At 39.0% G+C, this 72089-nt stretch overlaps 1 protein-coding gene across 3 annotated transcripts; it reads right to left on the reverse strand.

Moving 5' to 3' along the window:
* Window positions 1–15216: 15216 nt before the first annotated feature.
* Window positions 15217–57336, reverse strand: SS18 (SS18 subunit of BAF chromatin remodeling complex). Of its 3 annotated transcripts, XM_042869504.1 has the most exons (11): window positions 57244–57336; window positions 54000–54076; window positions 52739–52823; window positions 39283–39436; window positions 35143–35364; window positions 25737–25904; window positions 24882–24986; window positions 22653–22745; window positions 21811–21933; window positions 19036–19169; window positions 15217–16937 (listed from the first exon to the last, which is right to left on the reverse strand). In XM_042869504.1, the coding sequence occupies exons 1-11, from the start codon at window positions 57310–57312 to the stop codon at window positions 16911–16913; spliced, it is 1257 nt and encodes a 418-aa protein (XP_042725438.1). In that variant the 5' UTR covers window positions 57313–57336; the 3' UTR covers window positions 15217–16910. The 3 variants fall into 3 exon arrangements, with proteins under 3 accessions (XP_042725438.1, XP_042725439.1, XP_042725440.1); XM_042869505.1 differs by lacking the exon at window positions 22653–22745; XM_042869506.1 differs by lacking the exons at window positions 22653–22745; window positions 24882–24986.
* Between the last annotated feature and the right edge of the window lie 14753 nt (window positions 57337–72089).

Genomic DNA, 72089 nt, shown 5'->3' on the forward strand with positions numbered 1-72089 from the left:
AAAAGGTGACACACAAATAGCGCAAAGGAAGCAGAGAAGTGCTTGAAAAAAACAATTTTATTATTACATTTTTACATAATATAATGAGTAGGTAAATAACATTTTTTTAACTTTGGTTCTCTTGAGAAAATCTTACTCAGAATTTTTGATCATTCACAGTTTACAGCCCTAGAGGAAGGGAAGCATCCTATAGCAAGAGGATGTCCAGTTTAGGTCCAAGCAAAATGGACCAGACATCTTCCTGATGGAGGTCAAGAAGTGACTTCTGTTTGGTTCCATATATATCCATTATCAGCCAGCTTAAGAAATATTTGGTTTTTAGACCCTTTGTGAAGTTCACCACTGTGTTCTCTCCTTTTCCAGTGCACCTGAAGATGAATAAGGACAGGGAGACTGCTGTGCTCTGGGAGGGCAAAGTCAGTCTGGGCTGCATGATGGACTGCATAAGAGCACTGTGCTATCCAGGTTCCAGGCATCGTGGACCTTCTGGAAGGCTGTGAAGCTCAGCTGAAGGTCTATTATGATTTTAAAGTGTTTACACTGGACTTTTAAACCACCTGCTGGCAAAACCAATATTTACTTGATAAACCATCTGAAAAAATGCCCAAAGAATTGCGAAGATGAGAATTGTATGGAAAGCTCAAACTTCTCCATCCAGCACTGATTTCCAGCGGGTTATAGGTACCTCAATGTTTGTGCCACCTTTTAAACTGGCATTTAACATATAAAATTATCAAAATGTGAAGTTTCTCATCAGGTACAGTGAGATATAGTACTTCACCCATCAGAAGGAGTAGGTTTACCAAATTTCCCCAGCACTATGCTATCTGGTCTTTGTTCAAATAGGATGCTCATCAGTTCTCTGGAAGAGTAAATTCAGATTGCACAGAATGCAGATGGCACGCTCAAGTCTACAGCAGGAAATTCACTCTCCTCTAAAGGGAAAATGCCAATATTGTAAATAAAGTTTCTGTTTATCATGTCAGGTAGGTAAAAAAAGAAAATAGAACTTATTTCTGGGTGGGTGGATCAGAACTGTGTTTCCTTGGTTTTTGTTTGCATGTTTTTCAGGATCCTAACTGGGCCTTTGCTGTTGCCTGGCTGACTGCTGCACCTGGAGAGATTCCCCCACATTTATGGTAACCACTTGGCTTCCTGGAGAACAAGAACAATCAGGGTGAGACTTGTGCAACCCTAACAAACTGAAATCAATCTCTCCAGTTGTGGCTTTCCCAATTGTTTGTTTTCCTTATTCTCCAAGGCAAGGAACATGTCTGAAATCACAGAAAGTGGATTTGATCCACAACTTCGCTCCACAGGCATTTCACTACTATATTTTGGCGGTGGTTGAGGGAACACAAGAGCTCAGAAGAGCGCCCAGCAGCACAGCCTAGGCCCTTTGTCACATGCAGGTGGTGAGATTCCAAAGAGTCACAAAAGATGTTCAGTTCAGAAAGGATTTTGTTCCCATCTGTATTGGCTGTACTTCCCTTCTGTTATCCCTATCCTGCTTACAATGATACTGATATAGAAACCAATGTTTGTTTGGTGAAGTTCTTACTTCTTACCTATTTCCCCTCTGAAATCATGAGCTGTACTATTTGTAGAAACAATATATTTGATGAATATACTCCTTTTCCTTTTTCACAAATTAAGTAGGAACAGACATCAACTTTTTATTACTTTGTTCGTTATCTAAAGTATTTGTCAAATTGTTTACAATAATATCGCATGCACTGTTACCAAGCAGCCTGTCACAGCCATCATTAACAATTTTGACTTGGTGATTTACCTTCTGGAACTGAATCTTGAATAATTCTTCATGTCACTTCCAAATCCCTAAGACACTGTTAATTTGCTTTGTGGAAGAATCTTCTGCTCCCTGCCATGCATAAGGATGTCACTGTGCTAGGTGCTGCATAAACACAGCTCAGAAAAATCTTAGCTCAACGCAGAGTACAAGTTTGGGAACAGAGGGGTATCACCAGAAAGCCTCGGCACAGAAAGAGGCCTTACGGGTGAGTATGATGGACACTGGTTGAGCGGCCAAAGCGCTGTCAAACATTTTGTAGGCATCACAGCAAAGAAGAGTTCTAAGGAGAGACTAGAAAAACAATGAGGTATTTTATGTAGGTACCTAAATCATTTTGTTTTATCCATTTATCTGATCATATTAAAAAAAAAAAAAGTCCCTTTTATTATTTAGCATTGCTTGAGTTCTTCCCAGACCTTTCAGGCTACCCGCATGAACAACTCTGGTATCAAAAGATCCAGAAAAACAGATGGTACAGATGTTTATGATCTCCACTACCACTTCTTCTAATTACATTTTCAGAGAGTAAAAGAAATCACAAGCACAATCAGAGCGAATATGAGAAAACGTATTTTCTCAACCTTTACTTCAAAAGTCAATTTTGTAATTGCAGACAGAAAACATTCACAGCTGTAATACCAATGCACTTACTGTCCAAAAAGGAAAGAGTCTGCATAAAGTGACAGGGAAAGGATCTACAAATGAAGAATCTTCCCCATAGTTTTCCACAAGGAGCTCATGGCTCTTTAAAATCAATAATCACTATTTCAATATATAAAATAGAGCTTCATCAGAATCAGGCCCGAGCCCACCGTATGTATGACTGCTAGGATTATATAATGGGAACGTTCTTATAGATTTTTGTAAAGCATCCCAGAGATTTTTAAAATTAGGCACTGAGGTTGACCCAGTTTGGTGGAAAATGCTCGCCAGATCCCAGGGAAGAGCACTGCCCAGGGAGAAGCCTCAGGAGGTACAGTTATTTTTAGCCTTCTGGATCTACACAACAAAGAGGAAATTCTGGAAACCCCAGGTAGAAAAGAGGTATTCAGCCTCAAGCTTTTACAAGTTTCTCCTCCACCAGATCTTGACCCCAGCAGAAAACCTGTCAGAAAACTTTTTTTTTTTGGATTAAGAACAACTTTTGGTGTAGATCAAAGCTGCCATCTCACTCTTCCCTCCGCAAGCATTCAAGACAAAAGGAAAACAACATTTCAGGACATAATTCAACCAAAAATTAGAATATTGACTGCCAGTATAACAAGACAGAAAAGGCCTTTCATTTTAGCTAGAATTAAGAAAGTTAAACTCGTAACCAACCTCGAATCACAGAGTGGCTTGAGTTGGAAGGAACATAAACAGCAGCATACCCACGCTGTTTAAACAAAAAGATTCATTATGCTCAGAGTTGGCTTTTGGAAACTGTTCTAAAAAATGCAGTTTTCTAGCGATTAAGTATGCATTGTCAGATGATTCAAACAAAATTTGATCTGGGCAAGTATTCTGTTGAAATTGTAATTCAATTTTCTTTTAATCTCATGCAGGTTTCAGCCCTTCTTATAAATGTGACAGGACCATTAGCTGAATAGGTTTTATTGTACATGCTGGACAGCATTTCAGATACAAATTTAATATTACTCCCTTGCAAGTAAACAAACAGGCATTTGTGTTTCAAATCAGGTGGGGATGAGATGCTTATGTTGGTGTCTGATCTTATCATATGAGTGTGTATATTTTTAGCTGCTCTGAAATAGAAAGAGGGCTGAGTACACATTATATAGACAATCTAGTTATATTGTACTTGCCATTTATGGATTACAATCCTCACTACTGCTCCAGCATCATCACACCATACCAAAAAAAAGGCTAGACTAAGGCTTCAGCAGTCATCCTTTCACTGACTCCTAAGGATGGAAAAGCCAGGAAGTGCAAAGAACAGGAGAGGTGGAACACAGATGTGTATCTTGGGGCTCATTTCTGAAGACATCTCTAAAACCGCAGGGACACACAGGATGGGAGCACCCAGTAAGTCCAAGCTGGCTTACAGCCCCGTGGTCTGGCATCTCATGCAGTCATTTTAAGGCCACCCAGTACTAGTCAGTGCAGAAATTTTACAGCATGAGACTTTGGAACTCACAAATCCAGTGGTGCAGCACAGGAGAGAACATCTGGAAACTGATTTCTCCCCTCCTCAATGCTCTCCTGTCCAGCACTGCCCCAGCTGTTTGCTCCTGACACTTAGGGTGCAGCAACCCAACAATGAGCAGCTCAGCGCAATTGCACCCAAGGGAGTTCTTCCCACTGCCATCTCCTGTTATTGCTGCTCATCAGGACTGTCAGATATCCCAGGACACTACATGGGACTGCTTTGTGAATGGGTGTGGACATTTGCTGTTCCACAACAAACAACAGATAAGCAACACAAGTTTTTTCTATTTTCTGCTAGAGAGAGATTAATTTCCTGGTTGTGTTCAAGCCTTGGCGCAAACAAGAAGGCGGCAATGCACTGGGATACTGGCAGTAAGCAGTAATGCCTTCAGCTGGTATTGCCAATGAGGACACGGACAATTTCTCAGATGGAAATCATTGGCCTCACAGCCATGTTTTGTTAACAGAGCCGAACATTTCTCATTCATTGCTAACTGGCTTTGTTTGAGTTCTTATTTTCACTGGAAGAAAAATTATTCTACAGTCAGTGCCTCAGACATTAAGGTTTGTTGTCTTTTTTTTTTTTTACGTAATAACCTTTCCTCTTACAAACTTTGTACCTACAAATTTTAGTGTTGCCATCTTTGCCTACAAGCATGAGGTACAATCCTGTCCTGTTGATCCTCTGTTGTTTGCCTTTGGAAAGGAGAAAAAATGTACATGACAGCAGAGAGGATCTTGGGCAAACTTCATTCTAAGTCAAGAAAGAGTTAGGTTTCATCGATCCACATCTTGGCATTCAGTTCCTGCATCTGAATAGAAAAAAGGCATTTATAACCTATTAAAAACCCAAGGAAGATTTTAGCCTTTTTTTTTTTAAACCATGTTGGAGAAATCAGTCTTTCAGAATAGCCTGGGAGTTGTGAATAAAGAAGAACTTTGCTATGTTTATTTAGAGAACCTAACCCCTTGGAGCCAGCATTTTCACTAATGCATTTTACATTAGCAGGCTGCATCAGGAAATCCTGACTTTTGGTGCCAGGGGGGTAATTAATATCAGATCATGTTTGCAAAATGGTTGTGTTTATGTGGGAATGAGGACTGAGCTCTAACTGTCAGGATTTGAAGTACTCAACTTTGCTATGGAACTTCTAATATTTGCTAGAGAGAGAAATGCTGAAATTGAAGTATGAGGTCTTGGCAGCTCAGCTGCTGAAGGCAGTGCAATCTTTTGATTTATGAAGAGAATTCTACAATGAGTGTCTGAAGTGGTTTTCTTAGAAATGCTACGGAGTTGGAGGTAACGTGGAAATGGCTGTTTTGATCCTGGTCTTGGATGTTTCAAGGAGTTCCAAGCTATACATAACGTGGTTGTGCCACACATGTTGTCCCACACCATTTCCAAGTTCCTGTGTTTACTAGCTAGGCAATATTCACCTATGATCAAAAAAAATTTTCTAGGTATTCTTGAGAAGATGTGCTTGCTTTGGCGCTTGCGCTAGTTAGCATGGTCAAGGCAGTAGGTGCAGCAATTAAGTAACTAGCCTAAATGCCTCCTGTTCAGCTGAAAATGGAGAAAGGGTATCCAGTGACCATCCATTAGGCTCTCAGTAACAAGAAGAGAAAAAAAAACGTAGAAGATAGTGGTGCTTAAGAACACTCTGTTAAGTAGAGAACTTGGATTCTCACATTCTCTGAGGGCCTGTTTCTCAACAACAACTGGGAAATGTGCACTGATGCTCAGAAAATCATTCAAGAGTATAGGCCCCGCTGAATCATAATGACCTCAAAGAATATTTTGAGATTAAGAACCATATAATAGTCCATCTGATTATAATATAATTCACTTACTGGTTTCCAGGCTCTAAAACATCCATTTCACTGGGATGTGGAGCTGGCAGCTCCTCTGCAAGAACATGTGTTTACTCCCTTCCCATCAGATCCTCTGCTGGAAATTCATGGTTCCCTCAGTGGCAGTGGGGATTAAAAGTAAAGATGTAATCTACGTTAGAGCTAATATATGTTTGGTACAATAATGAGCCAATATACTATTATGGATCTTGTGGTCAGCTCACTGTGTTTCATAAATACAATCAATACATGTTACTCCCCTCTGACATTCACCCACCGTCATTTCTCCATGCTCACCTCTTGCCAGTAGTCATCTGGGGATAATCATCCCCACTAACAACCTACTGCTAACGTGCCCACTGTCTTTCCTCCCGCCCTGAATTGATCCAGTATAGGCACTAAAATAACAAATCTGGACTGTATCATTATTGTATTACCAGCTCCTTGATCCTAAAACAGGAATGACAATCTAATCACGCTCTGCAAGTATAGCAAATGTGTATGTATCTAATAAATTGTTCCTCATCAGGTATTTGTGCAACTGATTTTACTGAACTCTGGGATTTATGCCCTAAATTTGAATACTCTGCAGCAACATTGCCTACAGCTTTTATTTTCTGTGTAGTAATGGATCATCCCTTCTTTATCTACCAATCTCTCTGGGTACCTACATTTCATTGTGCTCTACTATCTTTTTAAATTTCATCCTTATCCTTTTGGTGCACTTCCTTTTTTGTTAGAAGATGCTGATAAGCACTTCATCCTCCACATTGGGTAATTTGCACTCCTACCTGTAGTATAATTTCTTTAAGGACTTGCCAGCTCTCCTGAACTCCTTTTTCTTCAGACTTTTTTCTCTGTGTCGTGTTTCCTTTTCATCACCTGAGATTACAGAGGTCTTCTTTGAGGAAGTTTGCTATTTCTTAGTCTTATTAAGGAAAACTGAACTCCATGATAAATTTTGACCAAATTTGACAAAATTCTTCAAATGCTGACAGAGTTGTTTCAAGTCACTACATTCCTGTAAGGGTCACAAACCTACCTACCTAGGAGAAAGAAAGTTTTGATAAATATTTCAATTCAGCAAAGCCTGTTGTTATTGGTCAGTAGGTATCAGAGAACTCAACCATAAACTTAATTCCTCACACTACTATGTAAAAATAAGCAACATTCTCTCTCTTCAAAAATTATTTGCTTCTCTCTCCCCTTCAGTTTCTAAGAGTGAACTCATATCACCTCATGATTTCTTACTCAGGCCACACACTGAGAGATGATTACTATTCACTAGTGAGAATGAACACAGACCTTTTCCATTTGGCTGCTTTCTCCAAACCTTCCTTATCAATGCTCTGCTAAGAACCTGCCTGTATTTTGCTGAATTCACTTCCTAGGAGTTGCTTGCATAGCAACAATTCTCCATTACAATCAACACAGATGATTCAGCATGGTTAGTCACAAAATAACCTCGTGCACCTCAAGCAGGTTTAATTTGAAGTCTATAGCAAACTCTCACCACAATGACAGCATTTGCTCTCTTCCCATTTATTACTGGCACAAATTCACAACTGATCTATTGTCTACATACCTCAGAGAAGATATACTGCCTTAAAAATTAAAAACTGGCAAAAAAATGTCTTCTTATTACTTTCTTGTCTTTCCTGGAGAAAAGTTCTCTATATTAATATTCAAGCCTTATAAATAAATGAGAATCATAGAATGGCTTGGGCTGGAAGGGACTTCAAAGCCCACCCAGTCCCACCCCATGCCATGGGCAGGGCTGCCACCCAGCAGCTCAGCTGCCCAGGGCCCCATCCAACCTGGCCTTGAGCACCTCCAGAGATGGGGCACCACAGCTTACATGGGCAGCTGTGCCAGCGCCTCAGTGCCCTCTGGATTAATAATTTCCCCCTAAAATCTAACCTAAATTTCCCCTCTTTTATTCTTCTTTTTACTGCATTTATAGACAAGCATTTCGAATTTTAAGCATATTGATTCACTATCCTCATTCTTCTTCCTCCTCTATCTCCTTTTCAGCATCTTTTATATACATAATCTGAAGTTTCTAATGCTTTCTGTCTCCAGGCACCAACATCTGAGTCAGCAATGTGCTTTGTCACTAGGAAGACTAACAGTATTCTTGGGTACATCAGGCAAAGCACTGCCAGCAGATCAAGGGAGGTGATCCTTGCTCTCTACTCAGCACATCTGGAAAGCTGGGTCCAGTTCTGGGTTTTTCAGTACCAGAGAGACACAGACACATTAGAGAAAGTCATACAAAGGGACACTAAAATAAACAGATGGGACTGGGGCACACCTCTCTTGTGAGAAGAGGCTGAAGAGCTGGGGCTGTTCAGCATGGAGGAAGCTCAGGGGTATCTCACCGATGTCCACAAATACCTGGAGAAAGGGAGCGAAGAGGACAGAGTCAGGCACTTCTCACTGGTGCCCAGTGCCAGGCCCAGAGGCAATGAGGACAACTGGAACACAGAAGATTCCCTCAGAACATCAGGAAGCACTTCTGTGCTGCGTGAGAGACAGAGCATTGACACAGGCTGCCGAGAGACTGTGGAGTATCCTCCTTGGGGACCTTTAGCAGCCACTTGGATATGTGCCTAGGCCCCCTGTTCTGGGTGTCCCTGCTGGAGCAGGGGCTGAACTTAATGGACCCAGAGGGCCCTGCCCACTTCAGTCATTCTTAGATTCTGTGACTTTCAGTAGCCAGGGACTGACTGTGCATTGGGAACTGTGTGGACCTGTAGCCCTGTATCCACTCCTGCTCCTCAATCCCTTTCCTCAAAGGAAATCAATTAAATGGAACACACAATGGAGGGCTACCACGATGGAACACTTGCCCTTTCAGAAGAGGCTGTGAGACCAGGGCTTGTTCAATCCAGTAACAAGGTGGCTTCAGAGCAGTCCTAACAGCAGTCTCTTAGCACCTAAAGGAAGGCCAGCAAGTAGACCACATCAGGTACTTCATAGTACTACATAACAAGAGGATGAGAGACAACAGGCATAAACTGAATCAAAAGTTCAGATTGGATAAAAACAGAAAGTTTTTACTCAGGGGAGTCAGGTAGTGAAATATGTTGCTCATATAGCCTGCCCATAGTCTTCATCCATGTAGGTTTTTCAACACCCAAATTAAGACATAATCAAAAAGATCCAATTTCATAGTCAACCCTGCTTTAAGCAAGAGGTAGACCAGAGATTTCCTTCCAATATGTCTCTTCCAATATGTATTAGTCTATGATCTGACTTTTTCTGAGAATGCCAACAGACACCGAAATCTTGGTAAACCATCAAGTTTTCTCATCTTCTCCCACTGGTGAGCACTGGTTATACAGACCCTCCCTTGTTCTTATAAATCTCCTGAGTTACAGTAAGAAAGCTACTATGATTATGGATGGTTTTAAACGTTGTTATCTCTTCCTCTTCCTTCTCATTTGCTCAACTCTCCCTTTACTCAAACACTGTACACACGTATTTGTTTTTAAAGGCAACATTGCTCTCAGTTGCATCAGTGTACAATGACATGGAAAGGGACTATCAGTTTCCTGCTGTTTAGATGTTGTTAACACCTGCAGAACATGGTGGAGGACATGGTTGTCACAGTCTGAGACAGTGAAGCCAGTCAGTACATGAAAATTCATGAAGTCTCATGAAAATTCATGTAAGAAAAGTAGTAAACTCTTTTGTTGATGTAATCAAAGATGCCTACAGTGACAAAAACTGAGGAATCAATGCTGAGTGAAGTTTCACACGACCTCGTGGATTTTGCCAGAAGGCAGATTTTGATACCCGTTTTCCTTGCAGCAGACCTTCCCATCTCAAAGCCATCATCCACTGAGCAGCAGTAGCAAGCCTTTCCCAAGCAATGGCCCGCGTCTCCCCTAAGCAATGTTCCTCTTTTAGAAGTGGTGGGGAGCAGTTCCCTACAGAGACCTTCATCCAAAAGTCCTGTTTCCAAATGACAAAGAAGACTAATATCTAGTTAATATTCAGTTAATTCTTAGGCTCAGAGGTACCTCATAACAATGGAGAAGCTGGTCTCAAACATGTACCAAAGGAGGAACTATGGACGAGCTTATGAACTTGGGCAGCTCCATAAACAATTTCTGTCATCATAAACATCTTGTACCATCTCCATCAGCAATTGCACCTTTGTGACTATATCAAATTTTGAGGTTATTCTTGTCTGCTGCCCTTCTAGAAGACATGCATGGACAAAAACTGAGCTATCATGGCTTACAAAACATGGGAAAGACGACTGACATGGTCTCATGGTGAGAAACAAAGAAGAGAACTGTTCATTTTTCACCCAAATACACAAATTGTCCGTGAGGCCAATGGCATAACCTGGAGGCAATCTACAAGTTAATAACTTTTTGGACCCATGTGTTGCAGATGCGGGGGCCAGCATGACACCTCACAGCAACAGCTCTTGGTGGAAACAAGCAGCTCAACAACAGGCACCAGCTCACTTCAAAAGCTGCTACAAATCGGTAGTGCAGACATTCTGCCAAGTGTTTGTTCAAATGGTGACCAGCTGTCAGTCAATCTAAATAATGATAATAAGGTAGAATATCAAGAAAACTCAGTTGGCAGGTCACTACTATTGTGGCATGGCCCATGGACCTCAAGTCTGCTATGTTTTTAATCGATGAAGCAGTTGCATTTGTTCATCTCCATGTTCCTCTCTCCTTCCTCAGCCAAGTGCAGCTCATGGAAGACCCTGGTTTTCTGCTCTCCTTGCTTGCTGCCCAGAGCAGGAAAATGCAAACCCATGCAAAAGCAAAGGGCAAGTAATACAGGCAGAACCAAGATTCTGCTGTAATAAAGTATCAGTGCTGCCATTATAGCAACAGTCATAACAAGCACCAGTGAACATCAGGCTCCATTAGGCACGTCAGCCTGCACATTGGGTATTTGCAGTGGTTACAGATTTCCTAGTGCCCACCAGGCATCCATTCATTCACAGTCCTACAAACAACCACTTGCCATCAGCAAAAATTTGGGAGGTACTCACACAGTTGCCTGGCTTTTGCTCCGTTCTTCTCATCTGTGCCTACAGGAATACCAAAGCAGGGGATAAATGTGAAACGAGCATCAAACCAGTAAAAACTTGCTCATATTCAGATGGATACCCTCACTGGGATTAAGAAATTAAACACTTTATTACCTGCAGAACTCTTTTCACCCAACAGTATGATATAAATAAGGTATTTCAATGTGGAAGGCAAACATTTTATCCAGTTGGAAATAGCCTTTGGCGGAAACGTATGGATGGAGTTATGTAGGTGCTAGACCCGTCTGAAACATCATCATTGCAGGGGGGGGGGGAAAGAAAATTAAAAAAAAAGATACACAGATCATTAATCTTTGAGACTGACATCTTTTCAACTTGACAAGAAGCCGTCTTAACAAGTAAAGCCATTAACAAGTATTTAGATAGAAGCTCTGAGAACAGTGGCAGTTGTTTGTATTGTAGCCCCGTGGAAAAGTAGTGGGAAGGCTCCCAGGTGAGAAGCACTATTGCTGGAGAAGCATAAAAAAAAGGCTACTGGACAAAAATTCCTCACCTGACTTTAAGTTCGATGAAAAAGAGTTTGGATATTGAACCGATAGAACTTAATTTCACAAAATCAACACCGTAGCACATGGCGTTTTTCTAAAAGCCTATCTGCAATGGAGATGTGTCAAGGTGCCAGCACACTTCTGGCAAGGCCAACCACAGCAGGTGATTCGAATTTATGCTGTGTAAAATTAACTCCTAGATGAAATGAAAATTACGAACCAAAATGGAAAAGCATTTACATGGCGATCCACCTGTACCATTTGTTTAAAAAGTGTCAAGTCCAGTCCAGTGAATGTAAAGCAATGTTCTGAAGAATTCACAGACATAATGGCTCTGCTGTTCCAGCAGCTGCCTTCTCGTTCTCAGATCTTTCCCACTTGAAACCTAAAGTGTAAAAATTGCAAAGGCACCTACATACTGAACTACCTTTGAAAAAAAATTAAGAATATACAAAACAAGTGATCCACTGAGCAATTTCTCACCAGCAGCTGACTGATGCTCAGTGAGCTCCTGACAAGCAGCGCTCCCTTCCAGCAGCTCTCCCGTCTTATTGCTGATCACAGTGCCACGTGGTATGGCATATCCTTTGCCCAGACTGGGTCAGCTGTCCTGACTGTGTTGTCCCCTCCCAGTACCTCATGCACCCCCAGGTCATCTTCACAGGAAGCACAGCACAAGAAGCTGAAAAGTCCCTTAATGTGAACACTTCTCAGCAACAACTGAAGTATGTTATCAAAGTCATTCTCATCCTAGATCTAAAACAGAGCACCTTCCCAGCTTCTAGGAAGAAAATTAACTTGATATTGGCTGAAACCAGGACACACTGCAATGGGAAAAGTTTTCCAAACAGAACAAGACACTTCCACTTCAAATGCACATTTCACTTTAGTTCTAACTGAACTAGACTGAACAGTCTAACTGAATAGCTAGTGATACCTGCTACCTGGCTTTGCAGAGCAAGGTTCTGAAAATTAAGACAAAAAGGAAACTAAATACATTCCCAACATTTACGGTCCAACAGAAATTTCTTCTGAACTCAACATGGTGCTTCTTGCATAAAGCTATGAAGCACAACATGTTAATATTCTTCCAAAATAAGCCATTTCATTTGATCTAATGCGACTGTGCGTGCTCTAATATATAAATAACTATGCAGTAGTTATTTGTAATCCTACTTAGTTCCTAGCTTCAACACAGTAGACTGAGTCTGCAGTTGTGTACGCACAACTGTGTTCCTCGTTATTGATTTTGAGGCTGTTGCCTTCCATTTTCATTTCTTTGCACCCTTGCAAAAAATCAAGACTGCTTATTACAGCTCTGGTTTTCTGAAATGAAGAGTACCAACACTTGCTGCAGTTTACTGAACTGAGATAAGCTGGTATTACCCACAGAATTTCTCCTGACATGATGAAGACAGCATTATTCCACCCCGAGCCTACTGTGTTGTGTTTATAAACAGACATAAGTTCTGCTACAGCCCATTCCATTTTCTCCAAGTTTTAAGTGCTGAACAATTTACTGTGCTGAACTATTTCCACCTCACTGTGACACCTGAAGATGTATTCTTTTCTCCACTTCATTTGGCATTACTCAGTGGTCCCAACAGAGCTCTGGCATAGTTTGTATCAATATTCACCTTTTTTGATATTTAATACTTATTCCTACTTCCCCTTCCTCCCATCTTATCTGATTTCCAGCACTTCACAGTCCACCTTACTGCACACTTCATGTTTATGGCAGCTTCTCAGAGAACTTCAGGATTTGTGAACATAAAGATCAAGATAATTTCACTTGAATGTGGATCTCCTGAAGTAATTTTAGTAGATTAATAGGTTTACATTTTTTGTCTACATGTGCATTCTTTTGTACTTAATACATTTAGTATACTGTTTTAAAATATAAACACTTATCATCTGGCATAATGTTTTATATAAATATATATTTAATTTACTAATGCGTCCAGTTATCCTTTCATTCTAGAAGGGTTGTTTGAATCTAGAATCATAGAATGGCCTGGGTTGAAAAGGACCACAAAGATCATCCAGTTTCAACCCCCTGCTATGTGCAGGGTCGCCAGCCACCAGACCAGGCTGCCCAGAGCCACATCCAGCCTGGCCTTGAATGCCTCCAGCGATGGGGCATCCACAGCCTCCTTGGGCAACCTGTTCCAGTGCGTCACCACCCTCTGTGTGAAAAACTTCCTCCTAATATCTAACCTAAACCTTCCCTTTCTCAGTTTAAAACCATTCCCCCTTGTCCTATCGCTATCCACCCTTGTGAACAGTCATATCCCCTCCTGTTTATACACTCTCTTCAAATATTGGAAAGCCACAACGAGGTCTCCCCAGAGCTTTCTCTTCTCCAAGGTAAGTTCAGACTCATTGCATAGGATTTCACTTTTATTTTACAGTACAGCAACAGTTGCCTGTGTAGGAACATCAGCCATTCCCTCGAAATTTCTTCAGGGCTCCCAGCTGAATTTCACCTGGACTTGCTGCTATAACAACTTCCCCTCGTTTTATAAATTCAAGCATTGGCTCCTTGTTTGCAATCATTGTTTGACCATTTATTTATTTAACCAAATGAAAGTATGTTTCAGCATCCTCTGTGGTGAGAACTGCAGAAATACGGTACCTTTGCATCAAGTCCCTGCCCTCCTTTATCAGCAATATTTTCTCGAAAATTAATTACTTTAAGTATTTTGAACTAATTTGAGGAAGGCTGAAGTAGGACGGTTTGCAGAGAGAGCATTTGTCCTGCTTCATAAAGGAGCATGTTTGCTTCCTTAGGTTAGAACACTGTGAAGTCAGTTTCATTTTGAACAGCGAGCCAACTTCTCCCTGTTTTGAGTCATTCACACAGCAGAAAGGGAAATACCTGAAAAGAAATATGATGGCAAAAAAAATCACAGCACTACAATAACTACAAATCATTTAATTCATTAAGTGCTCCTCTTTACTCTTCGGACATTTGTACTGTTTCTGCACACAGAAATGCTCTGTCAGTCTCTCACTTGGCTCTTACTTTCCATACTCTATATGCAAAATGCCCAGTGTAAAACCTTTTTTATTAGTTTGCCATTGGTTGGATTTTATTTAGTAAATAATAATTACTAAAACATCTTGCTGTTTTTCGTCACCAGGCTCCTGTTGTGCATTCCTGCTTTTTGTTGTTTAGGGAAAACTGTTTCTTTTTTAATATATAACTTTGGTGGAAACACTCACTTTCGAATGGAGCGACCTCCTCTTGAGTTGTTCTGCTGGCATAATATCAGAGGAATAAGGTAATTTTTGTCACCGCCAATTAAAAAGTTTTACAAAACAGGACTGTTATAAAACAATTAAACCTTGCAAATGCAGTAGTCTCTAGGAGGGAAACCCTGGAGGAAATTCTGCTTATTAAAATTGCAATTTTAGTTTCCATTAAAAAGGAGAATAAGACAACACAAGACGGGCTGGCAAGACAAATTATTTCTTAATGTCAGTTGAGCTTATTTCAAATGAGATAACATATCTACACCAGGTTGGGTTCAACACATTGTTGCCTCCTCAACTCATTTATCTAATTCAGTCATCTTGATTATAGCCTCGTGGACCTACATTTTCAGAGGAAGAATTTCGTAACAAACAACCTACACAACATGCTGATTACTGAACAGTTAATTCTAATTAACTTGGCTATGGCAAGAGAATTTTGATAAAGTCCTAGAATGCAAATACAGCTTGGCTACCCTGGCCGGATTTCTATAAAATAAAAACTCACAGCAGAGTCTCCAGATGAGACATCAGAGTGATAGGGATCTAATTTAAAGAAACAAATGAGAAAATTAAAATCACAAATAATTTATTCTTCTGTTAGAACTGATGGAGTACAGTTTTAAACAGCAACAAAGTACACAGTGGTGGAAAATTGGCACAGAACCTACAAGCATTTCATTCATAATAATGCTCCTCATGCTGTAACTGTTCAAAACTTAATGTGTATTTTTTAACAACCAACTTTAAGAAAATTGTTTTCCCTTAAAAAATGATGAAATAAATGAAAACCTTGTTTTCCGTCTCTATTGTCAGAGATGTCAGGAACATCTTTTCTTTTTTCTTTTTTTTTTTTTTTTTTTCTCTCCTCAACATCATCTCTAAATGAAAAAATAAGGTTTTACTCCTGGGCTAATCTTAAGTTTTCTCATTTCTATAAAAAGTTGCCAGGAATTCTGAAGGCATGTATTCCTGCACAAAACAATATTCATTTATTTATCTGATATACAGTTGCAGGACAGTCCCAAAACCAATTTTTTTGTGTACTATGCTACTGATCAAGGTGCTGCCTCTATCTTGCATGCAACACTATAAGCGTTAATGCAGTTCAAAACAAAATTTGGCATTGACCTCACCAACAGGTTTTTATTTTTTATGTTATAAAACACCCCTTGGTCTCATGTTAACCAATAAGAAAAACGGACACGCACAAAAAATGCCCCCTTTTCTAAAGATATTAACTCCCAGTTAGGAAAGTTTAGATAGGTTTTACAAAGTCTTCTAGGCTAATTTGATACGTACAAATTATAAACTAAAGGTTAAAATACACTTACACAATACAGTCCTGTCCTCCATACTCTTTTTCAAATTCTTTGCATATTTAAGCCAGGTAAAATTAACACTTGTCATTTTCTTTGTTACTGCAATTATTAAGAGGGATTACAGCTTGCTTATGCAAAGCTGTGACTAAACACTTGATAAATACAACCCAAACGTTTATCCTGTTACCCAAAAAATGTTGCAGAAAATTGTCAAACTATGTTAGAAATAGTCTTTACAAAAACGCTTCACTCAGAAAAATTGGAAAGCTTAAAAAATTAATCTTTGCACAAGACTATATTATACTGTCCTCAATTACGCTCCCATTTAGATAACTGGGATTCTCATTTTTTGTACATGAACCTATCAGTGATGTACGATGCTCTTCATCTTTTTTCACTGTTACCTTTATTGTACACCATTTTGAGACTTACAGAATCAAGCACTTATCATGACCCTACCCATTTTTAACAGTAGATTTCTTATCCTGTCCAGCGAGTAGTGTACTGTCTTGCATATTCACCACATGAAAAACATAATATACAAAATATTGCTGCTGTAAAAAGTGTGCATATCCCCTTCCCCCTACAAAAAAAATCTGTGGAAAAAATATTAAATTCCCATAACCTTCATAAACATACAAAGCTGTTCGCACCTTTCAGTCTGTAACAGTCTATTTGATACACAGTTCTCAACTCACTGCAAATTGCTATGTCACGTATTTTCTGTCCAATATTGCCACCTAGAGTAGAGACGTGAAACCAGCTTCTGAGAATCTACAGTCTTTTAACAATTAACCCATGAAGACCGTATACTGTAAAACAGCCACAAGATTTTTTCCAAAAACTAGATGGAATGGGAGGTTCTCATCTCAGGAAGATGTCCACAGTGCTGAGAAGACAATATGGCTGCTAATAGATATTGCCTACCGGAATGTGAATACTTTTCACTGTTGGTAATTTCCATACTGACCCTAAAAAGGAAATTCAAAATACATAATTAGGCCACAAGGTATATTTCCCCGTATTAAAAGCTCAAATCAGAAGATCTTCCAAGCAAACTATGACATTAAAAGCTGAACACAAACGATAAAAATGACAAACCAAGTTGATGAGGACAGAGCTTCATTTCAGTTAAAATCATTTGTGTTTTAAGGCAACGTGGTATCCATCTAAAGCCAGCAATCAAATCTGATCAGAATAGTATGACTTTGAGCTTAATACACTACTGTGAAATTTGCAGAACACTACAAAAAAATGAAAGACAGAAATTGCTGCCCACCTAGACCAAAATTTATTTTAAAAATTTAAGGTCACCTGAATTCAAGTAATTCAAACGGCCTGTTTTTGGTGACACTTAAAAATACTCATCTATCAAAAATCACAGAAAAAGAGTGATACATGTAGCTCAAAAACCAAGGAACAACCCGGTGAACACAACTAGAAAACTTATCTTACAAGAATCAATTATTATGTACATCCAATTGACAAAATTAGCTGATTCTCTCTATTTCTTTTGACAGAACATCACATAATGCAGAGAAGGCAGAAGTGAAAGCTTCACTCCTACAAGCCTAACAGGATCCTTCACCATAGCGTTCAAGGTCTGCAGAAACAAATATTGCACTACTGAAGTGGATGTCCTCCGTAAGCGCAGTCTCAACACTATTTCATGTTAAGTACCATCACAATATGGCAATACTTTCAATTTCATTTTTATGTTGCAATGTCAGTTTTTCCATTGTAATATACCAATCAGTCAGGAAGAAAAATTTCAGAACAGCTGCCAGAGGAGAATTTAAGCAGCAGAATTCCTCTGGGAATGGCTAGCACAGAACTGCAAGGAGGTCTTCTATAATTGAGTTTTCCTGTCAAACTTATACTGCGCATACAGCATACCTACAGAGAGATCTATCTGTTATCTGTTATCTCAGTTTCTAAGAAAGTTGGAGGAAACTCAGCAAACTGAACCTCAGTTCCCTTGACCCTACATGTGCCACAACCAAAGCATATTCATGCAGCTAACACTTTTCGTGAGGGAGTTACTGCTTTAGTGCGTAAGTACTTAGTTTATCTTTTAAATAATTAGGAAAAGTAACTGCATCTCTCAACTACCCCATAGAAAGAGTTTGCCTGTTTCTTCTTCCTTGTCTTTTTCAGTTTCTGTAGGGAGGGAGCCAGCTGTCCTCCACTAGAAATGCAAATATTTGGGGTTTATCTCACTTCCAAAGAAAGTTCTTAAGAATTCGATTCTTATTCTACGGACATATCAGGATTTTTTTAAACACTAAGATTTCAACTGGATCTTAAATATATTTTGCTAGCTCAATTCTATTTATGCCAAGGAAAATAATGCTGTATGTTTCAATGACAATTCTGAGCTTTTTATATTGCAAAACTTTTGTTTTTACAGTTGTGTATGTTCTATAGGAATAAAATCTGTTTCATTCAACAGTAAGACAGCAGTTTTTTTTTACAAGAGTCCTCTAGTACAACTCCAGCCTAGAGTTTTGATGGTGTATTCTTGTTTGTTTTAAACTTATCCTAGCAGAGATGGGAAAGAAGCCAGTAATTTTCACATTACATCTTTCTCATGTATTCCTTTTTACTCTTTAGAGGAAACCTGTGCAAAAATGGTTTCCTACCTCCCCACACAGCTATACAAGTAAGACGGACTTTAGTTGTACACGAGAGGTGCTTCTACAGCCGCGAGGATTACCAGATTTGTATTTGTGGAAAAATCAATTAAACAATTCAGCACGAGATTAAGGAATTTAGAAACCTCAACTTTCAGATTTGTCATTTCATAATCAGCTATGAAACAGATGAACTTAATTTTTTAGGTCTCACTTTGCCAAACTGCCTTAAACTTTGCAAGCTCAAAAAAGAATAACTAAGTACACTTCTAGACAAACGTTTCTGGATAACTCTACAATTAATAAACTCTTGAGAACTGTGCACACATGCCAGAGAGACTACATCCCTAAATTCATCAATTAACATGTCACAAGAAACCAAAAGTATCCAGTGAACGTGTAAGAATCACAACTTTCTGACTGAGTGAAAGAATACCTGGTCATATCCGTAAGGCCTCTGCTGTGGTGGCTGTGGTGGCCCAGGCTGTGTGGGTCTGTATCCCCCATACTGCTGGCCTTGTCCTTGTGGATAATTGGGATACTGAGGTCCAGGGCCACCCTGCGAAGGGCCTGAAGAACATTAAAATGGAAAAAAGAAAAAAAAGGGAAAAAAAAATTAAGACTGCTTAAGGAATCAGGAAGAAAATGGTACAAGTATTGGGTTTCACAACTGAGCAAGGCTAAGAAGTATCTCTACCATGAAATCAGGTCTTCTATCTAAAAGCATTATCAGGGACAATGCTTCTCTAATCCCAGAAAGCACCCTAGCTGACAATGCCTGTTGTGCTCCAACTATAGAAAATTTACAACTTTTTTTTTCTAATTACCAATGGATGCAGTTCCATACATAAGGTCTCAGAACAGAGAAAAAGCAAGATGTGACAAACCATGAACAAGAGCACTTTCCATGATTTACTCACTCTTCTCTTACTGTATGCTACTCCAGTTTGCAACTTCATTATGTGAGGAACAGCCAGATGAACAATTGCATTTAGTGTTTGGACTTTCTGAAGAGACCAGTAACGCTGTACTGCCATAAAGTCAGTTCTCACATCACAGCAGGCAATTATAAATGGGATGTGAAGAAAGCAAGTTACATGCATAAAATGTGTGATGTCACAACCAGTAAATGCTACTGTCGGAAGAAAAAAGGCACTGCCTACATCCCTCTCCTCTCATCACCTTAACTTTACAGGAACAGGATAGAAAAGAACTTCAGCTCCAGCCTCTTTTGGCTGTAAAAGGAAGCAGCTCTTTTGTCAAGACAAACTTTCTGTCACTGTTCACAGGGACTAAGCCAGTCAATCAATGGAAGCTGTATGTTACTACCATCAGGCACTGAAGACATCTTTCAAAGAAAATTAAACTCATCCCCTTCTACCTTGGGAGATGTGATGTCCTGTATATTTCAGAGATACTAGATACTTCAACACCACCTGCTAAAAACTGGCAGGCTCAAGAAGAGCTGTAACTCCAGAGAAGTATTTTAGAAAAAACTGGTGTTCTTTTGTGTTTTTTTTTAATCAGAAAAAACAAGTTCTGTTTTACCAATAAGATGACTCAGCACAAGAGAGAGAGGGCTGTTCAAGCTACAGGGACTGGACGTTAAAACCACATCAGCCTGTAACTCTTTTGGTAATTTCGGATCTACGAGACAATCAGAAAGATGACCTAGCAAAGACAAGTTCCTTAGCACATTACCATTCTCCTCAGGTCTCAAATCTCCTTGAACTATACAGCTTCTGCTTTGCACAGTGGAAGAAAACCTTAAAGATTGATAATAATGACCGAGATCCTGATTTATTTTTGCAAATTAGAAAGCAATTAAATATTAAATCGAGCAAGGGTATTATATCCTAAAAAGTGCTGTGTTCATCTGACAAATGAAGCTTGGCTTTTATTTATTCATGGTAATACTTTATGATTGAATTCTAAATATTCAGTAATAAATTCTACAAAATGAAGTGGAATCTTAATTTGGAGCTTCAGTGTCTATTTTTACTTATTAAAAAAAAAAACTAAAAAAGCATGATTTCTGTGTTTACAAAAAAGTAGCTCCCACAGACTTCTTCATCCTTTTGTTCTAGTATCTCTTCACCTAAATTTTCAGAACATTCGACTTCTTTACTTAATCACAATAGAGAGCTAGATAGACTTTCATTCTAATCTTCATTCTGTTCCTATATTAAGCTTAGCAGAATGTAAGTACACAAACATCATTTTGGAACTATAATTTTTTCCATAACATTCAAAAGGAGGAAATTTTATAAATGTTAGTGGATCTTCCTTAAAATTGTCTCAGTGTAACTGGATTTGGGGCAAACCCGGCATTTATCTACACAGTAGTCACCTATGGACTTCCACACATTCCCACAATGCCGGAAGTCTTTAGCACACAACCTACTAGAAAGTTAAAGTTAAAATATATGTGATTAGATTTCAGAGATCTCTTCCTAGATGTTGCATCTCTTAAGACAAATATGTCCAGCTTTACAATACTCAACAATAAGCAAAAACAAGAGCACTATTTTTAGTACTATCTGCTGTCTTACAGTTATCACAGTGCACAAAAATCGCATACTACTACTTTAAGTTTCCTGTTTGGGTGTTCTCCTTGAATTCAAAGAATTCATCATTTAACTTGTGGCACATTTCTCATTCTTGCCATACATTACATGGTTTGCACTATTAGCACAAGTATTTGCAAGACAAATCCTTAAAAACATTATAGGTAGTGCTACTGCTCTTTTCTTTACTTGTGAGTACAAGAATTCCAATAGAATGATTCATCTATGTTGGATGAAATTTAAAAAGAGGTTTTGCTTGTTTGCTGTTTTTAAAGATTTTGTTGTAAATGCCAAGCCCAGAGATGAAGTGGTGCAAGTGGCTCTTTGCCAACTTTGTGCCCTCTAGACTGTGTTCACCAAGAGGACCGAATAGAGTAGAACTTTTCTAAACTACAGACACTTCTGAAAATAGTATCTAGACATTGCTCAGCTTTCTATGTAACCACTTTGTCCAATCTTGCCAACAGATCTACTTGCAAACAGATGCTGTTCTCTACATTTTCTTCTTTTGCTCCATTGAAATTGAGAGCAAACAGCTTTCTTGCACAAGCCCGGCCTTTCAACGCAGTACAACCAACATGCAATAACATACGAAGACCTCTTAGTGCTATCTCTGATTTCTGCCTGCACCATCAGGTTCTTACCATAACCCTGCTGTTGTCCAGGATAGCCTTGTTGGCCTGGATATTGCTGCTGTTGTGGTGGATAACCCTGTTGTTGGGGTGGCCCTTGATATGCATCTTGCTGCTGACCATACTGTGAGTTTCCTGTAAGATTATTGTGAGAAAGAAGAAACAACTGAAGGTGCTTGCTTTATTAAATATTTTTCCTTTTAAGATGCACAGCCAACAACACAAGAACAAAATGAAAACGCAATATTGATTTCAAAAACTGAACAAAACAAAGAAAACTCAAACCAAACAGAAGGAATTCGGCCAAACAAACTGCAGTTAAAGCCAATTTTGCAAAGTTGAACTGCAGCATTTTCAGCATCTCTGCCAAAGGAGCATTGCATTTACTGGAACATCACAGTCATAAGATCATGACTATACTAAATAAAATAAAAAAGACAAAATTAAGGACAGCTACAAGAGCACAGACTAGCTACACAAGATCAGCAAGCTGTTTCCTAACGGCACTATAATTACAGAAAATATATACACGCACAAAAAGATTTAGAACTGAACCAACAAATTCATGTTTAAATAAAAATTTCCATTGAGATTAAAAAAAAAAAAATCTCTGAAGTGTTTTAGTCATTTTACTGTTGTTAGAAATGGCAAATTATGGTTATATATTTTAGGTGTTTGCAAGAAATTATTCTGAATGCTTCGAGTTCCCTGCAATTCTCAAGACAGCCAGCAACTAGTATTCTACAAGAGCTTTGCATGGGTATAAGTTGTGTTGTGCAAGAATTTTTGTTCCCGTTGCGGGTGGGGGAGGAAAGGGAATGTATGTGCGTATGTGTGTGAAGGTATATAGATACCTCCTTCGTAGTAATGTTGTGAGGAATCCTCATAAGGCCTATCGTAGCCTTGTTCAGGATACGACGGTTGCTGATAACCGTAATCATTATGACCTACATCAATTCGACAAGAGACAGGAAGAAACGTTAATGGCCTCTGAGTGAAAACCCTAAGAATATTTCATTTCTCAGAAAAATGAAAAAAATTTCAACTGGATATACATGAAAAATATTTTTCAATTGTATTAGCTAAAGTTTTATTAAGATGATTTTCTTTCATATTGAATTAACATGTGACAGGAAAAAAAAGCTTAAAGCAGTAGTTTTAGCAACATCACAGCAAAGGATGATCTTAACCTTCTGCTAATTCTTGTTGGGGAAAAAAAAAGTACTTTCACTCAAAAAGGGAAAAAAAAAGCATTTAGGCCTTTCACATGTAAATAACCTGAATTAAATTAGAATGAACAAAGAAAGCAATTATCATACTTTGTCTAACACCTGTTCTGCTGATCTCCAATTCGAAAGCATATGCTAAAAGCAGTGTGAAATAAAACAAATAAAGCTCAATGAAGTTATGAATTACAGTCTATATTAAACTTTGCTTTGAAGTGACAGAAAAATAACATTCTCAAGGTCGACGTTTCCCTACAAACATAATTTCTACAAGCCTTAGTGAACCTTTCCTCTTCCTCCAGTCCTGAGCAGAATCATTACAAATGTACTTTTCAATTCAGAGACAGTAGGTATCTCCAATCGTGAAACCAATACATGCAGTAAGCATCCCACTTGTTTGCTGCTTTAGGAGTAAGTACATCTTACAGATGAAAAAAACATATTGCGTTGCTACTCTGGTCAAGAAATGAAGCTGAAATTTTGTTTAAACTCTGAATAAAATTAGATCAGGTAGCTAGTATAGGAGAAAACAGTATAGTGGTCTTTGTAATTAATTCTGAAAGTGTACAGCACTTCATAGACGTAACCTAATAAAATACACAATCATTAATACAAGTTTTATAGTACAATCTATTTCAATAGAAGTGTGATAAAGAGGTAGCAATAAAGAATGAATCTTTAGAAGGAATAATTCTCAGTGATTTCCTCTGTGCTGCCACAGATCTGTCAGTGGTAATGTCCAATTGCCTTCACTATAGTAAATATACTGTAATCATTTAAAGTTCACGTTTACAACATGCAAGTTCAAAAATGAAAGCTTAATAATTATGAATTATGCACACTGCAAGAAAACTTTACACATATATCTCCAAAAAAACCACATGTAAACTTATACAAGCATGGCTTGTTGTATCTCAAAATTAATTTAACAGAAATGAAAATTCGGATAACTAACTTGTGCCCTTTTATTTGCAATGAGCAATGGCTTTAACAATTACACTGCTTAGCTTTGTGTATGTTTTTTTTTTAAAAGACATTAACATCTACCACATTCCTTGAACTTCTTACAAAAGCATTATGTACCACACACAATTCTCACAGTAGTCATGACTCAACATTTTTGTTCTCCCAGTCTCTGTCAGTCTAAGAACAGGTCAGTTGTAACTTTTCTAACTTATAACACAATACAATAGCCTTCAGCATTCTAAATTCCACGAGGTAGGAGGACAGATTTATGCAATTCAAAGTTTTGGTCTTGCCTTGAAAGCTCTGGGGGGGGGGGGACTTCTAAGGAGGATTCACAATTACAAGATCCTCAGGGCAGGGACCATTCCATTCCTTTGTGAAAATTACACTGAAGGCCCAGACCAATAGAACAAGAACGCAACTGTGACATGAAAACTAAGCACTAAGTTAAAAAATAGAATATTTATAGAAAAAAAAACACATTTCTTAAGCAGCAAGTTCTTCCATTTCAGTAGAATCTTTATTAAAAGGATATCACCCCCTCTTTTATTTGTAATGAAGTTACGTCTTAATTCATCTCAATTATACTAGACATACTAAAGAGCCCTCCTTTTAGATACACCAATTACAGATTTTTTACTTTGAAATACTAAACTGTTGTTATAGTTTCAAATGGGAGTATTACAAATCACATACTCTAAACTTTAAAATTGACTACTCATAGTAACTTAAACTGTATAAACTGTATAATATTCTGAATTTGGAAGCTTTTGTAAATGTGAGGTACGATATTCCACTACTACTTATGCCCCACTCCCTAACTGTGGGCATATCTGCATTAATATTGGGCAGGTATAGAAAATGGGAAAGTCAACATTTATGAGAGATTACCATCAGGGTAATATTGCTGGTTCATGCCTTCTGGAGGACCTTGTCCACCATGACTGTATTGGTCCCCATAATAGTCTTCCTGGCCTGAGTACTGCTGTGGTGGGCCTGAAAAACCACAACCAGTCAATACGTAAATAACTTGTTTTCTCTGTTATAAAGCCTACTATTTTCTGATTTTACTATGAGAAATATTTCTCAAATGTACTCCCCACCCATATCGTTGCATTTCAGACAACATATGTAATCTCTGTGACTTAAAAAAAAAAACAAACAAAAAACCAACACATCTCTATATAATTTTACACACACAAGCATACAGTCGTTTGGCTGCATCAGATTGAGCACACATATATCAAACTTCAGTTCTGAGATCATTTTAGGAACACATGTATAATAGCACCGAGCATTAAAAATAAAGATACTCTTTTTCTAAAAGGACTGGGGAGAAAAAAAAAAGGAAAAAAAGGAAAAAAAGGAAAAAAAGTAGAAAAAGAAAAAAGCAAGGCTGCAGAACACTGTTCCTTTTTTGTAACCAAGCAAATTCAGAAACAGGTAGGGACTTGGCTCTTTTTCTCCTATCATCTTAATATTGAAACAGTATCTGAATCACCATGAGATGCATATGTTTAGATACTTTCTGTCAGAAAGAAAACAAAAGAAACACTTGTATTCAAGTTAAGTTGTGATACCAGTAACCTGTTGCTACAAGAAACAAACGAAAAAAGAGTCTGCAAAGTCTGTAACTGGAACACCCAATGATTTCACTGAGATTTGGTGTAAGCAAGAAAGTGATCTAAAATAATTTCCAAGATGGATATTTAAAATCGATGTAAGAACACTGAAGTGAAGTCCTACCTTGTTGTGGCGGTCTGTATGGAGGAATCTGTCTCTGACCCATCATGTGATTGCCTTGGTTAACTTGGCCCATCATTCCCATAGGTGGTTGCTGTCCCTGGTAATGCTGGCCACCAGCTTGTGGCATATTGTATTGCTGGGAAGGAGGCTGCTGGTGCATCATTGGACCTATAAAAGAAAAGTAACAAGTGTGTCTTCTGTAACTCCACCATAAAAAGCAGATCAGAAGTCTCTATCTTCAGTTCTTTCATGCAGATTGGTTGTTTCTGCACCTATGCAAATGTGCACAATGAATTCAGCAACTAAGTCATGAAAGAGAACTCACACTACGTAGGACTGCTTTCTAGATGTCTTTTTTGAACTACAGACACAGTTTTGCTCATAGACAAATAACTGAAATGTTCTTCGCTTTTCTATGTTTGTTTAAAAAAGAATCTGCAAAGAAAACGTAGATTACCACCTGATGGTGAAACCTCAACAAGTTGTGGAAACATTATTTAACATTATGAACTCCTTGGGGCATAGTTTTAATACACGTTTAGTTGTTGTTATAGCCCATTAACAAATCACCTACCTGTTATCACAAAATAAACAATTTTATTAAGCCTGTAAAGACAAACGACTTGCATGACTAAGTCAGACAATATGCAAAAAGACCCACAGGAACATGTGCTCTGACCACCACACAACAGTCCCACATAGCCTAGTATGAAAATCTTTCAGTACCAAGCTTCTGAAAATTTCTATGAGCCACAGAAAAAGAACAGAGATCAAGTACTGCCTGTGTTTTATCAACCAAGAAAAACTGGTTAAGGCTGAACTTGTAGTCATGTTAATGAGTAATGAAAACAGACAGTTAAAGAGTGACCCACTGACACAATATAGCAATGAAAATGATGACCGAGCCATTTCATATGAATGTAGGTTACACTGATAAAACTTCTAACAAAGAATAGCTTCTTCACTTCCTCAGAAGAGTTATTTCAGTATTAAGATATGAGAAGAGTTGTGACAAGGAGCTAAAAATTTTCAAACAATCTACTTTTATAATACATCAACTGAAAAAAAAGCAAATTGCACAATGTAATTACACACGAAGAAGAGAAAGTAATTAGTCTCACTGAAAAAGAAAAAATAATAATCAAAACAAATCAAAATATCAGACCAGAACAACCACACTTTGTCTCCATCCCAAGAGAAAAAGGCTGCCATCGACTTGTACTGTATGCTAGTTTCTGCCATTGCATTTCTTTTTTATTATTTCTGTTATGAACACAGTGCTAGAGCACTAGTAAGTCCTATGTTAGACCTAAGTGCTACAGAACTAGCTGGGTACAGTCAGTACCAACAATGGGTTTACAGATGGAATGGAATACAAAGTCACTTGCGTCCTCTCCATGTGGGGTTACAAGAGAAAGTTAAGCCAAATTAATGGTATGAATTCAAAGTGTGTTAGTTAAAGCCATTGAACCCCTGTGTGGAATCTCTCAGTGAGAAGTGAAGTGGCCTTAGTTCTGTTAAGCTTAATTTTTCTCTGAAGATAAATACTGGCCACTCTTAAAATGATCTTGTTCTGCTTCTACTCTTCAGGGTGACAGTTTCCATGTTCTGATATTAAAGTTTAAAAAAAAAAAAAGGTTTATATTTGGATACTATAATTATGTTTCACTTAAAAATAAGTTTCATTTTGATTTTCTGAATAAGGAGGTAATTTAGATCATTTCTTTTCACTGCTTTTCCGCTTAGAGATACTGAGAAAGATGAGGCAGCCTTTAAAAAAATAAAAAGTTCTTGCCATAATATTCCTAGATCAAGAAAGCTTGTTAATTAACAATATTAATATTAGTCACAATACAATGTGATAAAATGTGTTGGGTCCCCATGGTGCAATGTAGAGGTTTGCTGTTTGCTTTTTAAATTAGAACTTCATTAACGCTTTGTAGAGCCACAATGAGAATTCACTGCCCTGTATCAGACTGTGTGTTGTGTTAATAACTGAGTGCCTGGCTTCCTTCCAGTTTGGTTCACAACTCCCTCTCACTACGAAGATAGCTAGGAGAACAACCACAGTCTCCATCATCTCACACACCAGAAACATTTTATGTAGAAGTTTTGAGGGACGGGGGGATTTTGAATTTGCTTTTTCTTTCGGAAAGACCGAAAATGAAGCTATATTTATTCATCATACAATGCTTATATGGCACAATTGTAACTAAGAGAACCCCTTCACAAAGCTTAAGTTAAAAGCCTAAGATCATCAGTTCACGATCTAAACATAACTATCATGACTATTAACTTCAGGGAGGCAAAATATCTTATTTGCACAGAGCCCAAAGAGAGTGCAAGAAAATACTGTATAGAGCTTCCACTGTGAATATGCAGGAACTGGGACTGACTATGGACTTTCCAAGAAACTAACTTGGCAGTAAAACCTCAAAAAACTACAATGTTTCTGTATATTAAGGACATCGCCTTCACATGCTAATACACTGGAAACTTTCTTGGGAAAAAAAGCCTGAATAAAAAGATAAAAGGAAATAATAATATTGTAGGGTCTGTGAAGAATGTGGCTAATTTGAAAAACGCCAAATATAGATCTGTATCACGCGTATAGAGTGAGTGAATGTATAAGGGAAGTCAGACAAAAGGTGGAAACCCAACTATTCCCTGTAAAATTTAATTTAAAAATTTAATCAAAAATAGTTTACGTTATCACGCTGGCCTAGTGGTTGGCAAACCTGAAGCAGCAAGGGTGTTGAAACTAGATGATCACTGTGGTCCTTTTCAATTCAGGCCATTCTATGATTCTGCGATTCTAAGATGCTGCTCAGCTCAAATAGCCTTCTGCACCTACCAATAAAAAACCCGTTCCTGTTCCAGGCACTGTTTCGTAAGAAGGACTGATATACAAGAAAGAGAAGGTATGACCATTTAAGTAAAAATACGTTGGTTCCAGATCTTTTTAAAAATCATGCTAATCTTGGGGCAATTTCCTGCCAAGAAACTACCTAAGGAATCCAACAACGTAGCTGTTGGACACACAAAGCAAATAGAGAGAAAAAGCAAAGTGGGCCCTAGATAAACCTAATAAATTTAGGAAATGCACTGAGGATGAATGAGCTGCTCAAAAGTTTAGCAGTTTAAAATGTCTACTTAGCCTTGTCTTCTGCTGAAACACGAACAACTGATGGCAAATGCTACAAGGGAGCAAGAATAACTGCTAGCATACCTGAAACTTCTGGTGGAGAAGCAGAAAAATGAGAATCTACACTCCAATGACTCTGTGTTCCAATTCAACAGCTAAAGGAAAGGCTGGCTATAACAGAAAAGTAAAACAAGCTGTTGTTTCTCTAGTCTTCAAAACTAAACACTTTTTGTTGCTAAAAAGAGTCTCTTCTTATGGCATCAATAAAGCTACTGGATACTCTCATCCAGAGTATTAACAAAAAACACCATGCCAGGAGCGAAATCTCACCTTGGAGTCCACTGTTGGACAAACAAAACATAAACCTAGTAATGCAGCAGCACTCAGCAAAATTTTGTTTGTTGTCACTGTTTTCCTTTAGGATTAAAAAAAAAAAATTACAGCAATTACTTGCTTTAAAACATATATGTTGATAATTCTTGCAAAAGCGAGGTGAGGAAATCTAGCAAAGGGCAAATTTAACTTTAATTTTTCTCAAGATTATTGACAGTCTAGTTCTTCTATGCCATAGGATAGTTTTTGCTACTCCTAATAACAGGCTGCAATTAAAGGCAATGGAAACTTCTCCACACTTGCTTTCTCCACGAATTTTTTCCTAAACTGAACCATTATTTCAGGTGTCATTTAAGGCAAATAAAAAAGACAAAAATGTAAAAAAAAAAAAAATCCACTAGTTACCACTGTTGCCTTTTATTTCTCTTAAGGAACAAACATGATAGAACTGTGACATCTGTTTGTCTTCTTTTATTTTTCATGATAGGAGAACTGCAATGTCATCCACAGCTAGACAAGCTACAAAGCCAGCTATAGCACACCAGCACTTCAGAATTTAGAAGCAATTTTCTTTTTCTTGAATACCTTATATGTCCAAAACTTTATGACTGTCCTGCTTACTTGATGGCACCTGTAAAGCTACTGTAAAGCAGTTCAGGTACTGAAACGAACAGACTTTTGTTCCATGGGAATGAACAGACAGCAAGAAATTCATAAAAGATCCTCAACCTCACAAAAGATTTTATCCTGATCTGTCATACCCTAAATATGTTTCTATTTCAGATAACACTGATGTTCCCATCCTTCTGTTCCTTTCACTCTATGGTCAATGAAAGGAGACGCAGGATTCCACACCAGCCTAGTCAGCTGTCTCTGTGATCCATTCATATTTGCTTGTAATACAAAGAGCCCTGAAACTTCATGGAATTTTCCTAAATTCACATCAGTGAAATTGTCATTAAAAATGTCTCAGCATCAGACTACACAACTGGTCTTCTGCAAGTAACTGAGTCAACACAACATTCTCATGTAGGGTTCAGCTGTTAAAAGGAAACCAGTCTTGCTTCCTCACCCCAAGCAATGTATAATGCTCATTAAATAATACCTGAAGGAGTATGGCACTTGCTTCAAGCTCTTCTTGCATGGGAACAGGATACAGCAAGATGATACAAGAAACAACAATAAGAAACAACAATTCTGAGATTGTCAAACTATTACTTCGTTGGTCCTTATTCTTAAAGCATTTGAGATATAAATCTACGACTGTGAAAGATCTTTTCAATATAAATAGAAGGAATTTCCATATTACAGAATCACATAGAATCACAGAATGGCCAGGGTTGGAATGGACCTCAAGGATCATGAATCTCCAACCCCCCTGCCACATGCAGGGCCACCAACCTCCACCTTTAATACCAGACCAGGCTGCCCAGGGCCCCATCCAATCTGGCCTTGAACATCTCCAGGGACGGGGCATCCACAGCCTTTTTGGGCAGCCTGTTTCAGCACCTTACCACTCTCTCTGTAAAGAATTTCCCCCTGACATCCAACCTAAATCTTCTCTCCCTCAACTTAAAACCATTTCCCCTTGTCCCACAGTTATCAACCCTTTCAAAGAGTTGATTCCCCTCCTGTTTATAAGCTCCCTTTAGGTACTGAAAAGCTGCAATGAGGTCACCCCGCAGCCTTCTCTTCTACAAGCTGAACAAGCCCAGCTCCCTCAGCTTGTCTTTGTAGGGAGGTGCTCCAGTCCCCTGATCATCTTTGCAGTTCTCCTCTGGACCCCTTCCAACAGCTCCCTGTCTTTCTTGTACTGAGGGCTCCACACCTGGACACAGTATTCCAAATGGGGCCTCACAAGAGCGGAGTACAGGGGGACAATCACCTCCCTGTTCCTGCTGGCCACCCCTCTTCCTCCTCCCTTGTGAAAAGTCAAAAATTGACAAGAGTTAAAGAATTGCATTCAATGTAAGTAGCTTCCCATACAGAAGCGAAAATGCATTTACAAAAAAGAAGCTTCCCCCTAGTCAATCAGCTCTTGTTGCTTCTTGTCCTTTCTGAAAGGGTAGCCAATATTTAACGTGGATGTCCCAGGCTGCTACAGCAGCTTTCTGAATAAGTCACCCACAGAATATTCTGTTTCTTAAGTGCAAAATGACTAAAACTCTATTGTAAGTAGACTGACCACATATGTGAAAACTTTTTCTCATTTAACACATTTCTATGGCTAGCACTTTATAAAGCTAGTGAAAATCAATAAAGAGTAGACCAAAAGAAAATCCCACAATGGCTTCTGTACGAAGTATTCAATTTCTTAATTAGCACTTCTTTATGTTTTTTCCTACTAACCGCGTATTTCTCAAAATGTGTACATGCAGTAAGATGTTCTGCTAAAAGCTACACAAAAAACATTATGTTAAGAACACTGAAAAGTTAGATCAAACCTTTTCATGCATTATAGTGTCATCTTCTATTATATGATAGCAGGCTTTTTTTCTACAAGTCCTGTCCTCATTCAGTAACAGATATTATTCACTGAAAAGCTATTCAATATTTTGTTTCCTCCTAATTGCTCAGTGTGAGATGCCATGCCAATTCAAACTCTGAAGACAGAGTTACTAATTTACTCATGGGCTTTCTTATAGTATTAATAACTAAAATGCCTAAATCTTCATAATGAAAATACTTTCACAACACTCCTGTGAAATCAGATGCTATTATAATCTCACCATTCAACTCAGTCCTTAACAGATCAGGAATCCATACAGGGAAAAACTATGGTCAAAAATATCTACTAATTTGTAATAGCCAACTTGACATGCTAAGATTTTATCTTCTGGAATATTTAGCATTATATTGAGTTAGCGTTGTTATTAACTGACAGAACTAGTAGAATGTCTTATTTTCAACAGAAAAGAAGCAAAATGTGATTATGAGTTCACAAATGCTTCTTAGCAGCAATACCGACGTTCAGAAAATTTTGCCTCATTTCTGCTTCTGAATGGCAGCATGCAGTCCTAATGAAGAAATCAGGAAGTCTCAATCCACTTACTAACTTGCAGGGGAACTGTTAGGTTGCAGCTTTAACTGGTGATTGAGCACCCAGGCACAGGGAGCACACTGCTGGCACCTGTGCTCCGCATGTGACCAGAAGGGATGGACCCAGAGTGGAGCCAGGCTGCGCTCATATAAGAGCCAGCCACTGAAGGGAAAGCAGCTCTTGTACCTGGGATACTTCCTAAGAAAGAGTTGTGCACTAGAGAGATCCTTCACTAGTCGCGTGAGTTTAACTCTTCTTTCTGCATACCGACATGCACGTGCTGTAACACACATAAAACAATACATGACTGCTGCCTACCTGCAGATACTGTGCCTGGTATCACCAAGAACCTACCAGAAGCACTTCTGATTCTTTGTGAGCAGAATGTACCTTTTGCTTTAATCGCATCCCAATGCATTTCCTAACTGCTCATTCACTTAAATCAGAAGCCTGCAGTGACTGCATTTAGCTGAGTCCCTGTGCTTAGCGAGACTGGACCTTGGCCACCTATTTTTTTTATTACTATCTCACCACTTATAACAGACTTGCCTGCCATTTTTTTCCTCCTGTCTAGGAGCCATAAGAGAGGGAAAATACAAAAATGCTTCCACTAATTTGCCACAAAATCTCAGAACAAATACAACAATTAAGAGAAGAAGATAGAGAAAAGGGTTAAGTAAACTTGTCTAGGAACATTCCTGTATCAAAAAACTTAACTACCAGTATATTACAAGCATCCACAACTTCAGACAGAAGAGTATTTTCTCGCTGTTATTTGAAAATTGACTAATTTAGAACAGTATTTTCATTGAAACAGCAAAACAAACTTCCTGTTAAATTATCCTCCATTACTAATGAACCAGTTTCAAAGCCTTGCCCCAAAGCAAGGGGGCTGGACAAGCTGATCATTAAAGGTCTCTTCCAACACAAACCATTTCATGGTTTACACAAGAAATGCTCTACCTATTAATGTTTTTGTTTAACATCACTATTTTAAAGCATGCAGTTTTTCTCCCCACTCTCCTAAATGACTCTCCGTTTCTGTTGAGCTTCCACAAAAATTACAGCCTTAACTAAGATGTAAAACCATGAGCCTAAACAAACAGAAGGACCTCTTGTGATGTTACACACAGGCAATAATATCAGCTCATGTTCTAACAAGATGTTTTGCTCTTCTTGAACCTGTAATTTGGTTAGATGCTGCTTTATTCCCAAAAGCCACTTCAGTGTTATTATTCGTTCAGAACAGAAACCTTTTAAGTATTTTTCTGCTTAACTTCTAATGAGCAACTTCCATGTTTGATAGAGTACTGAAAATACAACAGAGGAATATTACAAGGAAGAGTAAAGAGCACAGTTTTGAGAAGGAATAATCACTAGTCCTAAACTGTAAGACAGTCACACAAAGTAAGTTTTTTTTCTGTGGAGCAACTTAGTTGATGGCTCCTTCACAAAAACAGCTGCATATTTATTGCTAACTCTCTGCAACTAAGAAATTTCAACAGAATATGCAGGGCTTTTATAAAGCATTCTACAATGGTTACAAAACGACTCCATTGTGTATTGCATAGAATACACAGGTAACTTGAGAGTTGAGAATAAAAAATATTCACACTCATAATGGTTTCCTCTGCTACGTACCTACCTTTTTTTGGTTTACTGTTAAAATTTAAGAAAAATGCCAGTAAGAATGTGGGCAACAGAAGATTTATCAGACTTCCCACTTTCACTACTGGTAAGTAAGCTGCAGAAATAGCTGGTTTAGCTTGACTCATTTTTGGTTTCATATCATCTTCATCTTTCCTCTGTTTTGAACCTCTCAGTGATGTAATGACCAAACAGATCAGTGCAAATTGCTCTATTTGTACACCTCAGAAAGAAATGGCATCTATGTAACAAAGTGGAGCCTATATCTCCAATAAAACCATATTGTGAGAAGAACCTGTATCACTGGAGTACTTTTTTGTTCCTCCAAATGACTAGAAGGAGAATCCTAAAAACAGGAAAAAATGTTCTACAGCATGAGGAGACAAAAAACCCCAAATCATACACTTCAGCTAATAAGTCTGTGTAAACTCATACTGATTAAAAAGGGAAAACAACACACAAAACCCAAACCCAACTTGCTGTAAGCAGAAGTCTTGTTTCTGTGGGATGTCTTCTATTGGGTTGTATGTCTAGATTCAGTGTAGAAACAAACGAACAGCTAAGCAGAAAATACCTCTTTTTTTGCTGACTTGAAGACATTCATATAAATAAGCAGTATATATACATTTTAATAATTTGGTCTGCTGTGACTCTAATACAATATTTTAATTCTGTGATGTCTTTGCACTTCACCAAGGAGCATACCGTCAACAGTTTCTGCTATGTAAATATCCTAGATACAAAATTAGTTTTGAATTTTACTATATACACAAGGACATCTTCTGAAGACAGAACCAGGAACAATCCTCTACACTCTACTGAATTTTATTTCTTACAACTAACAGATACTCTGAGCTAAAACAGCATGCAGGAAAGAACAAAGATTAATTAGGTACAAAAATGTGAAGACTTGAATTTTTCACTTCACCCAAGAGACTGAAGAGCACAGATATATTTTTATCAACTCAAACAATAATAACAGTAAGAAGTGTAAAGTCTGGGAAAGTTAAGCCGTAGTTCAAATTTACAAGCTGTGAAAACAGATTTAAGCCCATCTCACAAAACACCAGAAAACAGTGTCTGCAAATATAAAAATTCATCGGCACATTGGAGAATAGAAATGTAGAGTCCTAAAAGATGGGACATGCATTTAGGGAAGGAAATCTACAAGAGAAGTTCAGTTAAGAAAAGCCTGAGTGAGAAGCTACTTTTTGGTAGAAGCAAACAAGCACCTCATTTACCTTGGTTTGGTTGCATGTTCATGTTTGGTCTGGGCCCATAGTTGCCCATCGGCTGTCCCTGGCTCATGGTCATCTGATTCTGCACTGGCATACTCTGTGAGGATGGCACTGAGTGATTATAGCCGCCCATCGACCCGTGGCTACTTGAAGGCATGTTCATGGAACTGTTTGTCATATTGAGTTGGTTAGGTCCAGGTCCTTGCATAGGCATATGGTTAGGTCCTTCAAAAAGAAAAGCAGGGGGAGAAAAAGGGTTCTATATTAAGCACTATACAACAGACAAATGCAGTCACACCAAATTATAAAACTAAAACTTAAGAATGTTTATCCTCTTGCACTTTCAAGACACCTTGCTGAAATAAACAAGCAAGCTTATTTTATCAAGGAAAGTGAAAAGAGTAATAAAGGTTTACTGCTCCTGCAAAACAAGATAAGCAGAGATTGCTGAATTGTACAAAGACAGATCCACCACAAACACAGGAAAGTCAGTAAATAGGATGATGACCATGACAAAGAACAACAGTCAGCAATACTGTCCATGAATACTGTCTAACTGTGTTACACAGACAACAGAGAGGGAGGAGATCATCGCTAACCATGTGACCATCACGCTGAAGTAAAGCTAAGGTGGAAAAAAGCTCCAGACTGTGGTAACAAGCAACTATGACAGACTGCAAGAAGACTTCTTCCTCTGTTATAATTTCCCAAGGAAAGGAAGATGCAGGATTAGTGTCAGAAAGTAAGGGCATGGAAGTGGTTTTGTTTTTGTTTTTTAAATTTCTTCTTAAAGGAAGAAATTGTCTACAGCAGATACTAGAGAGCTCACCAAGTACACAGTAGAATATGTTTTTGAAAAACAGTAATACAGGAAGTGGAACAGGGAAGACAGAAAGAGAGAAGTTGTTGAGCACATAAACCAGCCCCTTAGGGAAATTATTTTACACTTAATGTCTAGGGCAGCATCAAAACAGAAAAAAGCACTCAAGAAGCAGTGGGCAGAGGCAATATCAGCATGTGTATTTTCTGGGATCAAAACCAGAATTTTGTTAATGTGGAGCTAGAGGAAAAGGACAGAGGTAAAGCTAAGATAATAGTATGGAAAAAACCTTGCAAATGATAAAGAAGAACATATTTGAGAAATCACTGCCAATACACTTCAGTAGGTTCTCCTGCATATAAGGACACAACAGTTGTTTTTTCTTAATGAAATATGAAGAACATGAAAAGAGGAATATGAATGAATGAGACAAGAAGTGCCTATCTGTCATTAAAGTAACTGCTTTAAATACTTTACTAATTAGATCCCGTGTTAAAACTAAAGTTAGTGGAATAAGTATCTTACCTAAGTGATATTGAAGTTAACTCTCAAATGCTAATAGATAGCATCTTAGTCCTGAGACTAAGCTGTAAGTGCATTTGAGACTACATTTGCAGGAAGCAAAGAAGAATTTGGAAGAACTTGCTGGAGACATACAAGCACGTATTATTCAGGAAAGATACCTACACTGTCAAGGTAAAGGTCACAGAACCTTACAGCTCGTCTTATCTTCCAACTTTTTACTTATCAAACAAACTGAAGAAATCAGGGAGAAAATGTGACATCAGCAGGAACCTTTTTATCACCTCCTTCCAAATCCATGCCCTACCCTTAGTCTGCATCACAGATTCAATGAACAGAATTCTTCATACAAGGTTGTTTTGGTTTTTTTTTTCCAGATAAAACCTATCATCTGTCACAGGTACAGATGCATCGAATTCCACTACAGGCTGAAAAAGGCTTGTCTTGACTGTCTTCACCAGTAAGAGGATACAGACACTTATCTGTCAAGGGAAGCAATTAAGGGTCTCAGCAGTACTTCAGGCTCTTTATTAGCCAGAACACAAATGTAAGAAAAATCACCCTTTGCCCTTCAGGTAATGGGAGAGGTCTGTGGCAGAACTTTTCAGCAGTTCATGCACTGTTACTAGAGAGCTCTTCTAATCATCCCATCAGTCCTTCCATTCATACTTAGTCCTCTGGAAGCACCTACTTGGATGAGGCCTACCAGAAATCCTTAGCTAGCAATTTTAAAAGCCTAAAATTTATTTCTTCCAGGCAACTTGTGATTTTTGACCCTGGATTCTCATGTCTTGCACTGAACTCCTTCAGGACAGATAATCTCTTCAGTTATTTAAAGTTTTGTACCTGACTTCTATCATAAAGCATCTTATGCAATCTTACACTAAGTGCCCTATAAAGAGAAAGCAAATGTATACATCGAATAAATAATTGCAAATATGTGTCTACAAAATACAGGAAGACTCGCAAACAGACAAACTAGTAAACACTAAAGGAAAAACAACATTCAGATATTCACTTAATGAGATGATTCTCCTTCCCCTTCTCCAGAGTGTAACTATGAAGCAATTTTAGCATGCTTTCCCAATATTAGAGATGCCCTCATCCTAAGCTGTTTATCTTCACATCCTCAGAGACAACCTTAAACACAGATGGGAAAGAAAAGACATTCAAAAAAAGGTATATGTTTGGAAGAAAGGCTAAATTAAAGCTTAGTTGGAAACTGTTTTTAAGCATTTGTCTAGGTGAATACCCAAACAAATCTATTTACCTTTCACATATCTTCATAAGCACTCTTTTCTTATTCTATCTAATTACAAAATATGTGTGTTTAAGGAGTGACTTTCCTCCCCTGTGGCTCTGCAGTGAAGTCATTATGCTCACATTGTGACTTAGTAATCCTTCTCCTTGGAAAAGATCATTATAATAACAATAATATGATTACACTAGAGGGTCAAAGAGACTGATTTGTGAGAAGCAATGCTATTCTCCATGGGAGCTGATGGTTCTTAGATGGATAGAAGACTCCTCAACCATAATATCTCTGCCCTATTTAAGGAGCTAGCATATATTGTTCTTTCTACTTCCAAGCACAAACAATGACCAACACGTACAATGCAACTGACTTCTCCTCTAGATCTTCTATTATTCACTTCTTTCACAAGATCTTTTGATGCTATTTAGCTACTCTTTTTACAAAAGCTGCCACTATCAGGATCCATTTTATCAAGATTTGAACATAAATTAGAAACCATAGCTATCTTTATATTTTTAGCTAAAGTTTTGCATAGTTATAAGCTGTGTTGATTGTCATGGACCTTATCCTTGTGACCAGTGAGAGGTGAATATACAAAGATCCTTTGATAGCACTTTCCTTTCCTGGAAGAATCAATACCCTGAAGAGCTTTCGTATGAAAAGTTCCTCTGTACAAAAAAATAAAAGGGGTCCTGAACAAAAGCAATCTGGGGAATGTAATTTTAAGTTGAAAGCCAACTCTCACCGAAGAGGCAGTATGGCTTTATGAGTGGAAATTCTGGAAAACAGCCTCTCTATAAAGAAGCATGCTTTTTCCAGGACTCCTTCCTTTCTGATCTGACTGCTGAAGGGAATAGTTAGCCCAAAGCCAGTACCGGCAGACATAATGTGGAATTTTATCATCTTGTTTCACTGCTTTGTTTTTGACTTCTCAAGCACTTTTTATTACAAAACAGGATGGCATAAAAAAGACTCAAAATTTATACCTAGAACAATAATCTGGAGGCTGTTTCTTTACAAATCCCTTACCGTTCAACATGTCTTCAATAATAAAGAACACAGAGGATTAGTGGCAACTGGTGACTTTCTGTACGAAAGTGAACTAATTATTTTTTTCCCTTGTATTTACGGAGTGAGTTTTGAACGTGGGTAAAACGAATCTATTTTATTATTATCTAATTATTTACTTGTGATGATTTCACATTATCTTTTTATGGAAGGATTTGTATTCACTCAGCCACAGGCCAATACCTTTCCCCGGTAAGCCTTCTAAGCCAGCTGTACTGCATGGTTTCAAACAGACTAAATTTAGCCAGTTCTGTTCATCAGAGGAATGCTGTGTGTCAGCTACATCAAAGCCCAAGGGCAGCCTGATAAACACTGAATACAGGTCACGTAGCTCTGTAGCTAACAAACTCTAAGAGAGCTCGTACTCGGGGGCATTCAAAGCAGTTTTGTCATCAACAATCTAGTATCCCCTGAGCCCCCATGTCGTTCCAGTTGCTAAGCAACGCTGGTGTTAATGTCTTAGAGGAGAAAAACTTACCAGGCATCTGGCCGTTCATCTGGTTCTGCATGTGTGGCGCAGGAGGGCCCCCACCTACCAGTCCATCTGAAGACATGTTGTGCGAGCGCGGGGGTGGAGGGGGGCCGCTCTGACTCATCCCTCCTGGACCCATAGGCATATTCTGTGTGGGTGGCTGGAAGGAGACAGTTTAGTCAAACAAGAGAAGCAGTTAGGCTGACAAATATATTCTATGTACATACGGTACGGTAGTTGCCTATATCGCTAAGCGGCGTATGAAAAAGCACTGAAAAGCGTTCCTTGCTTTTTCCGGTACGTTTAATTCGGTATTAATTTGGGCAAAACCTTTAGCATATCCATCCATTTTACATGAAGTATTGCAAGCGGGCAGCACCACGGTACCTTCGAGCATTGCTTTAAAATAAATAAAAACCAAATCAATGCCTCATTAAAAAATTATATCGGAACAGCCTAAGACTGCTAGAATTAGTCCTTCCCACACAAAGCTTTCCCTCGAAGCAGCGTTTGCTCAACAGAAAAATAATCCTCCCATTACAATTCCCTCCTATCAACAATTTGTTGCTGTTAACAGACCTTGCACCAGGACAAAGCAGGTACAACCAGAGATGAAAGCCTCTGAATGCTCATAGATGAGCAGAAATTTGCACCTGGGTGTGGTAAAATGCTTGAGATCTCTTCTCCTCTCTCCCCTGAAGCACTGAAGGCCTAGTTCATAATTTTGTGCCAAACACCCCCTACAGACTGGAAGCACATTAGTGCTGGCCTCCAAAGGTCCAGAGACAGCTGCCTAGAAAGGATGTTTTTGGCAAATTTCCTAATGAAATTGTGAGGAAAATAACTGAATAACCTTGAGAGTTCAAAGAGGGAGAGCAAGAAAAACAACAAATACAAGGGGGAATTTACTATTAGGTTCTACACTCGGCAGTGTAAGGAGGCACAGAAACTGCCAGTAGACAGTTTCGTTTTCCTATTAAAATCTCCTGTGAGACTGCACTATTCTCCTCATGCACCTTAGCCAAATGCTTCCAGGGGAACAAAAATTATCCGAAAAATGATAACAGTGAAAACACTGGCCCCTGGCTTTTGAGCACCCTGTCTGAAAAGTTTATGCCAAACTCCTTCCTGCAAGACAATGATGGGAGGATTTTTCCCCAATTCACTTCAAAGAAAGAACCAGAGAGAGAAAATAAATCCTTACTTAGTACAGCCCCACTTATCACTAAACCTACTCATAAGGATGTTCATAATGACAAAGCATATTATGTTAAAAAGAGCAACTCTTTACACCTGACTGTAAAGCAGGACCTGTTTTTTTGCCTTGGAAATGGCAAATCTGCAGTAAGAGCACTAAGCAGGAGGATTCAGATCTCTCTGCTGACAGCAAGAGAACTGAGGGAATAGCAAGGAGCTGCATCAGGCAAGGGTCAGGTTGGGGGTTAGGAAAAGGTTCTGCACCTGGAGGATGGTGGGCATGGCCCTAAGCTGCTGGAAGTCAAGGAGCATTTGGACAGCACCTTCAGAAATATGATTTGAATTTTGGGTGGTCCTGTGTGGAGTCAGGGGATGGCTCAATGATCCTTGTAGGTCCCTTCCAACGTGAGATTTTGTATGGCTCTAATACACATGCATTACAGAGACATGTATTCACTTCCTGGAGACAGGAAAGGAGGGAACAGCGCTAATTTATTCCCTCAGCATTTCTTCAAATACCTCAAGCAAGTATTATTTTCCCTGCAATATTTTTAAAAATACCTCAGGAAATCAAAGAAAGGCTTTTCTGAGGAGGAGGAAGGAAGAAGATGAAGAAAAATGTAAATAAGTACATAGGTTGCTCTGAAAGTAATGCCTCCTATTTACTTCCACGGAAACTACAATAACTACAAAGAGCACAATTAACACTCTTGACAGAGCAAATCCTCAGCTACGAAACACTGTTTTTCTACAGTCATCACTAATAGTCCTCCATTTTTGCCAGTGATGAACAGGAGCCCGCATGCCTTGCACGTAAAAATCTACACCAGTGGAGGTGATCCACTGTTTCATAGCTGGTGTTGTTGGTGTATGATGGTGTTGCTGCTAGGAAAACGTTGCCCATAGGCCCTGGTGTTATTGTGTTGCAAGAGAAAGTCTGTCTTCTTCTGTGGCCTGACTCCATAAGTATGAGCCTTCAGCTCAGGTTGGTCAGAGTTGACGGTTTGCTCGGGTTCCAGGAAATATAGAAAGATTGCTCCTTTCCTATCCCAGAAGACAGAGAACATCACTTTACAGACTTATGGCTGCGTCTTCAACATTTTTCTTCAGTGGGGAATTCACATCTCATCACTCCGTGGCCTGCTGTTTGGACTCCAGCTCACAGTAGTGACACCACATCTCATCTCATGGTAATGTGATGTGATCCACAGTGATCTTCAGCCTTGCATTGGCTCAACAGGTTCTCACAAACTTGCATATGGTGTTCTTTCTGTTCCTGTGTGAACATTCTTGGGACCACCTGGCACAAACTTTCTAATATTCCAAGGTTGCCGCTGTTGTTTCCAACAAGCTGAAGTGGATGTTCAGCTCCATGCACAGTTTCCTGGTCATAATTCAACAATTTATGTAGATGAATTGATCAAGGCACCCTTCATTTCATGGTGTCACAGCTCTGCATGGCCATCTGCAATAATGCCTTGTCTTGCTGCATGTGGCTGTCACCACTGCTGAAACACACCACCCACTCCTCACTGTGCTCACATCCACTGTTTGGTCTCCATAAATATTCAGCAAGCATCAACAAATATCAAATATGCCATTTTTTCTGTATGAGGGAACCCAAGGACACACGTTTGTTTCATACATGCTTCAGCGTCAGACACCATTCTGTCAGATCACCCCCCTGCTGCTGTCTGTGACACAGTAACAAAATGTAACAGAATACTGGTGGAAAGGTTCAATCCCTACCAACGAACAATATCACCAATATCTGCCTCTGATGCTACTGGCGAACATATTTAAATAGGAGGAATTAATTTCAGTGCGGCCCTCATAATTTATCTAGAGCAGCATCTGTGTATGCCAACAGCCCAAAGACCTGTGTGAATCCATCTGAGATTCTTGAACATAATGTAAACTATTATCTATATAATAAATAATATTATATAAAAATAATATAAACTATTACTTGAAATAACCAGAAAGTAGTGAACACTATACTCTTGCCATAAAAACTAGTAGGACTGATTCTAGGAGCCACAAATCCCCCAGATTTGTGAACCCTGTTCTCCAAGCTACAAGCATATTGACAAAACCAAACAGAGAATGATAAAATTCCAAGAATGAAAGAGATGAGCCAGTAAACCATCAATACAGGGAAGTTATGTCACTTTACTTCATTCAAATTCTTCAAAAATATAAATAAAAAACCCTTAGTTGTATATGCAACAAAAACTTCTGAATACGAGTTTTTTGACAAAGCCTTTAGGCTAAATATTGTATGTGGATATATGCTGTAATTGATCAGAAACTACCCAATGAGAAGAAAAAAGAAAATACACAAAGGTCAAAGAATAAAGGAACATACAGAGATCTCTTGAAAATATTTAATATTAAGCGCCAACATTTGAAGGTGTTACAATATTAACTGTTCAATATTATGAAAGAAAAAATAAGTAGAACAGTGCTGGGTGAAATTCAAGTGGAAAAAAAGTAAGACGATTACACCGAGTTTAGAACCACTCTTTCTTCTGCAAGAACTAACACTGCAACTGATCTGGGAAAAAAATGACAACTACCTGGAGAGTTTTGTGGGACAAAAGTAGAAAAATTCCATTAAAACCACTCAAAGTACATAGATCTACTTTCTGATCATCTTCAATGCTTGATTTAACAAAAGTCAGGTATAAAACATAAGAAATAAAATGCCGTGGCATTTGTGAAAATAATACATGTTTGGTTCAGGGAAAGCAATCACAAAGAGATACTATAAAAGCAAAATGACTCCAAAGACAGGCAATCAGTGATTAAAGACTTTGAATTTCTTTTACCTGAAACAAATCAAAAATGACAGATTTTTATTTTTACAGAGAAAGGAAACGAACATAAGAGGATATGTCAGAAATACAATTTAATGTATGATCTACAGAAAAAGTAGATCATCCAATTTATGTTTTAACAACAAAGAAAACCCCAGGAGAACAGTCAATAAATTGAGGAATAACATTAAACATATGAGACACCGTATAAATCACAATAACCTGAGGAATTCATCAACACAAGACATCAGAACAAGGTTTAAATAGGATTTGGAGATAATTACACATACATGTATGTGATAGAGACAGTTACATTATATATAATATTTTTAAAGGGTACTGTAAGCTTTCATGTCAGGGTCATAAACCAATCAACTACCTGATAACAATTAAAAAGAAGTGTCTCCAGCAGATATAATTATTCCCCTGTGAAATTCCTCTACAGCATCTTTCTGCTTGCCGCAGACGGAAGAAAAAGAAGAAAAAATTGTTTTAAAATGGCAATTTCCCTCCTTCTATCACAGTTACTCCATGCTTTCAGAGGTAAAACACTTCTTTTAAATCATCTTTAATTAAAAGGAAGTAAATGTGGGTCACTTAGCCTTTTTGTTTTTTCTTTTTTAAATTGACAGTTCCTGGTAATATACAGTAACCATGATAAAGACCTTCTGAAGTACAAAATTACAACATTCAAAAGCTAAATACTTGAATAAAAATGAAAATAAGGAAGAAAAAAACCCCAAAACTGTGAAAGCAAAGTGACTCAACTTGAACCCTGCACATTCAGTCATTCGGATAAGATCACATTCAAACATCGTTAGGTTGAAAGAACCAGAGGAAAGGCTACTTTCTTCATTCTTCTGAATAAGAGACAGAAAAGGATGAATATTAAAATCTCCCCTAATTTTATTCCAATTATGAAGTAGAAAATGTTAAACAAATAAGAAGTAAATTAAAAAATTAGAAGTAAAATAAGCATTAAACGTACCTTTGCTTGCTAAACACTGATTTTTGGATCATGTTCCCAAAAACAGATTGCAATTCAAAGACACCATAAACATTTATAATTTATCAGAGCATGACAGAAAGTTTAAACTATGTTGCCTAATTGTGGAAAGCTAAACTAGAGTAAGACTGAAACTGGCCTACAATTACAAGTTAAAAAAGAAGGCAATAAAAATAAACACTGGATTCCAGCTGACAGTTTTCAGCAAACAAATCTTAGAAGTTATTTGAAAGCAAAAACTCGTAACAACAGTCAAACTGCTTTTTACTGGCAATTTTCTTTTAAGCAATAAAATAAATCAAATGCAAGAAATCAAACAAAAATGTGTCATGGTGGAATTGTACATCTGGAACTTTTATCTATCGTTTCTTTCCTGCCCTGTGCCAAAATACCAGATTGTTCTTACCACCAGCAGTAGGTTGAAAGTTTTGATTACGCATCATAATGATGGAATACTAACTCAGTAGTCAGAAAACTTAAAGCAATAAAAATGTACAAGTCAGGAAATACAGTTCAGCATATGCTGAAGCAAAGTATCGCTAATCAATACACATAGCAATAGATATTTAAAGGACACTACCACAAATTCAATTTTCTTGAAATTCTCTCAGAATAACAATTAGAGGCTACATGCAGTGCCAACATAAAAGTCTTCTAATCTTTCTAACAGGAGCTCTAACTTGGGATTCAATCGATCACCTTTGTTTTCAGCTCTCAAATACCATTTTCTGCAAAGCAAAATATCCTATCCCAGGAGGTACTCTGGGATATCACATTGCTAATAGCACAGCACCTGTCCCAGCCTCAGAGAACAGCACCCTGCTGATAGATGGTGATGACACAGCAGAATACTTAGTGAGGTGTCAGAGTGGGAAATAAGATCATAAAGGAATACATTTCCAAGACTTGAAAACGCTAAGATTCATTTAATTGGGTTATGACTCTTCTACTAGAAGCAGAGTATTCTTGTACTGAGAATATCTTAAATGGAAAAACAACAACAACAAAAAAACCTGCAACCTATATAAACTCTCAGAAAGTTTAATTCCTGGGGATAGAGGAGACTTCCACATGAAAAAACATTTACATCTAAACTAAAAAGTAAATTACAAATGCAACTTATATCATTATTGGAAGTAGTTGTGACACTGGCAAAGGAATTCTAAATGTAGAATGACAACCAGTTCCTAAGTCTGAATTTATACAAATATCTTCAACAATCAGAAATAATCTGACTTAATACGTGAATCAAAAGTTACAAGATTTTGTAATGTAGCAATTATGCATTTTGTTCAAGAGAAAACTGGAATCTTCAGTTGTTTCAAACTGTGTAAATGACAGCCTAAAACTATTTCACTGTACAAATATACCTTAACCCCATTTTAAGTGTGTGTGGGAACTGCTGAATCATGGCCTGAACCTGAGGTGAGCAATGAGTCAGCCATGGGAGCACAGGTGAAGGCAATTCTCCTGTGCTGCTGGAAGGGGTGAGCTTGGCTCCACCTCTCCTAGACCCCATTTAAAAGTTGACTACCAGGAGGGAAGGATCTTTTTCTGGAGATTCCTCCTTTCTGCGTTTTCCAGTGAGCCCAGGACAAGGGTAAGCCCCCTATCTATTCTTTTTTGGTGTAATAATCTGCTTAGCCAAACTCTCTTGTATGTTCCTTAATTATAACACCTGTATATTCATTGATTATCCAAAGGGCCTGAAAATTTAACCTTAAAATACTTTCTCTATACAGTAATAGCTCTTCTGATACTCAAAAAGTAATCACACAGAATTCTTAACTCTTGATGTAACTAGAAATCATTTAAATAGAAAACTAAATAATCCGGTACAAATTCAGACGATTTTGTTGTAAAAGACTAGGAATAAGTTGGGTGTGGGCATTAACTCAGAGAACCTCCAGCTACTGGGACCAGACAAATGAAGAGGTGCTCTGTAGCTGCTCCACAAAATGCTGTTTATATCAGAAGACTTCCATTTCATAACCGTTAATTTCCCGACTCTTTCAAGATGCTTTAAGACCTGGTCCAATATTTACAGGTTTTGCTCATGTTTATTAATGTAAAATGGAAAAACTCCATCTCTACTTCAGCTAGCAGGTGCTAAAAAATACTCAATTAAAGCACAAAGACTACTGCTGAACCTGATGTAAGTTTCATTAAGGAAGCAGCAAAGCTGTACAGTCAAAAGGACTTGCATCTGTACAAATAACACTGATATTACCAGTGTGCTTTGTACTGCTCTCAGCAAACTGTCTTGGGCTGAGACAGAAATGTATTGTTCAAATATTGTACTGAAGGGAGGCAAATCACATCTTCAAACAAAAGAATTACATTTTAGAGCATAACCTTAATCAAATTGGTTATCGTGTTTTAGTGATTTCTACATCAGCCACAGAAGTTGTAATTCTTTGTGCACAGTGCACTAGCTCCCCATGTGGACACACTTGATTAGCAATATATGCAGAGTAGCTTACAGAAGTTACAGCCATCCTCTTATTTCAAGTGCTCTATGAATCCACCCGTAACATGGAAACATCTCAAAACCCCACATTCTAGTAAGAACTTCTGATAAGTGCTGGTGGTGCTCCTTGCAGCTGCTCTCCATTTCCGAATACTACCCTACTGGTGTTGCTGACACAGTCATCTATAAAGTCCCGCAGTTAACCTGATTTAATTCAGAATGAGAATATCCCCCTTTCTCCATAATTATTCCACTGACTTTTCCAGATAGGTTCATCAAACAAAAACAGTAAAACATCATGCAGCAGAACTGTATCTGCAGACAGTGCAGCACTGGTTATATCAGCTTAACCAGGTAAAGAGAATGGGAAACTCATCCAACAGCCAAACTTCTTTCCAACTTTCAAAAGCCTCTCTGCAGTAAAACAAAACACCTGGAAAAGTGGGTAGGATGAGGATCCACAATCTGAGAATTCTTTTAGAAGTGTACTGCATATAATTTTCTTTTGCTTAAGAAGGATGACTCTACTGGCCCCAAAAGATACAGCACAACTTACAGATTTCTTGTTGCAGAAAGTCAACAAACCAACCAGGTGAGGAACAGCTCACCAAACCTATGCTACAGGAAATCTGACTCTTTGGCTCTTAAGTTTTCTAACATGCTGGTAATACTGATAGTTTTACAAGACCTCCTCCTCATAAAGAGAAGGTTCTAGTTGTATTCCCAAATTTTTCATTTAGCAACAAAGACAGCCTTACTACAGACTATGGACATCCTCAAAGGGGTCATACCATTTGTACCTTTGGCTCACAAAACAGAGCAAAGGAACAAAGCCCATTAAGGAGGCTGTAGGAACAAGTTAGCTATTATCAATTCAACATTTCCACTAGCTTGATAACTTCTAGTAACAACACAGAACACAAAGCTTAATTTATCTATGCCAAACAGAGCTGCTCTGGTTGCCTCTCATTCCAAGGGAGTTGGGAAATTGTTTTCCTATTCAAGTTACTCTAATGTGAAACTTCACACCAAGCAGAATCATCTAAATTTTTTCTTTTTAAGAGCACTGACAGTGACAGAAATCCTCCTTGGAGTGTACCTGTGCAGTATAAAGAATATGAATGCCACACCATTCCTCCTTTTTTCAGGGATTTTAGCTTGGTTACTATTACTGTCATCTCCTATCTAGAGTCTTGTCTTTCAAAAATATAGTACTTTTCTAGAATACTTTTTGAAAACTGTTTTTTAAACATTTAATAGGAGTGATTTTTTTTCTCCAAAAATTCATGCTCCGCTCTAACTAATCACTCACTTGCCTCATGACAGTAAACACTGAATCCTTTACACCCTGTTGCCTATTAATTCAATTCACAAATGAACTTGTGTTCTTCATGGACTTATGTTCTGAAAGGCTCATCCAGAACAACACTCCTACTGCTTTCAGTCTCTGTTTTGAAAATAATTTAACCCTCTCATTCAGTGTGTGAAGAATTAAGCCCAAAGTTCAAAGACTGATGGCAGTAGTGACCATGAGGAAAGAAAACACCACTAACAGATCTTCCACTATCATATGGAAGAGACAAGACTGTCTCAAATATTTAGTGTACAACTGGACACAAGCCTCATTAATTCAGTATCCCTTTCACTCTTAGGAACTTCAGTTATACTTGTAAATTTTACTTTAAGTTATTAAAATTGTTATGGATGGTATCTTGCTTTTTGTTTCTAATTAGCATGTATTTAAGGTCAATTTTATGTCCAGAATGAAGGATTCTCTAAAAAAAAAAAAAAGTGCATACTCAGGAACTTGGAAGTGCTAGCATTTCCTAGGTCTCCACATTATTTCTGTAAGCTAATAACATCCCCATATATATTAGATGCATAGATTGAATAGCACCCATTTGAGAAGTACTTAAGTGTAGACTACCATTCAGCCACCTGAACTCTTAACTATTAAAAAAAACCCTCCCCTCACCAAAAATAGCAAAAAACAACTGTCTCCCACTAAGAAAGTTTGGGGTCCCTTCCACTCAAAGACATTTTGCAAATCTGTGAAGCTTAAGGAAGAGTTTAGTCAGGTGCTGGTAGTGTTACTTAATTTTTACCTCTTGATTCTGTTTCCTTGGAAGTAAGCAGCGTTTCAGTTTTTGTTGACAATGTGTGTTTATTTAAAAAAAAACAACACCATTTTATATTAGAACTATTTAGTAAAAATAATAATTTGGACTGTGACAAGATGGAACTACATTGTGAAAAACAGAAGAATCACACAAGTCCTAGAAGCAGCTTTATTTTTGAGAGAAATTTCTCAAGGAAGAAAAAAATCATTGCATTAATTTTATTGATGAACTTCTCAATATTACAATAACAAGAAAAAAATTAATGATATGCATACATTTTCCTGTAACTCAAGCACTGAGCTTTCCTGCAAGTCACTTCATACATGGAATTTGGTTTGCTAGGGGAGTTAACTCACTTTTATAAGAAAGTTAGTGAAAATCATTAGCCTTCCTTTTCATCACAATCCTGAAGTATACACAGAAATCAAGAGCCCTGTGTACTGGCTGAAGGCAAGCTGCACTGCATATGAGAAAGTTCTGTGTTTAAAAAGAAAGTTCCCTACCTAATAATTCCTGTAGACCTCTTTATCTGCGGTTATAAAAACCACTAACATGCACACATGTAGAACAAAACTTTCCCTCTATTTCTTTCAGGAAAGTTATCATCATGAGTTGCTCTCTCATGGATTCCTGGTAAAAAGCAGTAGGACAGGAGACGAAAAAGGCCTGAGCAGGTAAGCCTATTTTCATTCAACAGTTGGCAATAACTTTTAATGCCATTCTCTCAAGAAAACATAAGAACTAAAATAAAGGTTGGAGAAAGCAAGATGTAATTTTAGATATCGTGTAGTTCAGGACACATTATTTCCATGCACACTACTATTTGGGGGTGGGGGTTGTCTTAAAGCCCTAGTAATGACTTTTAATTGCATCTTTGTTCTATGCGTTTTAAGGACACCAATATTTCCCTGTTACTTCCCTTAAACTTAGACCAAAGGAAACCAAATACACGTGTAAAGCAAGGAACACAACACAAGCTCTTTTGGGGAAGCTTACCCAATGATGGTAAACAGATTTTCCACTGCTGTCCAAGGCAAGCACCTGTAAACTTATTAAGAGGCAACAAAAGGTGGTATCAACAGCAGACTTAGCCACCACTCCCATCCTGTTCAGAAGACACTACTCTGAGCAACACTGCTATTGACACTGCTGTTGCTCATCAACTCAAGGAGATTAACCTCACATTTCCTTTGTATTCTGATATGCAAGAAGCTCTCTTGTAACAGGAGTCACACTTTGTAAATGTTTCTGTTGTATAATATTCAACAAGAACTTTATTATGACATCGGAGCTTCAAACTCTTCCCAGCTCTCTTAGCCTGCAATGCTTACTTCATCTGTTACAACTCTTCCTTATGTCCAGGCCCTTCAAAGCATTTATCTTTGCAACATGGTTGGTTCACTATAATTTTGCATAACATTAAGACTTATCTTGTTCCTTGCATGCAATATCAAGCTCAGTTTAGAAAAGATGCACAATCATTCTATTACAATTGTGCATTCTGAAAGACAGTCAAGGAGTAAAGCAGCATTTCATCATTTTTATATAATATCCAATCTGTTCAATACAAAACACAGGAAAAAGGCAGCAGCTACCTTTAACAGTCCAGGCAAAGTGTGAAAAAGAACACAGTGCAAACATTTTTGTCAAGTAATACTGAAATGTGAAATCCACAACTATGAGACGATAAAATGAAGTTATAAGGCAAGCCAACTTGGACCCAGTATTAAGTTTTCATTTAGATCTTTTGCTCATTTTAAAAGTGACAATATTGACACACATTATTTTATAGCAAGTAAATATTAAGGTCTGAAATTTTATGAGAGGTGCATTGATTAAAATGAGAACAAGATAAAATTTAAATAACAAAAGAAATGTAGTTTACATCAGAGAAGATCCTGCAGATAGGAACAGATCAGATATAACCTCACTTCAGAAGTTGCTCAGAGGCTAGTCCTCTTAAATTATAAGAGAAGCAACTGCAATACCATGAAATTTTTATATTCTACTACTTAAAAAAAAAAAAAAAGGTTAACACACATTGTCTTGCTTCAAACTTCATTGGTGTCAGCCACAAAACTTGAATTTTATTAAGACAGTTTAAATGCTGCCACAGAAGTGTGGTGAACTGAAATGTAACACTTCATAAGCTTCTTTAGGTCTTAAGTGAAAAACTAAATGAAGCAAGCTTGAAGAAATTTATCTTATATTAAACAAGCAGTAGCTCACACGTACCCAAATTCTGCTGGCTAAAATTCATTGGAAAGATAGATTGTTTAAAGAATGATTTTTCCAAAAACTGCAACAAAAAGTTGTTCTTATCTGATTAAGTTAACCCATTTCAAGCAAGTCTTCAAAGATTTTACTTGGTAGGTGAAAAGAGTCTACACTTCACTAGACTGAACATCTAAACTTAACTTTGTATTACCTTTGTATTCCCTATCCAGTTATTCAAAGGAGAAGAAACACTGTACTATTTTGTCACTGCTGAAAAATATTCCTTATGCTGAGGAGCAGAAATGCACTTCAGTCCTGGTCTGCAAAAACCTTTCATGGCCCTATCCTCACTTTTTTGTTAAGAGAATGTCACCACACTCAACACAGCTGTGCACCAGGGACTAAAATAAGGTCAAATTCATTTCCAGTTGTCATCAGAACCAGGATATGAATTAAGCCTCCAAGAACATATTAGATGAGTAACATACATAGCCTTCTTAAAGGTTTCCTTCCCTTCCCCCACAGCTACAAGCTTGGATTTATAAAGAGAAGCCTCTACAGGCACAACAGGTTGGACATAATGAAGCACCATTTCTATAGTCCTCTAGGTACCAACTTGAAAAGATGCTTTGCTAGTAGCAATGATTGGAGAACACTTCTCCAGAGACCAAAGAAAAAGTAATTCAATTTCAGTTGGTAAGAACTAGTATCTAGGAATGGCTGTTTTATAGACATTCTTTTTAGCTTCATATTACAGAAATGAATCAAGACTATATTAATTCAAGAAAAGTCTTATGACTAAAAAACAAAAGAACTTCCTTGTGTTACTCGCAGTGAACTCCCAGAGCTTTCCTATTAACACAAAACCACAACCAGATAGCAAGTTGTTTTAATGCTTATTGCATCTTTCCTTGCCACTCTACAAACAACAAAAATAGGGGAAAAACTGGTGGTATCTTATCAAATAAAAAGTTCAGCGATACAGATTCAGAGAAAATACAGATTTTTTAAAAGAAGCAAGCATTATCCAACAAATGCTTCAATTCTAAACCTATGCAGTGTTTCAATATAAGCCCACACAACCTTATTTCTGACAAGTTAGCACGATCAATACGGCATACAGGTTGCTTTGTGACAAAGGCGAGAAGGAAAGAATTTAAGAAACTCACCTAAAGTACCTCAAAGCTGATATTTACCCAACCCCATTCCATGAAGGCTCAAGAATGGATAATATTCCAGCAGAAAACAAGAAGTAAAATAAAACTAAACACCTCAATTTTCTCTGACGTAGAGGGAAAAAAGAGAGTACTGTCATAGGAGCTGATCAAGAGCCACACCAGGAGACTTCTTAGTTGAGAAAAAATAAAGTCACCCATAAGCCAAACCAGACAACCTGCATGCACAGCATGTTTAATCCCAGTCCATAAGCCTTCAGTTAAATAACTCAGATTGTGAGCATAATATAAGCAGTGAGCTAACGAGACTTCAAATATGACACGAAGAGACATTCTATCTTGTATTCGCTGTGTAGTAAATTGCAGACTAACTATTTGGACAGTTTTTCAAACATCTCCCCCTCCCCATGAATCTGAATTACACCTAGTCCCTTGGTTTTATGCTACTTTGTACTTACTGCTGGTAGCAGAGACTGCATGTTCTGGTTGGAGTCAGCTATAGTAGCTAGATAAACCAAGTTTGTGTGTAGCATCTGCTGGTATCTACCAAAACGAACAAAGGAAAAGAGGCCTTAAGTCACAGTGACAATCTTGGAATTCAACTCTGTACATGTCAAGAAACAACTTCCAACAGCTTACGAGAGTACGGTTATTAGGAATCCTACATCCTTTCCTCACATCTCCCTACTGATCAACCTTTCCCAATTTCTCTGCCAAGTCTGGCTTGTCCGCTACAGTTTCTGTACTGCAAATTAAATCTAAAACATGGTGACCTCGACTGTTTCACTTCCTACCCTAAGCAAAGTCACTAGGAGGCATTTGGAGTATGAGTGTGTCTGTTTGATGTTATTTCCAACAGAAACACTAGGGAAAGAGAGCTCTTTCTATTATGTCCCTAGATAGAAGGTATCATATTGTTATGAATCATGACCAAGAACAGCAATAACATTCCATCAGGATCCTGAGATCTGAATGTCCGCTGTTGAATTTTTTTTCTGCTGCAGAACCAGATTCTAGAGTACCAACATCCAGCCCAGAGTCAAATGAACAACCTTGTAAGCAGGAGCAGAGTACAAGTACGTAACTACAGGCTTGCATACAGCTTAATATAGTAACTGTGTGCTACACTTCACTCATATCAGTAGAAGTAATCCCCTGAAACAAAAATACCTACCATTTGTCACCCCAGCTTTCCCCCCAGATTACCAGCCTCTTAGAAATAGCCTCAACAGCCACACTGTGATAACCTATCTGTCATCACATGGAGGAGTATCTGTCCAGGTCCACAGCTGTCTGACCCTCCAGAAACCCCACTAGACAACAGGTTGACATGGTATATTCTGGCAAGCCAAACTTAAGGTGGAGTTTCCTCTTGGGCAAGTGGTAAACAGCATAAATACTGTATCGTTCTGAAAGGTCTGAGAAGAAAGCTACCTCCTTCCCAAACTGTAATTACAACACAGAGGTAGATCTCTCAGTTACACAGTCCCCATTTTTTTTTTTTTTTTGTTATTATGCTATCAACTTGCAGTACTCAAGCTGCAATGTTGCACTGATGGAAATGATAGTTACACAGCAAAGAAAAAAATTAACCACAGTATTTGCAGCAATATTTTTCTAATCTTCTCAGCGTGGTTCTCTTTCAAGGTGAGCTAAATAAATCAACTGATCTAGATGGAAATTCACCCGGTCCACAGTAGATTTGGATTAATGTCTTACTGAGAGCATTCAGATGTCTTTCCTTTGTTTTGGTAGTCCATTATACACTGAATAAGGTGGTTATTTTCATCCAGCATCTGAAACAACAAAGAAGTCTGAGGTAAGCATAACATTCTTTATGGAAAAAAATAACTGAAGACAATTATGAGTCTTAAAGTTTGATTTCTTTTTAAAACTAACAAAATTAATATTCCAGAAAGCCCTACTTCAACCAATTACTTACATTCTTTTCCTCCTTAGTTTTATAGGTTTTAGTACAAGGGTTTTAAGTCACTATTGTAACTACATTTATGATGTTCCCTATTTAAATACCTATATTCCATCTACAAGAAGTTCATGGGAAGTATTCTGAGTTTTCATGTAATCTCAAGTGAAGAACAAACTTGAAAACTTGGGGCATAAATTTTTCTTCTCCCTCCGAAGCCAACAATTCAATAATAAAAGACATTGTAATGGTTAATTGATAGAAACTGAGCTTAACAGGCATGATTGTTTCAAGGAAACACTTTGAAAAGTTAGGCCATATTTACATTATAAATGTTCTGTATAATTACTCTTAAAACACAGTTTAACTGGCACAACAGACAATATTTCAGAAGTGTCTGGGAATATGAACGCATGCTAATTACTTTTCTGGGGAAAATAAAGTTCTAAAACCATGGGAAATTGCAGGTCTCATAGCCTTCTGCAGGAAGTACAGGAAATAAAGATGTTCTATGCCAACAAACAGGAAAAAATATACAGCCTGGTTTCCTAGAGTTGCACATTCTCACGCTTGTGTCTTTGTTTTAATCCCCTTATCTGCTCTCTGATCAGACAGCAATTAAGTAAAACCATGGCAAGTCTTAACTACCAACAAAGTTACCAAGTCTGCTCAGCTAAATGGAAAATATTACATCAATTTCTTGGTTCCTCTCAGTGGAAAACTGGTTTCTATCCTTGCAGCCTACCAAGTGCCACATTCTAAATCTGCAAATCTGGCCACCTCTTTCCTCCCTTTATGTTTTGGACCTGACACTCAGCTACTGAATTTCACAAAGCTAATACAATCTTAATCATCTTCGAGGCTCTTCCCTTCTTCTGTACACCAAATCAAAACATCTCAAGTTTGAACGTGGTTGAGATTAGCCAGGTTTATAATTCTACAAGGGAAGCACAAGCACTGTAATTATATCACTTTCATTTTCCTAGGAATCCAACTTCAGCAAATTCTACAAAAAAAGAAACAAAACAACAACTTTTTTTTATTCCTTTTGACTAATCCACCTCTATTACAAAGAAGATCATAAACCTTACAACCTTAAGCAGTTCACTCAGGATTTACATCCAGATAAGAATAAAGCAAACAGTTCAAACAGTTGAGTCTTCCCAAATTCAAACTAGCAGTTCACCAAAATACAGTAGAACAATCACTGAAAAATTGTTCTTGCCCAAAATTGCTGGACCTGGAAACACCATCCTTAAGTAGGAATCACAGACAAGAACCACAATACCCCAAGCTTCTGAACTCCTGACACTAAGCAGAATTACATTTGCACACACCTAAGAGGATCCTGGACACGCTTGTACACTGGCATACTTCATATGTGCTAACATTAAGTGTTAAGGAAATGCAGTGGCCAAATTGAACAGAAAAAGAGCTGGGGAAAAAGCAATTAGTACAATTTATATAGTATATAGAGTACTTGAAAGGGAAGTCTTGAATGAAGGCTCTTCTCAAAGACTCCAACTGTCTACAGAAAGGCAGCATGTCAGCACCTGGGGTGGTGAGGTGCTGGCACAGCTGCCCATGTAAGCTGTGGTGCTCCATCCCTGGAGGTGCTCAAGGCCAGGTTGGATGGGGCCCTGGGCAGCTGAGCTGCTGGGTTGCAGCCCTGCCCACGGCACAGGGGGGACTGGGAGGGCTTTAAGGCTCCTTCCAATCTGAGCTATTCTACAATACAGGTAGAATTTGGAAGTGCCAGCGAGATGGTTGTTCTCCTCAGTGCTGCCATGCAGGCTGTACATCTTTGGGGAAAATAAATCAATAAAGCTAGGAGAAAATAAAAGGAAAACAAATAAGAATACAACTGTATGCCTGACAGGACTAAAGGCACTGTTTGATACAATCAAGCTGTTGCTGATGGAAAACCAAAAAAGTTCTATGAAGAAGTTACAGATGTCTGCCACCACAAGATAGCCTTGTTTCTAGCTGGATGAAGACACCTCCAAGACTTCTGACAACTTACATGTGCCAGTTACAACAATTCTCCAGCTTCAGCTATAGCAGAGTTGTGCCAGTACACTAACACTGAATTAGTGGCTTGACTACAGCACAAGAAAAACCTAACTGTCTACATTCAACATACAGTCAGTGACCTGCAGCCTGCAGACAGCTTTCTACCTGGTGGATACGCATTTCCCACCCTCACTTCTGAAGCACAGACTTACACAGGTACTGTGTAAGGCTACACCGTAGCCCCAGGTCTTCCATGACACCCTGAGCCCGCTACACCTTGCTGACTCCCACGTTCTTTCCTAAGCCAGAAGCTGATTGTATCTGATGAGCTCTCACACAAGGAGCTTGCCACCGTGAGTGGGAGAGATTTCAGAGCAAGAGTTGCACTGGTGACAGCGAGGGCCTATGGTTAAGTCCCAAAGCACAGCACTGAAGTGAAGCACACTCCCTCACCTCTGCCAACACGGAATACCGAGTTTAGAACACAGAATGGCCAGAGTTGGAAGGAACCTCAAGAATCATGAATCTCCAACACCCCTGCCACATGCAGGGCCACCAACCTCCCTATTTAATACTAGACCATGCTGCTCAGGGCCCCATCCAATCTGGCCTTGAACACCTCCAGGGAAGAGGCATCCACAACCTCTCTGGGCAGCCTGTTCCAGCACCTCACCACTCTCTCTGTAAAGAATTTCCCCCTGACATCCCAACACACCACAGGCACGCTTCCCTCTCGCCGCTCCCTCCCGCAGCAGCCCCGTCACGACCGCCGGCCATAGCGCTTCCCTTTAAGCTTCAGAGGAGGAGCAGAATGGGAGAAGGCCTTATTTCGCGTCGGCCCCAGCACTCGCCCCGCGGAGCCCGCAGTTACGTAGGGCCCGGCTCGTTTTCCCTGACGGCCTCGCACGGCCCCCATCAGTGCGGCCGGGCCCTCAGCCCGCAGCCCTCCACCGCACCGCAACGAGGCCTCAGCCTCGCTCCGCCCGGCCGTCCCCGCGCGGCGCGAAGCCCCGGGCGCTCCCTCACCTTCTGGATGGCGGCCGGCGTGATCTCGCCCTTCCCCCGCTGCCGGGGGGCCGCGAACGCCACCGACATGTCGCGCCGCTGCCGCCAGCAGGGCCCAACCCGCGCCCGCCCGCTCACGCGCACCCCGCGGCGGCGGGAGGCGGCCGCGATCCGGGAACGGAGCTGCGCGGGGGGCGGGGCGGCACAGCCCGCTCCCGCCGGGGAAAAGCTAAGGTGGGCCGGGACTCCTCCCCGCTTTTCGACAGCGAGAAGGGAGCCACGAGGGCCGCTGGGCGCTTCTAGGAGCTTGGCCGAAGCAACGGGACCGAGAGCCGGTCGCGCCGTTCGAACGCCGCCGCCCCGCGCCGCGCCGACCTCGTCGGCCACCCCTCTCTTTGTCGCGGCGTTGGTACGTTCCGACCCCGCTCTGCTCAGCGCCGGACGGGCGGTGAAGTGGTACGGCCGGCAGAGGGGGAGGTGGGAGCAGGCGGCTCTCGCATTGCACGGAGCTGTGCTGCTCCCCGCGTGGCGGCAGTTGGTTGCGCCCGCTCTGCCGGCGGGGCGGGGAGCGGCTCCTCGGAGGGCTGTCTGAACCGACAGGTGGAGAAACGAAGAAATAAGAAGTTGCAGGGGAGCAACTGGTGCTGCGTGCGCGCGGCTCGGCTGCGTAGGGCCTGCTGGCTCCTTTCCCAGCCCCCGTTTGTGCTAACAGGGTTTTTTCCTCTGAGTCCCACACGCTTCACCGTCATCGCGGCTATCGCACTTGTAGCACAGCAAAAGTGAGAAGATTGAAGAAACCTGTTCTGCTCAAGTTGATAGCCATCACAGTGACTCATGGTTACCATTCTGTGGTCTTTGAGTGAACTCAGTTGCAGCTCTGCTTAAACTGATGAGGTTGTTTTAAGTATCACAGTGAGGAATCCCTAGAATGAATCACAGGGTTGGAAGGGACCCTAAAGCCCACCCAGTCCCATCCCATGTTATGGGCAGGGCTGCCACCCAGCAGCTCAGCTGCCCAGGGCCCCATCCAACCTGGCCTTGAGCACTTCTAGGGATAATGGGGCACCACAGCTTCACTGGGCAGCTCTGCCAGCGCCTCACCAACCTCTGAGTGAAAAACTTCTGTCTGGCATCTAACCTAAATCTCCTTTAGTTTAAAGCTGTTTCCCCTTCTCCTGTTGTTATCAGACCACATAAAACATTAGTTTCCCTCCTGCTTTATAAGCTCCTGTCGAGTACTGGAAGGCCACAATGAGGTCTCCCCAAAGCCTTCTCTTCTCCAAGCTAAACAAGCCCAGATCCCTCAACCTGTCTTCATAGGACAGGTCCTCCAGCTCTCTAGAAATGAGGAATGCATGACAGCTGTAGAATGTGCTATCTCTTAGCTAGCTGTAAGTAGAAAAACAAGGACTTCACTCTTTAGCAGTATACTCATGACTCTTTGGAACTGGTGAGGTGTGTGAATGTGTCCTAAGGCAGCAGGCCCCTTCATTAACTGGACAGTAAGTGTTCTCATGAAATACACTAAACACCAAGAACTCAGCAAAGTGTTTTCTCACAAGTATAACTTATCTTTCTCTCATTCTCTGTTTACCCAGCTGCTGTCTGCAGAACATTTTGCATAGGGGTATCTTGGTGATGGCAGTATTGGAGAAAATAATGCTAACGTGTCAGCCATAGAAGTACTGCTTTGAAGATCTAAATGTTGTTCCATATTCTCCCACGTTTTCATCTTGATGATGAGGAAAGGAGAAAAAATAGGCTTATGAGATTCTACAGATGAGAAACTGTGAAATGAATGGAGTAACTGGCCATTGTATTTTGCAAAAATAGTCCAAATTAAATATGAAAAACTTTTGAGTGCTTTCATATTTCCACACAAAATATGGGAGGTTGGTATATAGAATTCAACTGATATGTGCGTAAGATCATTCACTCCTAATAATTAAAACCACATCTTTGTCCTAGTTTTGTCAGGCAGTTAAATTAAATCAATTTATTTACCTTTTCTTTGTGATGATTTTTCCTTCCCATTTTTAAAATGTTGGATTTCTATATTCATAAAAAGCAACAGATCTAAAGAGACATTGGAAAAAGACTCCACAGCTCTACTTTAAAAACAACATTGTAAATAATGGCACAGACACATACAAGTAAGGAAATAGATAGCTACAGTGGAAATGTGCCACATGTCTCAGAACAAATAACCACAACAGGGTGTCTCTTTTATGACTTTCTTAATGCACTGCAATATGCCTAGATATCAAAGGACATATGGTATATTTTCTCTTTAATTGCATATTTATTTGCTCTTGTGAGTTATTCACAACTTTAACATTATTTAATTGCAATTTAGATGCATAAATCCAGATCATCACCAAGAGCTTCAAATACAAATGTATTTCAGTCAGATCTTTCTTCCACTGCTGTTCTAATTTTCATCAATGTATTACCCTTTTTGTTTATGTGCATTTGAGTATTCCTTATTTCCTTTGAGATAGAAAAGCACAGAGAAGGATGGGCCCTTTTCTGAAAGATTCTTTTTCCTCAAGCTTCCAATTCATACTTTTTAATGGTAAGTAGCAGGTTATGATACAGGCCTCAAGTGTGGAGTCTGGAAAGTATTAACATTTTGTTTCTTGAGAAAGAAAGTGAAGGGAATAAAGGTAGAGTGGATTTAGTCTTCTCAGGACTGAGTCAAAATTCCTCATCACGAGGAATCAAATTCCTCATCACAAGAGGAATCATGTTTCAGTTAGTTTCCAAGAAACATGCAATGTTTGCAGCAATCTACTCTTTGAACAATTCTGAGGGTAAAAAAAATTGTAAGCTATCTCCAGTTTCTACCTATGTTTTCTGGCAGTATTGCCTGAATTCCCATGCATTCTCTGGAATACAATGGAAAGGTGAGAGAAGGAATCAGCATACATTCCATTCCATGAGCAGGCCAATAGAAAATGCTAAATCATTATTATTTTTACATTTCAGATTTCATAATTGATGTTTACTGAGATATTCACAAGAGAAAGGACAGCAAAAAATGTTATGATAGCTTTGTCTGCTTAGACTTGCTTGACTAAAGGTGTCAGTTGAGAATGTTTCCTGAGAATAATTCCTGATGTTAATTTTTCTCAAATAAAGCTTTTAACATATTGGTGACAGCACTATGCTTTATGCATTTTGTGCAAAAAAACCACTCTCCTTGCTCTACTACGATAGACCATCTGCTAGTAGGATGATAGGTTGAATTACAGCCTTTTTTTTTAGGGCACATCAGGGTGTTTCTGTGTGTGTTTTGTAACATCAGCAATACAATCAGGTAACAGTTACAGCAAATCCCAAGCAAGCACTTTCTTTTGATAGATGAAGATGGAAAATAGCAGAAGGAAGAATTACTGTTGTTGGTTTAGTGTTTCTTTACCAGCTCAACTTGGTGTCACCTCATGACTTTGGTGGGATTTCCTACATGCCCAGTCTCCATGGGGGTTCATGTTGCTGGAAATAGAGCTAGCGTCTGTCTGTTTAAATGGCTGAGTCTGAAGAACGATTTAGATTCTACTTGATAAGCAGTAATTTGTTATCAAAATACTGCAATATTAATGTCAGGGTAAATTATGGTTTTCTTGGGATTGCACTAATGGTAAATTTGTCTTAAATTAATTCTTTCAGCTTCTTGTTTGGTACTTTAAATTTTGCCATTTGTATTTTGCACTGGCTATTGTATAGAATATTAATAAGAAGTAGCACCTGAAATGCAAGCCTCTACATTTTGATAAAAAGTGGATTACTCAAATAGGATTGCATAGTACATTTATATTGGTGGCTCTACCGTGTTCCAGTGGGGCAATAACAAAAACAGAAAAAAATCAATGTGATGCTAAATTTTTATTCTAGTGTCTGTCATTTTAGTCTGAAAATGTAAATATTTAGAATAAGGGCACTCACATCATGTTCAGTAGTTTGCACTAGTGGAAGTAAGCGCAGCAGCTGAATAGAGAAAATCTTTCTGTGTCCTGATTTTATTCTTCAAAAGGGAATCTCCAGCTAGTAGGAACGTATGCTATAAATAAAGAATAGCAGAACATCTAATCTAAGCCTCTTTGGAGCTGAAAATTCTTCAAGAATTCTTAGATGTTAATATTTTATTTTAGAACATGGAAACAAAGTACCATAGTTCCTGATTTCTTCATTTTTTGAATGTCAGAAGCAAAGCAGAAAGCACACTGTGCAGCTACAGGATAGTACTTCTGCCATGTCATCGGAATTCTATTCAACCACTTGATGAAGGAATACAGAAAGATAATTAAATCACATGTAGTTTTCTTTCTCTGAAGAAAGACTGATCTCATGACCTAATTGAGACCTCTCTCATTCTTCTGTCAGTTTTTCCAGTACTGCCCAGGATACTCTTGTTCTTTGCCAAAAGGGCATACTACTGACTCACACTCACCTTGTCCACCTAGATCCCCACATCCTTTCATGCTGGGCTGCTTTCCAGCCAGTTGGCCCCAGTGTGTACTGATACATGTGGTCATTCTTACTGAGGTGAAATACTTTGCACTTCCCTGTGCTGAATTTAATGAGGTTCATATCTGACCATTTCTTCAACCTGTTGAAGCCCCTCTGAATGGCAGTACTCACTCCTCTCAGTTAAACAGTATTGGTCCTAATACTGACTCCAGAGGTGTATCAGTACTGACTATCCTGCTGGACTCCATACCACTGATAACAACCTTATGAGCATGACAGTTCAGCTCATTTTCAGTAAGACACTCTACTCTTACCTAATCTGTACTTTATCCATTTGTCTATGAGGATGGTATGGGAAATACTGTCTGAAATCTCATAAAGGTTGGGATTACAAAATCCAGTACTCTTCCCTCTTCCACCAAACCTGTTGTCTCTTCACAGAAGGCTATCAAGTGGGTGCAATTTACTCTTCGTAAATCCATGCTGACTAGTCCCCATCACCTTTTTGTCCTTAATATACTTAGAAATGGTTTCCAGGATTTGTTCTATTACCTCCCCAGTGATTGAGGTGAGGCTGAATGGTCCCCTGGATCCTCTTTCTTGCCTTTCTTGATGATGGGTGCCTCCCATCAGGGCCCATGGACCTATGTAAGTTTATTTTGTTTAAATATTCCCTAACCTAATCCTGTTCCACCTTGTTGTCCTTGCTCCAGAATATCCCATGTCTCTAAGCATGGTGGTTTCTGAAAGCTGGTCTTAAAGACTGATGCAGAGAACATAATGAATACTTCAGCTTTTGTGGTACCCACTGACACAAGTCCGCTGCCCCACTCAGCACTGGGCTCACATTTTTCCCAGTCTTCCTTTTGCTGCTGATAAATTCATGAAGTCTTTCTTGTGTTTCACATTCCTCACCAGATTCAACACCAGGTTAGCTTTGGCTTTCCTAACTCATTCCCTGCATACTCAGACAGCATGTATATTCTTCCAGGATTCCACCTCTGTCCTTACATCAACTATTTTTGTATTTGGGTTCTATTAGGAATTCCTTGTTTATCCTTGCTCAGTCTCCAGCTTGTCAAGGTGGACCATTTTTGAGTTTGGAGGAGCTGAATCTTTGAAAATTGGCCATCTCTCATGGATCCCTCCTCTCTCTAGGACCATATCCCAAGGGAGTCTTTCAAGTAGGTCCCTGATCAATCCAGATTCTGCTCTCCTGAAATCTCAGTTGTAATCCTGCTTTTTGCATTGTTCCATCCTTCCGGGATTCCAACATCTCATGGTCAATGCAGCCAAATCTGTCCAGGATCTTCTCATCCCTGACAAATCCTTCCTCATTTGTATGTGTGAGGTTCAGCTAAATTCCTCTCCTTGTTGGCTCTTCGATCATCTTTTTTAGAGATTTGTCATCGATGTGCTCCCCAAGCCTTTTGTGTGGCTTGTGCCTTGCTGTGTTGCAACACCATCAGACAGCAGGAGTGCTAAAGACCTCCGTGACGATCAGAGCAAATGTGAGACTTCTACCAACTGTGTGAAGAAGACCTTCTACATACAATCATAGAAACATAGAACCATAGAATATCCCAAGTTGGATGGGACCGAACTCCCGGCTCCACACAGGACCACCCAAAATTCAAATCATATGTTTGTCCATTGTCCAAACACCCCTTAAGCCCCAGCAGCTTGGGGCTGTGACCACTGCCCTGGGCAGCCTGATCCATGCCTACAGACATCTGGTGAAGAAACTTTTCCTAACCCCCACCCAATGCTCTCCCAATGCAGCTCCATGCCGTTCCCTCATGCCCTGTCACAATCACCAGAGAGCAGAGCTCAGCACTGCCCCTCTGCTCCCCTGGTGAGGAGCTGCAGGCCACAACATAGCCTCCCCTCTGCCTCCTCTGCTTGGGGCCAAACAAACCCATGGACCTCAGCCGTTCCTCACACACCTTGCTCTCTAGATCCTTCATCATCTGTGTAGCCTTCCTTTGGACACTATCTAATAGTTTTATATCTTTCCTATACTGTGATGCCTAAAACTGCACACAGTGCTCAAGGTGAGGCTGCACTGGTGCAGAATAGAGCACTGGTTGTACTTCTTCCCGATTGAATATAGACACCCAGAACAAGTTCACCAGTGCTGTTCTGCACCACTTGTTACTGAGGTGCTGTATGAGAGAAATGGCACCACTGGTTATTAATAGTGACAACACTGTCTCTAATCTAGTTTTGGACAAATATAATTGAGTTGACTCCTTGTCCATCCCAGGGCTGAGCTCCATACTCCATTTCTACTGTGGTCTCACGTAAACAGCATTTGTTTTTGTTCTCTTATCTCTGCTCATTTTTTTATATACTCTATATATTGCTCTTTAAATTATAGAAAAAAAATTGCATTGCCATTTAAAACTGTGTTCTTTAACTTTCTATATGTAAGATTTCTCAAAGTCACCATTTATCTTATCAGAAGCTATTCAAGACTAATCATTTTGGTAAATAAAAAGCAATAAATTATACAACAAAATACAAATCAGGGAATATAGTTTTATTTGTCCAAAAATAGATTACAGAGAAAATCTTGTCACTCTTAATAACCAGCAGTGTAATTTCTGTTATACAGCACCTCAGTGACAACAAAACTCAGCAAAGAAACAATATAGTTAGATTCCTGTAAATAACATCTGTGAGTATTACTGTGCTTGAAACCAATTTGGGAAAATATACGCTAACTGAAATCTTGTTGCATTGAATGTACATTTATCGTTCTCCACTTTTTATGTCTAATATTCTTGCTGCTTGCTTGCTTTTTTTTTCTATGTTCCAAGTATTTTCAAGGGTAAAACCATTATGACTGTTGATCCAGTTGGAAGGTGAGGGTCTTCAACACTTCTTACATACACTGCATATACATTTCACTCTTAGCTTGAAATGAGAGATACAGAATATTCGTATTTTATAATACTCTAGAGGAAACAAAGATATACTTATGTTGAAGACATATATTGTGTCACTGTTTGTACCATGGTATTCGTCCTTCCAGAAGGGGCTCTGTTTCCCTTTGGCTCCATTTCTGTATTTCATATGTGCCTAGTAATTTAGTCACCAGGACTACGTAAGGCACAGGACTCACTGAAGGCTAAATCTTGTTTCCTTTGAAAGCTTGCTCACTTATAGCTTTCTGTCCTGAGTAGTTCCATCATCAGTGGAAACAGAGTAGGTATGTATTGTAAAGAGCCAAAAAAGACTAAGATATTTCAAAATGTTTCCTTTGCCTTGTCCAAATTTCTAACATAGATTGTGCAGGAACAGGGAATGGTTGTTTGAAATAGTAATGTCTCCATTCTGTATTACTATACAGATGCGTATATATAAAATATGTATTGGTTAGGCAAAATATTGCCTAAACACTCCTTCCATGAAGAAATTCTTCCTAATATCTAATCTAAACTTCCCTGGTGCAACTTGAGGCTGTTTCCTCACATCCCAATGAGGAAAAACTGTTTGGGTATTGCCCCAGTGCAAGCTGTCCTGCTGCCTGCCCAGGAGGACCTCCCTGTGTGCTTGCAGGAGCAGGGCCAACAAAAAGTGCTGGGAAGGGTCAGCTCTAGGAAAAGCAGGTAGTGCATACAAATGGATTTTGAGAAAGCAAAGAAAGGGACGCTTATATGCTATTTCAATCATGCTTGAGACTTTCAGCATCCTAACTTAATCACTGATCACTGTCATTCATTTATTTTCTTCAGCCCATTGACAAAGCACTGCTCAAAATTTCCAGAATTTATAGATTTATATCTTCTAAGAAAAAAAGTTTTCTGAGGGGAAATACTAAGGTTCAAATCAACCACTAAAAAAACCTTTATGCTCTTTATCAACTTTATCTTCCTATCAGCTGTTGAGCTGTTGACTCTAGCATCCTCTCCATTAGTCCTTCTTAGAAATTTTCAAAGCTGCAGTCCTCATGTTGTGTTTTTTTCCTACGAACATGAGTGAAAGGAGCTTCTCTCATAACTGTCTGCAGTACATCACTGTCTACATTCAAAACTGTTCCCTGCTGAAACCCCCATGAAACCAGGGACAGCACTTAAGTCGTGATTTGGCATTATTCTATAGCAAAGTAAACCTCACAGCTAGTTATTCTCAAAAGCAATTTTTTTCCTACAGCCACTCTACACTCACTTGTGGCCACATGTTCCCACTTTGTCTACTGTGCCATCACTGTTACTCATCTGATCTTGTAATGAGATGGTTAAAGAAGTTAAAATATTAGAAAAACAATTGCTTTTTTTTATATGAGTAGTTTTATGCCTGTTTTATTTCATGAACTGGGAGTAGATGAGTTTCAGTGTCAAAGTAAGGGAAGACAATTACTGGGGCAGAAGAATTGAGCAGAGTTGCCCTTCTTTGTCAGCAATTAACTTTTAGATCAGCTTAGCCATGATTGCAGCTATAAACACATAGTACACTGAGAATACTGGTTATCACACTGATCCGTGTTGTCTTGCTACCTCCCTGCACCCGTGTGTCTGTAACCACTTCATTTCCTTTATCTTCTACTTTGCTTGTAAGTGTTTTGTTCTGGGGCTGCATCTGTATTGACTTTGTAAACCACAAGTTTTGCAACTTTGCAAGTTTTTGCTGTTATGATTACCACAATGTATCTTTTTTCCTTCCTAACAGAAGCCAGACATTACTATTTATTGCTTGGTGAGGATGACACAGCCCTCACAGAAATGTATGTCTAGATCATTGTAAAAAGGCTTGGTATTATACCTCCTCAAAATACTATAAGTTAATATTGAAAATTAGAACATGACTTTATTCTGATTTAATAGTTTGGAATTTTAGTGCTGGATACAGCTGTGTTGGATGCACACATTATCTGTCAGCATCCTTCAGAAAAAAAAGAATTGTAAGGAAAATGTATACACTTGATGACCATGTCTGTTTGACCTTTGCAGGTATTTTTCCTGGTTTTATTACTCTACAACATGTTCTGTTGCAGGTTTGTGGTATGAAAAACACCTTTAAAGACTGCTCTTGTGAAAAGCATTGTGGAGACAGACACAATGGTTTGGGAGCTTGGTATTAGGAAATCACAGAATCATGTCGGGGATTGAAAAGGACCTGAGTTCCTACATAACTGATCTAAAAGTAGCAGAAGGATTCTTATGAGAACTGTGCAAAATGTCTTGATCTTTCAAAGACAGATCTTGTTGATCCCTTGTTATTTTTTTTATCCATCTTAGACAGGTCTGTTTGCATCTCATCAGCCTGAACAAGTATGATGGAGAATAAAAGCAGCTCTGGACTGGCTGCAACTGCAATAAGCAGACTGACGGGGAGAGCTGGAGAAAGGCAAACCCAGGAAATGAATTCAGCAGAGAAAATTGGGATAACACTGGAAATATCATCCCACTGAGAATTTGAAAATAAGTTTGAGCTTGAGTCTGTGTTGTTGTCCTCCTCTTCTGCCCTAGGAACTACTTCTTGATATTTCCCTCTCATTTATGAAACACCTGCACCATATATGAAGTAATCCCTGTGAATATTTGCCTCCCCAGATGTTATATTTCTTCAGATGAAGATTGAATATAGGGAAGACTGCATGGAAACTCAGCAAACTGATTAGCAAAGCTGCCTGGAGCATGCATCTCATCTCAACATAAAGTTTCATGGGACTTCTAAACTGCCTGGTCGTAGCTAGTTGCCGCTGCAAGACAAAGGCTATGCTCTCCCACTGTCATAATCAAAGTGGCTTTGCTGTCTACTAAGGCATGGTAAGTCAGGCTGGAAGCGAGACCAGCAGTAATCCGAGAAGAAAAGTTTTCCACCAGGGTCTCACCCAGGCTGGGCAAGAGACAGCTCAGACACAGGGAACTCGTATAGCACTGATTTAGGTAAGCCTGCACTCTCACATACCTGGTGTGTTCCTGGGTGCCACTTTTTTCTCCTGTATCAGCTCTAAGCAAGGCACTTACATTTTCTCCCTGGTGCTGCCTCTGGTGCTTCCTTGATTCTTGTGAGTTAACTGAAATCTTCCTAACTCTGTGAGGATAAGTGAGAGTGAGGGAAGAAGTTTGGAACTCTAATTTTCGGTGACTAAACCATTACTGTCATCCACTGAGACTGTATTTTGATGTTAGAGCAAATTTTAATACCATGCATGCAAGCTGCTACTGAAGAAAACTCAATCATACATCAAAATCCACTGATTCATTAAAAAAATAATAATAAAAAAATGCATAATTGCAAATTGCATGGTTGTTAAATCTAGTTCAAGGGAAGCTGTATATATAGACTGTATATGTAGAATTGGTTGGGAAGAATAGAACTGCTGCTTTTTGCTTTTTGGCAATCTCCAGTTAGGTGGTGCTGTCAGGATGTGAAACATTCCTCTTAGCTTGCATTCAAAATGGATGAAAACTAATCTTAGATTGTAAAAAAACAATCAGTTATGAGGTGGGTCAACACCCGGATCTGGCTTAACAGCTGCAGAACAGCTTTTCCTGGCACAGGGGAGAAGAAGGTGCAGTTAGGGACAGGAGTTGGGGGAATTTTTTCTCTTGATAGCGGTGTGGTTTTAGGTTGGCTGATACTGACCAACCTACTCCCCTGGAAGGGTATTCCAAGGGACAGGAGAAATTTTCATCTGTTTATAATAATTGGCTCAGCAAAATGAGTTAACTTTTTTTGAATGTATGTTTTAGTTTTGGAAACCAGGTATTTTCAATGGCCTCACAAGTAGGCAGATTTGCAAAAGAATGGGAGGATGAAGAGCTATGCTAGTGAGTAGATAACTGAATAGGAAATTGGGAAATCATACACCTCTTCAGCTGGTTTTACTTTTAGGCAAATTAAAATATGAAATTCTGCCTTGGATTTTCTACAATAGTTTGTAATGAAGAAGAATAAAGATGTACCTCAGCAACTCTCTCTCTCTCCTGTTACATGCTATAATGGTGCTACTTCAACATCTTTATGTGCTGTTTAACATCTTTATCAATGACGTTGATGGAATTGAGTGCACCCTCAGCAAGTTTGCTGATGATACCAAGCTGAGTGGTGCAGATGATACGGTGAAGGAAGGGATGCCATTGAGAGGGACCTCAGCAGACTTGAAAGGTGGGCCTGGGTAAATCTGATGAGGTTAACACAGCAAAGTGCAAGGGTTTGCACTTGGGCCAGAGGAATCCTGGCATCTATACAAACTGGAAGGAGTGGTCCTTGAGAGCAGGCCTGCAGAGAAGGACCTGGGGGTCTTGATGGATGAAAAGCTTAACATGAGCCAGCAGTGTGCTCTTGTAGCGCAGAAGGCAAATGGTATCCTGGGCTCCATCAAAAGAGGGGTGGCCAGCAGGGACAGGGAGGTGATTGCCCCCTCTACTCTGCTCTTATGAGGCCCCATCTGGAATAGTGTGTCCAGTCTGGAGCCCCCAGTATAAGAAAGACAGAGAGCTGTTGGAGAGGGTCCAGAGGAGAGCCACAAAGATGATCAGGGGGCTGGAGCACCTCCCCTGCGAAGGCAGGCTGAGGGAGCCGGGCTTGTTCAGCCTGGAGAAAAGAAGGCTGTAGGGTGACCTCATTGCAGCTTCCCAGTACCTAAAGGGAGCCTACAAACAGGAGGGGAATCAACTCTTTGAAAGGGTTGATAATTGCAGGACAAGGGGAAATGGTTTTAAGTTGAGGGAGAGAACATTTAGGTTGGATGTCAGGGACACACACACACACACACACACAGAGTGGTGAGGTACTGGAACAGGCTGCCCAGAGAGGTTGTGGATGCCCCGTCCTAGAGGTGTTCAAGGCCAGGTTGGATGGGGCCCTGGGCAGCCTGGTCTAGTATTAAATGGGGAGGTTGGTGGCCCTGCATGTGGCAGGGATGTTGGAGATTCATGATCCTTGAGGTCCCTTCCAACCCTGGCCATTCTGTGATTCTGCCAGCCTGGTTTTGTGGTGCAGTGGGGCGCAAGGAGTGACACAATACAAAAAACATGATGTGTGGTACAGTAGGGAGCCAGACATTTTTAATGTGTTTTTTGAGAGTCTACATCCATATTCATTCTGTAAGTGAACTTTCACTAAACTTAAAAAACAAACAAAAAAACCCTTTTATTTTAAATAAAATTCATAAACATTCCTCAGAATGACGTAGTTACTTCTGCATGCCCTTTTAAATTTGTGTTTCAGTTTTCCCTGTATTGCTTTTTCAGCAGTTTTTGACTTAAAGAAATCATGACAATAATTTGCTTCTTGAATTTTGACTTTTTCTTAACTCATGAAATAACCATCATGATTTCTTAGCATCACGTTTATGTTGTCACCTAGTGCTAGACTGGCGAATTATAACACCATAAACTGTCTCTTCAGGATCCAGAAACAGTTGAATACATCTCATACAACACTGCAACTCTTGCAGGTAAGCAGTTGAACACTTTTTGTCTTTTGTGTAAAAGCTTCAGGTGATCCTTATTATTGAAAGCAAACCAGTTGTTTCTATTTTTACCTGTAAAAAGAGGAAGTCAGTTTAAACTGTCTTTGCATGACTTCTTTAAAAACTGTTTTTCACAAGAAAATACTAGCTATTATCAGCTTTTTTATTTTAAACATACCTGTTCCTTGTTTATAGATCTAGCTGAGAACTTTCTTGCATAAGCCAGAAATGATAACGCAAATAAAATTACTGTATAAAAAATTTGAGCTGAAACTACAAACTTAAAAACAACAGTGAAATGTCTTTCAGAAGAGAGCAGCATGAACAGCCAAAGTGAAATGAAAACTAGTAGATACATTCATAATTTCTAATGTTGAAGACTGGTGCAACACCTGTAGCTCGCTGATTGATCGCTACCATCTGAGATGTTCCTTTGAATCTGTTCACATCTGTGCCTGAGGTCCTGTTAAAGGATAACTTGATTAAGCTTTAATTTCTGTAGTCTCTGTGATTTTAATAGGGAATGGTTACCAATTCTACCTCTGTTATTTCTGTATGACTTGAGTGGATTTTCTCTACTGAAATGCTATCTACAAACTAATTGCTGATGACAAAAAATAATCTGTTGGTACATGAGAAATTAATGGCTCTATGGTGAACTTCCATATCTAGCCTTTTCAATTCTGTGTTTTTCTTGTATATTGGGCCAGCATCTTAATCTTATGGGATGCTAGTACCGATCAACCTCCTCATGGTGCCAGCCATAAAGCACTGGCTGTAGACCTTTGGGTATATCTGTCTTGATTGTGGATTTTGATAGTACTGGCTGTCCTGGGTTGTACCTAGCAGTTTTGGAAGGTGTATATATATACATATACATGCATAAATGTACTGAATGGACAATCTCTTCTGTGCAATAAAAGTGTTGATTTAATGATTTCATTGTACAGTGTGCTGTGAAATTTGGTGGAAAGTTATACTGACCTTCCTATAAAAACGAGAAACCAGCCACTTACAGGTATACGTTAACGACTTTGTAGGAAACAAGTATAAAACTTTATACAAAGCCTCATGGCAGTTATTCCAGGTGACACCTGTGCATTCAGTCTGAAATATGAAATCTCTCCTAACATATGGTGGTACAGTGTTAGGTGACTTTTATAGTGTCTCTGTAGATTGATAATGCTGGGAGCTATAGTGATTGCTGCTAATTTACAATAGAGTAAGACACTGTTGGGAATGTTTCATTCCAGAAGCAATGTAGGAAGGTGTATGGCAACATGCTATTTGCATTGGTTATAACACATTATCATTACTTTTGAAAATAACGGAAGTACTAGGAATGTTTTATCCTGCAGTAATTTGTATCACAGCACTTCTGATATGCTGTGTTCTGATAGCTGTTGTTTCAATCACAAGTAGGAAATGTAGACTTTAAAATATATACAAAAAATTATCATTAAAAATACCAGAATGTGTGTAGTTTGTTTTGGTGTTTTTAATCTTTTTTTTTTTTTTTTTTTTTTTGAACAGCTATATTCTCACTACTGATTATATTGTGTGACGAAAAGGGAATACATAAAATGCTGAGCTACCTAGGACTTTATTGAGCTACTAAACAAACTCATCAGTATCAAATGACAAATTATTTTTTTAGCTTGTAATTATTTCTGCTGTGTCTTGAAGAACTTCCACTCTAGACATGAGATGTGATAAAATATTTTGACTGCTTAAGAGAAATGCACATTGGCTAGTAATGTGTCCTTGCAGCAAAGAAAGTACCTCGGGCCAAGTACTGCTAACACCACTGGTGAGGCCACATGTGGAATGCTGGATCCAGTTCTGGGCTCCCCACTACAAGAAAACCATGGACATGAATGTAGGCCACAGAATTCCTGAAGGATCTGGAGCATCTATCCTGTGAGGAGAGGCTTAGAAAGCTGAGGATGTTCAGTGTGGAGAAGAGCAG

Source organism: Lagopus leucura, unplaced genomic scaffold (genome assembly GCF_019238085.1).
Source record: "Lagopus leucura isolate 7727_CA_CO unplaced genomic scaffold, USGS_WTPT01 Super-Scaffold_100002, whole genome shotgun sequence".
In the NCBI taxonomy this organism is placed as follows: domain Eukaryota; kingdom Metazoa; phylum Chordata; class Aves; order Galliformes; family Phasianidae; genus Lagopus; species Lagopus leucura.

Coding starts and splice junctions, on each gene's coding strand:
- SS18 (XM_042869504.1), bottom strand. CDS start 57,312: ATGTCGGTGGCGTTCGCGGCCCCCCGGCAGCGGGGGAAGGGCGAGATC. Junction 24,987..25,736: donor ATACAGACCGCCACAACAAG/GTAGGACTTCAC, acceptor GTGGTTTTTCAG/GCCCACCACAGCAGTACTCA. Junction 22,746..24,881: donor CCAGCAATATTACCCTGATG/GTAATCTCTCAT, acceptor GAATTGATGTAG/GTCATAATGATTACGGTTAT.